General features: G+C 47.0%; 3 protein-coding genes and 1 non-coding gene across 4 annotated transcripts; 1 reads left to right on the top strand and 3 right to left on the bottom strand.

The window, feature by feature from the left end:
• Nucleotides 1-11,956: 11,956 nt before the first annotated feature.
• Nucleotides 11,957-19,765, bottom strand: LOC100088040 (olfactory receptor 51L1-like). The gene is made up of 2 exons (XM_029058674.1): nt 18,959-19,765; nt 11,957-13,449 (listed from the first exon to the last, which is right to left on the bottom strand). The coding sequence occupies exons 1-2, from the start codon at nt 19,069-19,071 to the stop codon at nt 12,483-12,485; spliced, it is 1,080 nt and encodes a 359-aa protein (XP_028914507.1). The 5' UTR covers nt 19,072-19,765; the 3' UTR covers nt 11,957-12,482.
• Nucleotides 19,766-34,035: 14,270 nt separating this feature from the next.
• MIR7426 (microRNA mir-7426) lies at nt 34,036-34,091 on the bottom strand. The gene has a single exon (NR_127414.2). It is a non-coding gene; the product is annotated as a microRNA mir-7426 (primary transcript).
• Nucleotides 34,092-48,197: 14,106 nt separating this feature from the next.
• LOC114809210 (putative olfactory receptor 52P1) lies at nt 48,198-49,285 on the top strand. The gene has a single exon (XM_029058548.2). The coding sequence runs from the start codon at nt 48,199-48,201 to the stop codon at nt 49,147-49,149; it is 951 nt and encodes a 316-aa protein (XP_028914381.1). The 5' UTR covers nt 48,198; the 3' UTR covers nt 49,150-49,285.
• Nucleotides 49,286-60,598: 11,313 nt separating this feature from the next.
• LOC100093217 (olfactory receptor 51V1) lies at nt 60,599-61,543 on the bottom strand. Its single transcript, XM_001521563.2, has one exon. The coding sequence runs from the start codon at nt 61,541-61,543 to the stop codon at nt 60,599-60,601; it is 945 nt and encodes a 314-aa protein (XP_001521613.2).
• Between the last annotated feature and the right edge of the window lie 2,834 nt (nt 61,544-64,377).

The following is a 64,377-nucleotide window of genomic DNA, read 5'->3' as shown; positions in this document are numbered from 1 at the left end:
TAATGCCGCCTCTGCCACTTCTCTGTTGTATGATCTTGGGCAAGTCACTTCACTTCTCTGTGCCTCAGTTCTTTCTTCTGTAAAATGGGGATTGAAACTATGAGGCCCATGTGGGACAGGGACTTTGTCCAACCTGATTTGCTTGTATCTACCCCAGTGCTTAGTACAGTGCTTGGCACACAGTAAATTCTTAACAAATACCATACTTATTATTATTATTATTATTTCTGCCCGATTGACAATTACTCTCCCCTCCTTCAAAACCTTATCAAAGGCAAATCTTCTCCGAGGTCTTCCCTGACTAAGCCCTCCTTTCCTCTTCTACCACTTTCTCCTTCGTCACCTTGACTTTCTTCATTCCCCCTCCCTGCCTCATAGCACTTACATTCATATCTGTAATTTTATTTATTTATATTAATGTCTGTCTCCCCCTCTAGACTGTGAGCTCACTGTGGGCAGGGAATGTGTGTGCTATATTGTTGTATTATACTATCCCAAGCACTTCGTACAGTGTCCTTCATACAGAAATTGCTCATTAAATATGGATTGGCTGACTGACTGAATGACTGGCTGTGAGGTTCAAACCTGGGGAGCCCTAGGGGTCTTGCTAGTTTCATGGAACCCTGAATAGTCCTGGCTGAAAGAGTTAACAGGAAGTTTGTCCGGCATAAAAGAGATATTCTGACACTTTCCAGGAGCTCATTCTTCTTACAGCCATCAGCAGCTCCTTACTTGCTGCTGCTGCTGCTGCTGCTGCTGCTGCTGTTGCTGCTGGACCAAGAGTTCTGAGTGGGCTGGCTTCTAGAGCTGACCCAGAAAATCCCTGTTCTTTGTTCTGACATCATATTGAGTGAGGATTACCAATTTCTAATCCAGCAAGGCTAGTTACAGGGTCTCCTCCTCTCCCCCTCCTGCCCTCTGAGACCCCAGCCCCTGTCTCTCTCCCACTCCTAGCCCCAGCTTCTGCCCCCTCCTCTGCCCACCATACTCCTGGCCCCATTCTCTCTCCCCATCCATAATCTCCACTGTCAGTCCCCAGAGACTAGGATTTAAGAAGAAACCTGCTTTTGGAGGTTGTCTATGCCCAGCCTTCTCTCCCTCCCTTCTTCCCTCCGACTGCTACTTGGACATTTCAGGAGTGGTAGGTGAGATGGTCAGCTTACCTGGTTGGCAGAGGCAGGGCAGGGGCAACAGATGGACTCCTGAGTTGGAGTGGGATGTCCCAGCTGGCATGCAGGGGAGTAGGAGACTCCTAAGTGCTGAGGCCCAATGATGGGGATTTATGCCTCCGGGTTCCTGCCAGCCTTGATCCCCAAGGTTGCCTCATCACCCAGAATCCCATATGATCTCGGAATGCCTGGAGGCCCAAATTCCAGGTACCTGGAATCTGGGGGGAAGGCGGGGCTGGTTCTCTGGCTAAACTCGGTTGCCAGTCCACTCCTAGCCTGGATGAAGCCCGAGTCTCAGTGGGGTTGAGATGAAGACTGATCCAATCTGGAACCAGATGTCTCTGAGACATTCGAGATCTGAGTAACCCTGGAGGGATGGGGGGAATTGTGGTCTGGGGATACAAGAGCTTCGTGTGAGTTTTCTATAAGTCCTGTTCGATGCACCCCAAGCATGACCCCAAGTCTTTCCAGCCCAGAACTTTGCCTCTGACATGGGAACCAACATTTGGAGAAACTGAGTGGTGATTTGTTTTCCTTTTGAACATCCAACCATATGGTTAAGTACAGACCATCCAACTTTCTCCTCTCTGTCCTAAATTGTGCCCTAATTTTCCCCCTAGTGATCCAGGATGGACTGCTCCTGTCTGGATCTATCAAATAGTGCATGGAGCTATCATTTCTTTTGCTGGGCAGCTTCCGGTTGGAATCAGGTCTTTAGGGTTACCACCTGCTTATCATATGCTCTACTTCCCCTCTCTCCCTGAGGCCCACCCTCCATCCTCTTCCTCTCCAGCAGCTTCCATCTCTGTTCTGTTTCCCTGGACCCCTCACCACTGATGCTTAGTGGAAAGAGTATGGGCTGGGGAGTCAGAGGTTGTGCGTTCTAATCCTGCCTCCACCACTTATCAGCAGTGTGACTTTGGACAAGTCATTTAACTTCTCTGTGCCTCAGTTACTTCATCTGTAAAATGGAGATTAAGACTGTGAGCCCCACGTGGGACAACCTGATAACTTTGTATCTATCCCAGGACTTAGAACAGTGCTTGGCACATAGTAAGTGCTTAACAAATACCATCATTATTATTATCATCATTATTATTATTATTCTGCCAAAGGGCAGATGACAAACAGGAAGACCCCTCCCCCGCCTGCCTGCCCCACCTAAAGGGGAGGGCAGTGGATGTCAAAGTCAACAAGGAACCCAGTTTAGCTTCTCTAGCATCCTGGGCAGGGAAAATGGCAGACCAATCCTTTTGTTCCAGCATCTCTACTCGCTGCCATCAGCTGGAATCCGCCTGATCCTCCATTTCCTGTCAGAGCTAGTATTGATATCACTTTCTCTGGCTTGGGTGACTGGCACTGCAAGGGACAGATGGGAACTCCCAGTAAACTCTCTGGCCTTATGGGCCATTGAGAAGACCTGGGTGGACTAGTCTTGCTTGGGAGACTGAGCCTAGGCCCTACCAGGGTCTCTTGAACCCTCTGAATTAGACCAAGGCTGGACGTATTATTTGGGTGAGAAACTGGGATGTAATGACACCCCAAGTTTGAGCCCTTTCCCTTTCTGACTTGGCAACAGCAACATAGCCTAGTGGATAGAGCATGGGCCTGGGAGTCAGAAGGACTTGGGTTCTAATCACGGCTCTGCCACTTAACTGCTGTATGACCTTGGGCAACTCACTTCACTTCTCTGGGCCCCAGTTACCTCATCTGTAAAAACGGGATTAAGACTGTGGGACAGGGACTGTGTCCAACCTGGTTAACTTGTTCCTAACCCAGCATTTAGTACAGTGCCTGGCATGTATTCAGAGCTTAACAAATGCCATTAAAAAAAATGAAAACCAAAACCAACCCCCCCCCCTCCCGCAAAAAAACAGTAAAAATGGAGACAGGTAGTGTAACAGTACCCCAAAACTCTGGACACCCAAACTGTAAGGTCCAGAATGCAGTGGGGCTGAAACTGTTTGCTCCAGCATCCTCCACCATGAAAGTCAATCAATTGTATTTATTAAGTGCTTACTGTGTGCACAGCACTGTACTAAGTGCTTGGGAGAGTGCAATATAGTCATATAACAGGTACATTCCCTACCCACAATGAGCTTACTTGCCCAAGAACTAACCAGAGGAACTGGGAGTCACTGAGAGTAAATTTCATGGTTTTTTCTGGTATATCCTAATGCCAGGATATTTGTTTATTTTTCTAGACTTAGCTGGAGAGCCAATCTGCAGAGACCCGGGCCACCCCAGCTACTCTGGGGCACGAGGTCAGGCCTAGTCAGGACCTGTGACACTGGAGGAGACAGACTGGAACAGGAGAGAGGGATTTGGGCGGGACTTCATCGGAGGGAACATAGAGAGGTGAGAACTGCTCGAGTCCCTACTTTGGGCACCTTCAACAAGACCTGTCAGTTTGGGAGGTGCTGTTATCACTCAGTTTCCTCTGGACCCTCAGTGTTCAGCACAGTGCTCTGCACCCAGACGGTGCTCAGTCCATAATTGGGGAGGGGCTCATGATGGTGTTAATAGATATCCTTGGAGAGGGTTTTGGGCAACTCTCATCATGAGATAGGGATTCCTAGACCTGAGATTTGGGGTTCAGGCAGACCCCTAGTGTCACCAAGACCACCAGGATCAGACTGTGTTTGATGTCGCCCTGGAAGTCCAGCCGATGCCGACTTTTTATTTGTACTTTTTTTATGGTATTTGTTAAGCACTTTCTACATGCCAGGCACTTTATTAAATGCTAGGGTAGATATAAGATAATCAGGTTGGACACAATTCATGTCCCATGTGGGGCTCACAGTCTCAATCCCCATTTTACAGAGGAGTTAAATGACTTGCTCAAGGTCACATAGACAAGTGAAGGAGACTTCCCTGACTAAGTCCACCTTTCCTCTTCTTCCCACTGCCTTCTGCATCACCTTGGCTTGCTCCTTTCCTTCATCCTCCCTTTCATCCCCATAGTGTATATGTATATATTTGTAATTTATTTATTTATATTACTGTCTCTCCCACTAGACTGTGAGCTCAATGTGAGCAGGGAATGTGTCTGTTGTATTAGATGTCTGTTGTATTAGACTCCCAAGCATGTAGTACAGTGCTTTGCACACAGTAAGTGCTCAATAAATACAATTGAATGAATGAATGAACAGGCCCGTGCTCTTTCCGCCAGGCCATGTTGTTTTTGCCTCAACTTCCTCTCAGATCACTGTGGCATCCATCAGTCAATCAATTAATGGTGCTTATGGAGTGCTTACTGGGTGCAGAGCACTGTACTAAGCACTTGGGAGAGTACAATATGATAAAGTTGGAAGACACAGTCCCTTCAGAGGAGGATATGACTGTTCTCTGAAGTCGTAAAGTAAATTATTTGCGTTTTGATACAGTTGTCATCAACCTTTTTGGAGTCACCAGACATCATTCCATCCTTTATTTTTATTCTTAAACCTGGCCTCCCTCACAAAATAATAATGGGAGTGCATGTCAAGGACATACTACTTGCCAGGCACTATAAATGTTGCAGTAGACCCAAGCAGCATGATCTAGTGGATAGAGCGTAGGCCTGGGAGTCAGAAGGACCTTGGTTCTAATCCTGGTCCACCACTTGTCTGCTGTGTGACCTTGGGGAAGTCACTTAACTTCTCTGTGCCTGGTTACTTCATCTGTAAAATAAAGATTATGACTGTGAGCCCCATGTGCGATATGGACTGTGTCTAACCTGATTACCTTGTATCTACTCCAGCGCTTAGAACAGTGGCTAGCATTTAGTAAGTGCCTAACAAATACCATAAAAAAATACAAGATAAGCTGATCGGACACAATCCCCATCCAACGTGAGATTCACATTTGAAGTGGGGAGGGGAACAGGTATTTAATCCCTATTTTACAGAATAGGAATCAGGCACAGAGAGGTAAGTGACTTGCCCTAGGTACACAGCTGGTAAATGGCAGAATCAGGATTAGAACTCTAGTCTCCAGACTCTCAGTCTTGTCCTCTTTTCACTAGGTCACGCTGCTTCGTGAACTTCACATCTGTACATCCTCATCCTACCCAGCCCCACCTCTGACCTATCCAAAGTGCACAGAGCTGTTGACACCACCTTTCACTGATCCATGTTATCAGTTCACCCATGGGTAGCTATTGGAAGCTTGAGGAGGAGAGAGATTTGAGTAGAATTACCTTGGTTATTGGGAAGCGGCATGGCCTAGTGGAGAGATCATGGGCCTGGGTGTCAAAGGACCTGGGTGGACCCCTAACTTTGGGTATCCCTCTAGGTTCAGACCTGGGTCCCCTTCTATTCTCCACCTACTCCTACTCTCTTGGAGAATTTATTCACTCACATGACTTCAACTACCACCTCTACGCAGATGATTCCCAAATCTGCCTCTCCAGCCCTCATCACTCTCCCTCTCTGAAGTCTTGCTTTTCCTCCTGCCTTCAAGACGTTTCAACTAGGATGTCATCCCATCATCTCCAATTTAATATATCTAAAACAGAACTTCTCATCTTCCCATTCAAATGCTGTTCTCCCTTTGACTTTCCTATCACCGTAGATGGCATCACCATCCTTCCCGTCTCAAAAGCCCGAGACTTTGGCGTTATCCTCGGTGAACTCATTCGCTCTCATGGCTTCAACTATCATCTCTATGCAGTTGACACACAGATCTACATCTCTGCCCCTGTCCTCTCCACCTCCCTTCAGGCTTGTATCTCCTCCTGCCTCCAAGACGTCTCTACCTGGATGTCTGCCTGCCACCTAAAATTCAACATGACCAAAACTGAGCTCCTCATCTTCCCTCCCAAGCCCGGTCCTCTCCCTGACTTCCCTATCACCGTGGATGGTACGACCATCCTTCCGTCTCTCGGGCCCACAAACTCGGTGTCATCTTTGACTCGGCTCTCTTGTTCACCCCACACATCCAATCTGTTACCAAAACCTGCTGGTCTCACCTTTATAATATCGCCAAGATCAGCCCTTTCCTCTCCACCCATATGGCTATCTTACTGGTACAGGCTCTCGTAATATCCCGGCTGGATTACTGCGCCCTTCCTCCTCTCTCTCCCCACTCCAGTTTATTCTTCACTCCACTGCCCAGCTCATCTTCCTGAAAAACGTTCTGGGCATGTCACTCCCCTTCTTAAAAACCTCCAGTGGTTGCCTATCAACCTCCACACAAAACAAAAACTTCTCACTCTAGGCTTCGAGGCTCTCCATCCCTTGCCCCCTCCTACCTCTCCTCCCTTCTCTCCCATCCCGCACACTCCGCTCCTCTGCCACCCACCTCCTCGCCATCCCCCGTTCTCGCCTATCCCGCCGTCGACCCCTGGGCCACATCCTCCCGCGGTCCTGGAATGCCCTCCCTCCTCACCTCCGCCAAACTGATTCTCTTCCCCTCTTCAAAACCTTACTTAGAGCTCACCTCCTCCAAGAGGCCTTCCCAGACTGAGCTCCCCTTTTCCCTCTGCTCTCTCTAACCCCCCCCCTTCACCTCACCCCAGCTAACCCTCTTCTCCCTCCTTTCCCTCTGCTTCTCTCCCCTACCCATCCCATCCCCTCAGCACTGTACTCGTCCGCTCAACTATCTCCCTACTACCCTTCCTTTCCAAAATCTTAGAACGAGTCGTCTACAATCGATGCCTAGAATTCCTTAACTCCCATTCTCTCCTAGACCCCCTCCAATCTGGCTTCCGTCCCCTCCACTCTACCGAGACTGCTCTCTCTAAGGTCACCCATGACCTCCTTCTTGCCAAATCCAATGGCTCCTACTCCATTCTGATCCTCCTTGACCTCTCTGCTGCCTTTGACACTGTCGACCATCTCCTCCTCCTCCATACCTTATCTCACCTTGGCTTCACGGACTCTGTCCTCTCCCGGTTCTCCTCTTACCTCTCTGGCCGATCATTCTCGGTCTCCTACGCTGGAGCCTCCTCCCCCTCCCATCCTTTAACTGTTGGAGTTCCTCAAGGGTCAGTTCTCGGCCCTCTTCTGTTCTCCATTTACACTCACTCCCTCGGTGAACTCATTCGCTCTCACGGCTTTGACTACCATCTCTACGCAGATGACACGCAGATCTACATCTCCGCCCCTGTCCTCTCCCCCTCCCTTCAGGCTTGCATCTCCTCCTGCCTCCAGGATGTCTCCACCTGGATGTCGGCCCGCCACCTAAAACTTAACATGAGCAAGACTGAGCTCCTCATCTTCCCTCCCAAACCCGGTCCTCTCCCAGACTTCCCTATTACTGTGGATGGCACGACCATCCTTCCCATCTCTCAGGCCCGCGATCTCGGTGTCATCCTTGACTCGTCTCTCTTGTTCACCCCACACATCCTATCCGTTACCAAGACCTGCCGGTTTCACCTTTACAATATCGCCAAGATCCGCCCTTTCCTCTCCACCCAAACGGCTACCTTACTATTACGGGCTCTCGTTATATCCCGGCTAGACTACTGTGTCAGCCTTCTCTCTGACCTCCCTTCCTCCTCTCTCGCCCCGCTCCGGTCTATTCTTCACTCCACTGCCCGGCTCATCTTCCTGCAGAAACGATCTGGGCATGTCACTCCCCTTCTTAAACAACTCCAGTGGTTGCCTATCGACCTCCGCTCCAAACAAAAACTCCTCACTCTAGGCTTCAAGGCTCTCCATCACCTTGCCCCTTCCTACCTCTCCTCCCTTCTCTCTTTCTACCGCCCACCCCGCACGCTCCGCTCCTCTGCCGCCCACCTCCTCGCCGTCCCTCGGTCTCGCCTATCCTGCCGTCGACCCCTGGGTCACGTCCTCCCGCGGTCCCGGAACGCCCTCCCTCCTCACCTCCGCCAAACTGATTCTCTTTCCCTCTTCAAAACCTTACTTAAAAATCACCTCCTCCAAGAGGCGTTCCCAGACTGAGCTCCTCTTCCCCCTCTACTCCCTTTGCCATCCCCCCTTTACCTCTCCGCAGCTAAAGCCTCATTTTCCCCTTTTCCCTCTGCTCCTCCACCTCTCCCTTCCCATCCCCACAGCACTGTACTCGTCCGCTCAACTGTATATATTTTCATTACCCTATTTATTTTGTTAATGAATTGTACATCGCCTTGATTCTATTTAGTTGCCATTGTTTTTACGAGATGTTCTTCCCCTTGACGCTGTTTAGTGCCATTGTTCTCGTCTGTCCGTCTCCCCCGATTAGACCGTAAGCCCGTCAAACGGCAGGGACTGTCTCTATCTGTTGCCGACTTGTTCATCCCAAGCGCTTAGTACAGTGCTCTGCACATAGTAAGCGCTCAATAAATACTATTGAATGAATGAATGAATGAATATATCTTCAGTACCCTATTTATTTTGTTAATGAGATGTGCATCACCCTGATTCTATTTATTTGCTACTGTTTTAATGAGATGTTCTTCCCCTTGATTCTATTTATTGCCATTGTTCTTGTCTGTCTGTCTCCCCGATTAGACTGTAAGTCCATCAAAGGTCAGGGACTGTCTCTATCTGTTGCCAATTTGTACATTTCAAGTGCCTAGTACAGTGCTCTGCACATAGTAAGCACTCAATAAATACTATTGAATGAATCCTTGGCTCCTCTCTCTCATTCAACTCACATATTCAATCCATCACTAAATCCTCCCGGGCCCACTGTCATTTTATTGCTAAAGCCCACCCTCTCTCCATATAAACTACTACCATGTTTACTCAAGCACTTATTCTATCCCACCTTGATTACCTAATCAGTCTCCATGCTGACCTCCCAGCCTCCTGTCTCTCCCCACTCCAGTCCCTACTTCTCTCTACTGCCCAAATCATTTTTCTACAAAAGCAATCAGGCCCGGTTTCCCCTCTCTTCAAGAACCTCCAGTGATTTGATCATCCACCTCCGCATCAAACAGAAACTTCTCACCACTGGCTTTAAAACACTCAATCACCTTGCTCCCTCTTACTCACCTCGCTACTCTCCTACTACAATCCAGCTTGCACACTTCACTCTTCTAATGCTAACTTTATTACTGTATACTTGGATCTTATCTGTCTTGCCTGTGACCTCTCACCCACATCTTGCTTCTGGCCTGGAACAGAAGCAATCTCCTCATATTCATTCATTCAATCATATTTATTGAGTACTTACTCTGTGCAGAGCATTGTAATAAGTGCTTGGGAAAGTACAATATGGCAATAAGGAGAGACAGTCCCTGCCCACAACAAGCTCACAGACTATGGGTGGGGGGTGAGACACATCAATACAATTAAACAGACATCAATATAAATAAATAAAATTACACATATATACATAAGTGCTGTGGGGTAGGGAGAGGGGGAAAGAGCAAAGGGCGCAAGTCAGGGTGACACAGAAGGGAGTGGGATATGAGAAAAAGTGGGGCTTAGTCTGGGAAGGCCTCTTGGAGGACATGTGCCTACAGTGAGGCTTTGAAGAGTGGGGGAGAATAATTGTCTGGTGGATTTGCGACGGAGGGTGTTCCCAGCCAGAGGTAGGATGTGGGCCAGGTGTCGATGGTAATAATAATAATAATAATAATGTTGGTATTTGTTAAGCGCTTACTATGTGCCCAGCACTGTTCTAAGCGCTGGGGTAGACACAAGGGAATCAGGTTGTCCCACTTGGGGCTCACAATCTTAATCCCCATTTTACAGATGAGGTAACTGAGGCACCGAGAAGTTGTGACTTGCCCAAAGTCACACAGCTGACAAGTGGCCGAGCAGGGATTCGAACCCATGACCTCTGACTCCAAAGCCCGTGCTCTTTCCACTGAGCCACGCTGGAGGTGAGACGGACGGGTTGGAGGCACAATGTGTGGGTTGGGTTGTAGGAGAGAAACGAGATGAGGTAGGAGGTGGCGAGGCGATGGACAGCGTGGCTCAGTGGAAAGAGCCCGGGCTTTAGAGTCAGAGATCATGGGTTCGAATCCCTGCTCGGCCACTTGTCAGCTGTGTGACTGTGGGCAAGTCACTTAACTTCTCTGTGCCTCAGTTCCCTCATCTATAAAATGGGGATTAAGACTGTGAGCCCCATGTGGGACAACTTGATTCCCCTGTGTCTGCCCCAGTGCTTAGAACAGTGCTCTGCACATAGTAAGCGCTTAACAAATACCAACATTATTATTTAAAGCCAATGGTGAGGAATTTTTATTTGATATGGAGGTGAATAGGCAACTACTGCAGATTTTTGAAGGAGGGGTGGGTGACATGTCCTGAACATTTCTGTAAAAAGATGATCCAGGCAGTGAAGTATGGACTGAAGAGGGGTGAGGCAGGAGATTGGGGGGTCAGAAAGGAAGTTGATGCAGTAATCTAGATGGGATAGGATGAGTGATCCATCATATCCAACAAACAATTACTCTCCCCTTATTCAACAAACAATTACTCTCCCCTCCTTCTAAGTCTTTTTGAAGGCACACCTCCTCCAAGAGGCCTTCCCTGACTAAGCTCTCCTTTTCTCTTCTCCCATTCTCTTCTGCATCTCCCTTAGTTGCTCCCTTTATGCATTCCCCATCCCAGCCCCACAACATTTATTTTTATGTCTGTAATTTATTCACTGACATATTAATGTCAGTCTCCACTCAAGACTGAAAGCTCATTGTGGGCAGGGAAAGTGTTTATTGTTATATTTTACTCTCCCAAGCATTTAGTACAGTGTTTTGCATATAGTAAGTACTCAATAAACACAGTTAACTGACTGACTAATCCTGCTCTGTCACTTGTCTGCCGTGTAATCTTGGGCAAATCACTTAACTTTTCTGTGCCTCATTTTCTTCATCTGCAAAATGGAGATTCTCTACTTGTTCTCTCTCCTACTTAGACTGTGAGCATTCTGTGAGATCTGATTATCTTATATCTACCCCAGCACTTACAGTAAAGTGCTTGGGACATAGTAAGTGCTTAACAAATACCATGATCATTAGGAGGATATTCCATCTTGCCTTGATTGTTGGACAAAATTTTAGAAGCAGCATGGCCTAGTGGAAATAGCATGGGCCTGGGAGTTAAAGGACCTGGGTTCTAATCCTCATTCTGCCAATAGCTTGCTGTGTGACCCTGGGCAAATCACTTATCTTCTCTGGGCCTCAATTCTCCTTTTCTCCCTCCTACTTAGACTATGAACCCCATAAGGGACAGGACTGTGCCCATCCTAATTAACTTGTAATAATAATGGTGGTATTTGTTAAGCGCTTACTATGTGCAGAGCACTGTTCTAAGCGCTGGGGTAGATACAGGGTTATCAGGTTGTCCCACGTGAGGCTCACAGTTAATCCCCATTTTACAGATGAGAGAACTGAGGCCCAGAGAAGTTAAGTGACTTGCCCACAGTCACACAGCTGACAAGTGGCAGAGCCGGGTGTCGAACCCAACTTGTATCTATCCCAGTACTTAGAACAGCATTTGACACACAGGAAGAGCTTAACAAATAACAACCCCCACCCCCCCCCCCCAAAAACCTCTGGTGAGAAAATACATGGTAGGTAAGAGTTTCCTTAGAACCTGCAGATTGTGGAAGCATAGGATGATTACAGAAGTTGTGAAACTCCAGACACAGTGCCAAGAGTAGCAGGGTTGTCTAGTGGAAACCTCCTGTGCCTGGGAGTGAGAGGACCTGGCTTCTAATCTTGACTCCACCACTTTGCTGTGTGATCTTGGGAAAGTCACTTAACTACTCTGGTTCTTGGTTACTTTATCTGTAAAATGGGGATTAAGACTGTGAGCCCCATGTGGGATAGGGACTGTGTCCAACCTGATTATCTTGTATCTACCCCAGCGCTTAGAACAGTGCCTGTTGCTTAGTAAGTGCATAACAAATATTATAAAAAGCTACGTTTATTAGTATTACAAGCATCTGTAGCATCTCCCACTTTCATACAAAATGTTGTCACTCTGGAAGTTCTTTTGAATATCCAACAGGTCCATTATTAGTTTCTGTGATATTTCCCCAGAGTTTTCTTTCTCTGGCCTTGGAATCATCCATCAGAGTCTCCACTCTTTAAAGTGGGCTATATATTTGAGCAGTATTCAGGGGAGGCCTGACAAAATGGCCTACGGCAAGAAGCCAGGGCCTTGCAGTCTATGGGAGGAGATGGCCCAAGTGGAAATAGGCTTATGGCTCCCCCCCCTCTATTTTGCATTTGGCAGGCGAGATTCGACCTGGAGGTCCTCCATTACCCAAGAAAGAATGTCTACTCTTTCCACCCCATCTTTTCTCCAGTCCCTGACTGGTGGACCAATAGTTCGAACGTTTTCTGTTTGCTCTTTCCATTCTCATGTTCGGGTGTCAGCCGGACACATGCCCCAGAAGAGCCATGGATGGGCTGGGCTCCCTGTCCATTTCCTACTTCTGGGAGAAGAGTTTAAGGAGGTGGGCCCGGATCTCCCTGGTCTTGATACAATAGACGATGGGATTGAGCACAGGTGGGACCAGGAGGTAGATGTAGCCCATGATGGTGTGGATCACGGGAGGGATGTGTTTGGCGAAGCGGTGAATGATGGAGACACCCAACATGGGCACGTAGAGCAACAGGACAGCTAGGATGTGGGAGACACAGGTGTCAAGGGCCCGGCGTTGCTCCTGTGCAGACGCGAGCCTGAATACTGTGGCGAGGATCTTCAGGTAGGAGAGCAAGATGAGCAGTGAGTCGACCCCGAAGGTGACGAGAACGACCATCAGGCCATAGATGCTGCTGATCCTGTGGTCGGAGCAAGCCAGCTTGATGATATCGGGGTGCAGGCAGTAGGCGTGGGAGAGGACGTTGGCTTCGCAGAACTTCAGCCTCTTAATGAGGATAGGCCCCGGAAGGATGACAGCCACAGCCCTCAGGATGATCCCGATCCCAATCTTGGCAATCGTCATCTGGTTCAGAATGGCCCTGTATCTCAGGGGGTGGGATATGGCTACGAAGCAATCGAAGGCCATGGTCAGCAGGATGCCCGATTCTATCAGAGAGAAGACATGAATGAAGAACATCTGAACCAGGCAGGCATCAAAGCCGATTTCTCGGTCGTCAAACCAGGAGAGTTTCAGCAGGGTGGGGAGGGTAGTGGTGCACAGGCCCAGGTCGGAGATGGCCAGCAGAGACAGGAATAAGTGCATGGGCTGCTGGAGACTGCGTTCCTTCTTGATTGCCACTAATATGGTGCTGTTGCCCAAGATGGCGATCAGATACAACATGAAGAAGAGCGCGGAGATCCAGTGGTGTGTGGACTCCAGGCCCAGGAAGCCAGTCAGTAAGAAAGGCCTGAAGTTGCTGCTGTTGAAAGCAGCCATTATGAGTGGCAGGAAGGTCTCGGCCCACCAGTTCCTATGATGAGAGAGACTGCTTAAACATCATCCTCATCAATGGTATTTATTGAGTACTTACTGTGTTCAGAGCACTGTACTAAGTGTTTGGGAGAGTACAATACAACAGAGTTGGTAAACACGTTCTCTGGCAACAACGAGCATAATGATCGAGGCTGGAAATCAGGCTTGCAAACAGGCAGCCTGGCCTAATGGAAAGAGCATGAGCCTGAGAGTCGGAGGATCTGGTTTATAAGCTCAACTTTAATACTTAATAATGTTATTTGTTAAGTGCTTACTATGTGCAGAGCACTGTTCTAAGCACTGGGATAGATACAGGGTCATCAGGTTGTCCCACGTAAGGCTCACAGTTAATCCCCATTTTACAGATGAGGTAACTGAGGCACAGAGAAGTGAAGTGACTTGCCCACAGTCACACAGCTGACAAATGGCAGGGCTGGGATTTGAACCCAAGGCCTCTGACTCCCAAGCCCAGGCTCCTCTAGCCTGGAATGCCCTCCCTCTTCAAATTCTGACAATTACTCTCCCCACCTTCAATGCCATATTGATAGCACATCTCTCCAAGAGCCCTTCCCTTACTAAGCCCCCCTTTCCTCTTCTCCCACTCCCTTCTGCATTGCCCTGACTTGCTCCCTTTGTTCTTCCCCCCCTCCCAGACCCATAACACTTTTGTACATATGTAAATACCAACATAAACATATCTGTTATTTATATTAATGCCCGTCTCCCCACCTCTAGACAGAAACTCGTTGTGGGCAGGGAATGTGTCTGCTTAGAGAAGCAGTGTGGCTCAGTGAAAAGAGCCCGGGCTTTGGAGTCAGAGGTCATAGGTTTGAATCCTGGCTCTGCCACTTGTCAGCTGTGTGACTGTGGGCAAGTCACTTAACTTCTCTGGGTCTCAGTTCCCTCATCTGAAAATGGGGATTAACTGTGAGCCTCACGTGGGACAAACTGATTACCCTGTATCTCCCCCAGCGCTTAGAACAGTGCTCTGCACATAGTAAGTGCTTAACAAATACCAACATTATTATTATTATTATTGTATTATAGTCTCCCAAGTGCTTAGTACAGTGCTCTGCACACAGTAAGTGCTCTATAAATATGATTGAATGAATGAAGTGCTTAATACAGCATGGCTCAGTGGAAAGAGCATGGGCTTGGGAATTGGAGGTCATGAGTTCGAATCTCAGCTTTGCCACTGGTCAGCTGTGTGACTGGGCAAGTCACTTAACTTCTTTGGGCCTCAGTTATCTCATCTGTAAAATGGGGATTAAGACTGTGAGCCTCATGTGGGACAACCTGATTACCCTGTATCTACCCCAGCACTTAGAACAGTGCTCTGCACATAGTAAGCACTTAACAAATACCAACATTATTATTATTATTGTTACCATTCCCAACCCATTCACATGGGGTCAATAGAAGAGTTGGAAGGAGGAGATGTTTTGATGCTCAGGAGATCAGGAGATGCTCACTCACTTCTATGTTCCCTTCAGCACCTCCAGAGGGAGTTGGTGGGAGCAGAAGGGTGGGTGAGAGAAGGTTGAGGGAAGGCATGGGGAGGTCTTGGATGTTTGCAGCCATCAGAATTAATATTTGTTATTAATAATTCTGCCAAGGATTGTTCCAAGCACTGGTGTAGTTACAAATGAATCAGGCTGGATACAGGCCCATTCTAGTTCCACATGGGGCTCCTGGCCTAAGTAGGGGGAATAGGATTTAATCCCCATTTTATAGATGAAGTAATTGAGGCACAGAGAAGTGAAGTGACTTGCCCAAGACCACATAGCAGACAAATTACAGAGCTGGCATTAGGACCCATTCTTTGACATCCACCCCCATGGTCGTAGCATTGCGTAATGGCTAGAACCCAGGCCTGGGAGTCAGAAAGTCATAGTTTCTAATCCCAGCTCTGCTGTGGATCTACCCAGGTCTGCTGTGGGACCTGGGCAAGTCCCTTCACTTCTCTGGGCCTCAGTTACCTCATCTGTAAAATAGGGATGGAAACTGTGAGCTCCATGTGGGACCAACACTATTTGCTTGTAACCATCCCAGGGATTAGTACGGTGCTTGCATGCAATAACTACTTAACAAATACCACAATTATTGTTATTATTTCCACGAGGTCATGATGCTATCCTAGCAGGTACTAGTGTGAGAGCTCCCTGAGGGCAGGAATTGTGCCTGCCTACTCTATTGTACTCCCTCAAACCCTATTCATTAATTCATTCATTTGTATTTATTGAATGCTTACTATGTGCAAAGCACTGTACTAAGCACTTGGAAAGTACAATTCAGCAACAGATGGAGACAATCCCTACCCAACAACGGGCTCACAGTCTAGAAGGGGGGAGGCAGACAGCAAAATTAATTATGGATGTAAGTGTTATGGGACTGAGGGTGTGGTGAATATCAAGTGTTTAAAGGGTGCAGATTCAAGTGCAAGAGTGATAAAGAAGGGTGAGGGGGTAGGGGAAATGAAGGCTTTGTTGGGGATGCCAGGAGAGAAACCTGATGCCACAACTTCTTCAAACATTCCACTTTAATTTTCTGTATTCTGTTGTCTATTTGTCACCTATCCAAAAATTTAGGGCTCTTGAAGATACAATTTTAAAAAGGCTTTGAAGTGGGGAGAGTGGTGGTCTGTCATATAAGAAGGAGGAGGAGCTTCAGGCTTGAGGGAGGATGTGGGATAGGGGTTAGTGGTGAGGTAGGCGAGAACCAGGCATAATGAGCCAGGTGGGGCTAGAGGAGTCAGTTGTGCCAGCTGGGCTATAATAGGAAATCAGTGAGGTAAGGTAGGATGGGGTGAGTTGATTAAGTGCTTTAAAGTAGATGGTAAGGAGTTTATGTTTGATGAGGAAGTGGATGGGCAATTGCTGGAAATATTTGAAGAGTGGGGATGTAGGCTGAACATTTTTCCATTAATATGGTCTGAGGAGCAACGAAAAGTATGGGCTGGAGAGAGGAAAAGGGAAAGATGGGTTATGGGGATGTCAGCGAGAAGAGTGATGCAGTAGTCAAGGCAGGAAATGAGTGCTTGAGTTAGCTTGGTAGCAATTGGTAACTTGGTTGGAAAGGGCAGATTCTAGAGATTATGAGAAGGTAGAATTGATAGGATTTGGAGACAGACTGCATATTTTAGTTGAATGAGAGAGATAAATTGAAGATTATGCTGGGATTAAGAGCTCGTTGGCCACGGAGGATAGTGGATTTGTCTACAGTGATGGGAAAATCAAGGGGAGGACGGGGTTGGTGGGAAGACAAGGAGTTGAGTTTTGGATATGTTTAGTTTGAGCTGTTGGCAGGACATGTAGAGGTGGTCTGAAGGCAGGAGGAAATGTGAGAGTATTTCCCACCTTCTTTCTCCTTCTGGACTCAGTTTTAATCTACAGCCTTGCTCTGCTGTGATCCCTCCCATCTAGTTTTAGGTTTGGAACTCTAGGATTTAACAGATTTAACCCTAGTTTATTCTGCTCCAAATATCTTCTGAGGATTAAGAGTTAAACTGCAAGGTAAACCCTCCAAATTTTAACTTTAATTTGTTCATTTGGTTTGTAAATGCAAAAAAAAAGACATTGTAGACTGTAAACAGGGTAGACTGTAGGCAGGGATCATGTCTACCAACTCTTATATTGTACTTTTCCAAACAGTAAGTGCTCTGCACACAATAAGTGGTTAATACATATTGCATGTAAATTGTAAAAGTTAAAACCCCCAATTTTTGAAATGTAAGTACCATATTTAAACAGAACAAAGACCTAATAAAGCCTTGTATTTTTTTAAAACCTGAAAAATCCAACCCCTTATACTGGGGAATTCAGTATTAATGGTGAAATGGAATTTCACCTACTTCTCTACATGCACAGGGCTATTGGACTCTGGATTTTCCTGCTTCATACATTGTCCCTCTCATTCCCAAACCTTCAATTCCTGGAGTGCCCTCCCATCTTACTTGTCTTCCCCTAAACTGATTTGGGGATCCATCAAAAACCAAATTAGGAGACCTTATTAAGATGTTACACATTGCTAACATCACCTGAGACTTCAATTGTGACATCTTTGCTCCTTCAACATAGTGCCCACACTCTCAGCAACCAGGATTTCACAAACAGATTCTTTGGGCAAATCAGGTAAAACTGAGGGTTGGACTATCCCTTTATTCCTAATCCCATGTCTCCCATTTGTCTACAGTGTGACTTTGGACAAGTCACTTACCTTCCCTATACCTTGGTTTCCTCATCTTGAAATGGCATGAAATCTTACATCCTCATATTTAGATTGTGAGCCCCTTGTGGGACAGGGACTGTGTCCAAACTGATTATCTTCTATCTACACCAGTGTTCAGTACAGAGCCTGGCACAAAGTAAATGCTTAACAAGAACCATAAAAAAAATAGCTTGGTAGAAGAGGTGGGGCTTTAGGAGGGCTTTGAATGTGGGGAGAGCTGTCGTCTGCCTGGAAGAGAGAATTCCAAGCTGGGGGAGCAATTAGAGTGAGGGGACGGAGGCAGGAGGATAGAGGGCAAGAGTGGGCTTCAGCTTTGGTTTGTGGGGAATCAATACAGCAAAAGGGAAATAGCCTGTGAAGGCAACAGCTAGGTAAATTGGGGCCAGATGGTGAAGATCATTGAGGCTGACTGCAAAGAGTTTTGCTTGATATCAGGGAAGGCATCAAACAAAGTGGAGGATCCTAGGTAAACTCTCTACTGCTTTACTGCTCTAGGGGCTACAGTGAATCAGCACAGGCCAGTAGCACTAAAACCAGATATAAAGGATCCAGCAACATGAATACGATACCCCATCCCCAAAAAGGCAGAGTGGATATTTCAGGGGTAGCTGAAGTGATGGGAGTGGGTGGATTGAAAGGTGGTGTGCTTTACAGAGAGCTTGAGCCTGAAGGACCTGTTTATCAGTCAGTTGTATTTATCGAGCCCTTACAGTGTACAGAAGCGCTATACTAAGCACTTGGGAGAGTACCATATAACAGTAAACAGACACATTCCCTCCCCACAATGAGCTTACAGTCTAGAAGGGGAGACATTAATATAATTATTCATTCATTCATTCAATAGTATTTATTGAGCGCTTACTATGTGCAGAGCACTGTACTAAGCGCTTGGGATGAACAAGTCGGCAACAGATAGAGACAGTCCCTGCCGTTTGACGGGCTTACAGTCTAATCGGGGGAGACGGACAGACAAGAACAATGGCACTAAACAGCGTCAAGGGGAAGAACATCTCATAAAAACAATGGCAACTAAATAGAATCAAGGCGATGTACAATTCATTAACAAAATTATGGATAAGTACGTAAGTGCTTTGGGGGTGGGGGTGGGCATGAATAAAGGGAACAAGTCAGGCTGATGCACAAGGGAGTGGGAGAAGAGGATAAGAGGGCTTAGTCAGGGAAAGCCTCTTGGAGGAGCTGTGCCTTCAAGTTTGAAAACTGAATAGCACTGGAGCCTACTGATTTTCCTGAACCATAAACCAGACCCCAATTCCACTCACCAAATGGAATGGCAAGAGATGCAGAGATGAAGAGATATAGAGATGTAGATCCGGACCTCCCACGAGGCAAGTTTCTTTACAGGGCTGGATGTGATGAATGGGTTTTGGAGCATCTTCCTGTACCACGGATCTTGGAATCAGACTGCCTTTATTGGGGAGGGACATCAGCCTGTATGGACTCAGCCACCCCTGGGGTTTCATTAACTCCCTGAGCCTGTTTGGATGTCAAGCAGGGTATAATAGTGGTCTGCCTCCTCATGGTTCTGGCCCGTGGGCAAAACCTTCCTCAAGGGGGGATCCTGACCCCCACCACTGCAGTAGCTGTGACAAAACTATGGGTCTCTCCTCTGACCCCTGCAATGGCTGTGGTAAACTCACCACAGCTGTGACTAATTCACCAGAGACTCCCTGGCCTCCGCAAGCACAGTCACCCTATGCCACTCGCCGGAGGATCCCTGACCATACACAGGGGAGTCCCCTGGCTTCTGAGTAGCAGTCATCAATGACTGACTAACTGGAGGCTCCCCCAGCCTCTGCAGCACCAGAAACTACTGACTATTCACAGGAAGACCCCTGGCCTCTGCACTACTGACCACTCACCCAGCCTCTATTACCACCATCTCCACTGGCCACTCAGGAGGGAATTCTCAGGAGGGTCCTCTGCAACACCAGACATCACTGACCATTCACAGCAGTGTCCCCAGATCACTGACCACTCACTGGAGGCTCTCTTGGCCTTTGGTGCCACAGTAATAATAGTAAATGTGGTATTTATAAAGCACTTATTATGTGCCGGACACTGAACTAAGTTCTGGGGTGAATACAAGCAAATTGGGTTGGACCCAGTCCCTGTCCCACACGGGGCTCACAATCTTAACACCCATTTTACAGATAACTGTGTCAACAAAGAAGTTAAGTGACTTCCCAATGTCACAGACCAGACAAGTGGCAGAGCTGGGATTAGAACTCAAGTCCTTCTGACTTTCAGGCACATGCTCTAATCCACAGGCCACTCACTGAAGGGCTTCCTGGCCATTCACAAGAAGGCGACTGGTTTCTGAGTCGCAGTCACAGACAACCTTCTCACAAAAGGCTTACTCAGCCTCTCTGGTGGCAATCTTCCCTAATATCCCAGAATAATAGCAGCAGGACATATTCATTTAGTAGTATTTATTGAGAGCTTACTCTGGGCAGAGCACTGTACTAAGCGCTTGGAATGTACAAATCGGTAACAGATAGACATAGTGGATAGAGAACGGTCGTGGGAGTCAGAAGGGCCTGGATACAAGTGCTTGGCACATAATAAGCACTTAACAAATGCCATTATTAATAATTCAGTATTTTAAGGGAGGGATTATAGGGGAAGGCACTAAGCAAAGTGGAGGACTATGGGTGAATTGTTTAGCATTCAGGGGGCTATTATGAATCAGCATGAGCCAATAGCATTAACACCTGGCACAGAATAGACAATTACCCAGAAAAGGGGGTCCATAGGCTAAGCAGGATCTCTCCTCATGAGCAGCAGCAGTGGATTCTCCCACCTCTGAAGTGGAGGGTCTCCGCCCAGGAGAGGAGGAGGAACAAAGGGGAAACAGATGAGGATTAATCAATGAACAACTAGGTGATAAAAATGTGCTGAGGGACAGTATGAAAACAGTCTCGATGGACCTCTTATGCAAATTATACCTGTCTATACCCATTCTAAGTAAACACTGGGGTATGTGCAAGATAAGTCAAACACAGTCCCCACCCCACATAGGACTCACAGTCTAATGAGGAGACAAAACATGCATTGAATCTCCACTTTGCAGATGAGAAAACTGAGGCATGGAAAAGTGACAGAGCTGGGATTAGAATATAGGTCCTCTGACTTCCAGGCCTATGCTGTTCCACTAGACCTCACTGCTTCCAGCAGGAGAGACCTACATGGCCCAGAGGCCCTAGGAGACTTTCATTCATTCATTCAATCAATCGTATTTATTGAGCGCTTACTGTGTGCAGAGCACTGTACTAAGCGCTTGGAATGTACTGTTCAGCAACAGAGACAATCCCTGCCCAACATTGAGCTCACAGCCTAAAAGAGGCAAAACAAAACAAGTAGTCAGGCAAACTACTTGGAGACTTGGAGTCTCTTTAGCAGCTCGCCACTGATCCAGCCTTGCTGCGTCCCTCCAGCATGGCCGGACAGTAGATCCGCTTCCCAGCAGAAACTAATCCAATGCTGAGAAGCCTATGGACTCTGGAATCAATCAGTCAATGGTATTTACTGAGTGCTTATTGTACTCAGAGCACGGTAATGAGTGCTTGAGAGAATACAAAACAACAGGTTCGGTAGGCACGTTTCCTGCCCCACATTTCCTGCCCACAACAGACATTAATAAACAAATAAATTATGGATATGTATGGAAGTCCTGTGGGGATGAGAGAGGGCTGAATAAAGGATGCAAATTGAAGTGCAAAAAGTGACGCAGAAGGGAGTGGAAAAAGGGGAAATGAGGATTTAATTAGGGAAGGCCTTTTGGAGGAGATTAATCAATTAATCCCTAGTATTTATTGAGCACTTATTGTGTGCAAAGCATTGTACTAAGCACTTGGGAGAGTACAAACTAGCAAATCTAGACATGTTCTCTGCCCACAGTGAGCTTACAGCCTAGAGGGGGAGACTGACCAACATGAGAAGCAGGGTGGCTTCGTGGAAAGAGCATGGACTTGGGAGTCAGAGGTCGTGTGTTCTAATGCCGACTCTGCCACTTGTCTGCTGTGTGACCTTGGGCAAGTCACTTAACTTCTCTGTGCCTCAGTTCCCTCATCTGTAAAATGGGGATTAAGACTGTGAGCCCCACGTGGGACAACCTGATTACCTTGTATCTACCCCAGTGCTTAGAACAATGCTTGGTACATAGTAAGCACTTAATAAGTACCATTATTATTATGGCTGCTGGGCCGGTGTTCCCCAGGGCAGGAAGCAAGGCCTCAGCATTCCTAGCCCAGCAGAGGAGAGGAAGTAACAATTACCAACAGATTGCCACGGTCTGGTTTCCTCCTCTGGTGGGGCGATCCCCCCAATGTCTGCTCTGTCTCACCATCTAAAGCCCAAGACACACTTTATGGAAGAGGGACCAGGGCTGGAGGTCGTGGGGTAGTCTTGCCATGGGAAAGCTCTCGCAGCCCCGAGCCAGGGTGAGGGACCGTTGGTCTCATGGTCCTGCAGACCGATCCTTGGCTGAAACAGTCTTCCCGGACACAGTTGTTTTAGGTCCAGTGAACTCCTTCCACTAAAACCCCACCTCCTGAGATCTGGTCTGCTCCTCCCCTGGGTACCTCTGCAGACCTCACCCTCCTGTGGGTCCCTAAGACCCCCCTCTGCACTGCACCAGTGATTGATTGGCAGGAGGAGGCTCTCAGGTCGCCTTGCAGCGATGGAGAGCCCACAGCCTCCTCCCATCTCCCATTGTATTGTGGAACAACACTCTCGGTCGTTCTTCCTGGAATCCCTCCTGATGTATTTTCTGCTTGTTCCCTTAGGTTTGGCCTGATGCCCTATTCAATTTGCTGGTTTGTTTTATCCTTATCCTCAGACTCAATTTCCCCATGTGAAATAGGGCTCTTCCTCCCAGCATGGCTGACACGCTGCCTTATGCAAACATCTGTTAACATATTTATTCATTTTTTGGCTTGATCTTATTTTTATGAGCTGTGCATACTATTATTATTGTTGTGGTATTTATTAAATGCTTACTATGTGCCAATCACTGCCCTAAGCACTAAGGTAGAATGAAGATAATTTCATCCATTCATTCAGTAGTATTTCTTGAGCGCTTACTATGTGCAGAGCACTGTACTAAGCGCTTGGAATTTACAAATCGGTAACAGATACAGTTTCTGCCCTTTGACGGGCTTACAGTCTAATCGATTGGGCATGGTCCCTATCCCACAGGGGGTTCACAGTTTAAGTAGGAAGGAGTAGGAATTAATACCCATTTACAGATGAAGAAACTGAGGTCCAGAGAAGTTAAGTGACTTGTCTGAGGTCACAAAGCCAGAAAGTGGCCGAGATGGGATTAGAACCCAAGGCCTTTGACTTCCGGCCCATGTTTTTTCCACTAGGCCAAGCTGCTTCCCATATATGTATATATGTGTTTCCTCTTATTCCTCTCATTCATTTATTCAATAGTATTTATTGAGCACTTACTATGTGCAGAGCACTGTACTAAGCACTTCAATGTTTATAATTGTGTCTGCTTTCCTCATTAGATTGAAAGCTTGTTGAAGATCGAGGTCATGTGCCCTTCTCATATTGTCTGTTCCCAAGATCCTAATGCACCTGTCTGCACACAGTAGGTGTCCAGTAACTATTGAGGTTACTACTTATTGATGGCTCCTGCTTTTTGTTATGTAGGAGAGTGCTTTGTCGGTATTAGGTTCATGAGTCTAGGTCCTACATTTGCCCATTCATTCCAGTAGCCTCCCTTCTGCTTCCCAACAGTTGTGTTTCCTGCAGGGAATTCTTCATTACGTTGCTACTGTACTGCTTCTGTCTTAATCATAATAACATTGGTGGTATTTCTAAGTGCTTACTATATGACAACCACTGAACCAAGTGCAGGGGTAGGTAGAAGATAATTACGCTGGACACAGTTCCTGTACCATGTTGTGTTCACATCTAAGGGGGAAGAACAGGTATTTCATCCTCATTTTACAGATGAGGAAATTGAGGCACTGAGGAGTTAAGTAACTCACACAAGTTCATACAGCAGGCAAGTGGCAGAGCTGGGATTAGAATCCAGGTCCTTTCCACTAGACCACATGACTCCTCATCTATCTTGTGCTTTCGCATTTCTGCCCCTTGTACATTATATCTCTCTGTTGGTCCTATCTAGTCCCCAATATACTTCATAATAATTACAACAGTAATGATGATGATATTTATTAAGCTGTGTTGGACTCTGGTGTAGACACCTATTAATTCATTCAATTGTATTTGAGTGCTTACTGTGTGCAGAACACGGTACTAAGCACTTGGAAAGTACAATTTGGCAACAGATAGAGACAATCCCTGCCCAACAGGCTCACAGTCTAGAATGGGGGAGACAGACAACAAAACAAAACAAAGCAAGTGGACAGGCATCAGTAGCATCAGTGAAAATAAATAGAATTATAGAGTTAATCTAATTGGTCAGTCCTTCTTCTGCTTTGGGCTTGAATTCAGATGAGCTTCATTCAGATGTCAGTGGTTGAGAAGGGAAAGGGATCAATCAGTCAATCAATGCTATTTATTGAGCGCTTGGTGGATGCAGAATTCTATGCTAGGTAGTTGGGAAAGTACAAAGCAATAGATTTGGTAGGCTTGATTCCTGCCCACAAAGAGATTTCAGTATACTGGGGCGACATTCTCTCTTCTGCTTACCACTGCCAATGATGTTACCGCTCCCAGGAGGTGGGTAGCGTAGAAATCACCTGAATAGCAGCTCAATCCAGTCCAAGTGCCTTTACTCCCACTTCCAGGGCCTTTATTCCCACTCCCAGGGCCTTTATTCCCACTCCCTCCGGGACGTCCCAACACACATCCGTGGGTCTAGTCCTGAGCATGCGTATTACCTGCAAATCTGGTCTTTTTGCTTTTGTCCATAATCCCTCCCCCAGACAGTCGTGCTGGAACAAATTCCTTGTGGCCTTCCGTTGGTTGCTGGATAGTCAGTCACTTCCCTGAGCCAGTCAAGTAGCTGTCGCCATTAACATCCGCTCCTTAGGGTGGGGCATGTCAGGGCCTGCCATCCTGGGTTCCCTGTTTCCACCAGGCCAGGGGTCCAGGGCTAGAGCACTGGGCAGAGACGAGATACTGGGCTCAGATCCTTGCCACACTCTGGGGTGCAGTGAGTCAGCTTGGGTCTCCTTTGCCATGGTTTGAGCACTGGGGAGTAGGAGTTGAAGAGGGCACCCAGGAAAGGTTGGACTCCTCCCAGACTGCAGAACTTGAGGTGGGGGGACCCCCGATTCTCCTTCACCACAGGGCTGAAAGCTGGGGAGCAGGAGGGGAAGAAGCTTCACCTGCTGCTTGACACCAGAACATACAAGGTGGGGGAGAAGGGATGAAGAGAAGCTAGAACCGGGGCTCCAATCTCCCAGAAGGGGAAAGGGGCACCAACCCTGTGGCAGCCTGAGCTCTCTGCATAGTGCATGAGCTCGCCCTCACTCCCGCCCACAGCCCAGACCCGGGGCAGCTGTACCCCTCCCCAGCTGTAACCTGCCCTCATTCTCGCCCCCGTCCCAAATCCAGCACTATCCACTGTTGCCACTATATATCTGCCTGGGCAATACTTCCTCACCTTTTAAATAGTTGGTCTTGTAAGGTCAATTTAATTTCCTTCTTTGGTTTCCCTTTTAATCGCGATGAACTTGCAAGGTGAGTTTTTCTTCCACCTCTCTGTGACATCAATAACCCTGGGGCCAGCCTGACATATCACCAGGCCTTCCCAAAAGCTTCTCTCTAGCTGGTCTGGGGTACCTTACCCACTGTCCAACACACTGTCTATCATCCCCACACACTCCCACCACACTCACACCCACTGAAGTACACAAAACACTGTCAATGAAGTGATTATTCCTTGAATCAATCAATTAATCATAACTTAGAGTTCTTGCTGTTTGCAGAGCACTGTATTAAGCACCTGAGAGAGTACAATATAACAAAATTGATATATATGTTCCCTGACCACAGGGAGCTTACATCTAGAGAGAGACAGACATTAATATACATAAATAAATTAAAGATATCTATACACATAAGTGCTGTGGGGCTGAGAGTGACATGAATATCAAATGTTTAAAGGGTACAAATCCAAGGGCAAAAGTGATGGAAAAAGGAAAGGGAGTAGGGGAAATGAGGGTTTAGTTGGGAAGGCCTCTTGGAGGAGATGTGATTTTATTAAGGCCCTGAAGGTGGGGCGAGGAGTAGTCTGTTGTATTTGAAGCAGGAGGGAGTTTCAGGCCAACTGGAAGTCATGGACAAGGGGTCAGAGGAAAAGTAGACAAGATTGAGGTATAGTAAGGTTTGGTTAGAGGAGTGAAGGGCTGGGTTATGGTAGGAAATCAGTGAGGTAAGATAGGAGGGGGCAAGGTTATCGAGTGCTTTAAAGCCAGTGATAAGGAGTTTCTGTTTGATGAGGTGAATGAGCAACCACTGGAGGTACTTGAGGAGCAGGGAAACATGGTTGAATTGGTATTTAGAAGAATGAACTGGGCAGCAGAGTGGAGTATGGATGGGCGTGGGGAGGAGGCAGGGAGATCAGCAAGGAGATTGATGCAGTAACCGAGATGGGTTAGAAAAAGTGCTTGGATTAGCAGTTTCACTTTGCATGGGCAGGAAAGAATGGATTTTAGTGATGTTGTAAAGATAGAACCAGCAGGATTTGGAAACAGATTGCTTATGTGAGTTGAATGAGAGAGATGAGTCGAGGATAAGGCTGAGCTCACAGGCTTGTGTGACAGGAATAATGATAATAATAATAATAGTAAATGTGGTATTCATTAAGCACTTACTATGTGCCAAGCACTGTACTAAGTGCTGGGGTGGGATGCAAATCGGGTTGGACAAAGTCCCTGTCCCATGTGGAGCTTCACAGTCTTAATCCCCATTTTACAGATGAGGTAACTGAAGCACAGAGAGGTAAAATGAATGCCCAAGGTCACACAGCAGACTCAGGATTAGAACTCATGACCTTCTGACTCCCAGGCCTGCTCTCTATCCATTGTACCATGCTGCTGGAAGGATGCTGGTGCTGACTGCAGTGACTGGAAAGTCCATGTACAGACAAGGGATAGGGTGGGAAGATAAGGAGTTCTATTTCGGACATGGTAAGTTTGAGATATCGGTGGGACAAAACAGCCCCAAACTCTTCTTGTTTGTTCCACTTTAACGGAGTGGCACATTCTTCTTTTTAGTGTGTAATTTAGTATGAATGACAGGGGCCATTGCTGTTGGGGAAGACGGGAAGGGAGTCCCCCATGTCTGTGGCCTCATCAACATGGAAGAGAGGGGAGTGATTGGGCAACCTCAAAACTCTTCTTGTCCATCTCTCTCTCAGTCTCTGTCTCTTTCTCTCCCTCTCTCCCTACTTCTGCAGACCCAGAAGACAATTGTTCAGGAAACCCCTGTGCAGGGATAGAAGTTTCTGATTATCCTCCTATCCAGCTAATGCCTGGCTCCAGAAAAACATTTCCAGCAGAGGTTTGTAGTTCACTTTGCCATCAGCACAGTTTTTTGAATTGACAGTCCCAGTTCTTACTGCTGGACGGAGTTTGTTGCCAGTTTCAATGGAGAAGATTTACTAATAAAGCCGAACTGGGTAGAGTTATCATCATCGTCTTCTTGGTCACCATCTTCTTCACCAGCATCATCATCTATCATCCTTCTCTTTGGGTTGTCGCCACTGGATTTTCCCCAGAGGGCACCAGTTGGTTGGTGTTTTTGGACATGGGCTTAACCTGCTCTCCTGGTTGTTGAGTCATATATGAGCTGGAGGGAAACTGGGGGGTCATGAAGGGAAGGTACTGCACTGACTATAAAGATGCCCATTTCATTCCCTCCGGCAGAGCTGGGCATAGACCCTATGAGGCAGGAGACTCTCACCCACATAGCAGCAAATTCAGGAAGGGGAGAGGGCTCCTGATATCGGGCCCAAGGGATATTATAATAATAGTAATAGTGGTATTTGTTAAGCGCTTCCTATGTGCCAGGCACCGTACTAAGAGCTGGGGTGGATACAAGCAAATTGAGATGGACACACATGGGGCTTAGAGTCTCAATCATGGCTCACAGTTTCAATCCCAAGTAGCTTCTTGCAAAAAATCCTTCCCAGTCTCCACTAGTTTGGGGCTTTGTTTTGGTGTTCCGTGGAGGTTAAGGAAGAAAGTGCACCTTGGTTCAGAGAAGGGCTCAGATTTGGGCTTCTCATCTTCAGTTAAAACATAAAATCTTGAGAGCCAGAAAGGTGCAATTGACCAGGATTTTTCATCTGATAATTAATTCCAGGGGTCAATCCATAGGGAAAAGTCAACTCTGGGTCTTTTTTTGTTTTTATGGTATTTGTTAAGCGTTTACTATGTAGCAGACACTCTTTAAAGTGCTGGGGTAGAAACAAGTAGTCAGATTGGACACCATCCATGTCCCACATGAGGCTCACCATCTTAATCCCCAATTTACATATGAAGTAGCTGAGGCACAGAGAAGTGACGTGAATGCCCAAGATCATGTAGCAGACAAGTAGCAGAGTCAGGATTAGAACCCAGGTCCTTCTGACTCCTAGGCCAAGTTCTATCCACTAGACTATGCTGTTTCTCAAGCTTCAACTTGATCGTCTTATGACTGAAGGTTTCCCTGGAGGTTGTTACCCAAGATGACTGGAGTCTTGGATATGACTACCCAGTTCAGTGGTGGCATGAACAGGCCCAGTAGTCTGGATATGCTTTTTCCTACTCAAATAGAGAGAGTTCAAGTGTCTCAGTGAGTCCTTCAGTGCTTTCCAACCTGCACCTGAGTGTAACATCTTCCTTATGGGGAGAATGATCAGAACTACTGGGCAATTAGTAAATCTCCATTCTCCTGATCAGTTGCTCTATGGACTGGCCTCAGTCATATCCTTTTCAAATGAGCCTTTTCCTCAATTGCTCATCCCAATTCTTCTTTAACAGTGTGTGTGTGTGTGTGTGTGTGTGTGTGTGTGCATGTGTTAGATCAGAAGATGATGAGGGAAAGTGAAGCTGTGTTAGATAGCTGTGCAGGATGCCTTAACCAGGGGATGGATGAAATAATAACAGTATTAATAATAATAGTAATAATAATGATAAAAATTTTAGTATTTGTTAAATGCTTGCTCTGTGCCAAGTTCTGTGCTAGATGTTGAAGTGAGTATGATACAATCAGGTCAAACACACCCCCTGTCCCTCGTGGGGCTCACAGTTTAATGGAAGGGAAAGTAGATATTTAATTCTCATTCTCCAGATGAGTAAATTGGGGCACGGAGAAGTCAAACTTCCCCAAGGTCACCCAGCGGGCAAACTGTAAAGTCAGTATCAGAACTCAGGTCTCCTAGCTCCCAGCTGTTTTTTTTTTAAATGGTATTTGTTAAGTGCTTACTATTGCCATGCACTGCATTAAGCACTGGGATAGATACAAGATAAGCAGGTTGGACACAATCCATGTCCCACTTGGGGCTCACAACTTTAATCCCCATTTTACACTTGAGGTAACTGAGGCATAGAGAAGTTAAGTGACTTTCCCAAGGTCACAGAACAGATAAGTAGTGAAGCTAGGATTAGAACCCAGGGCTTGGGCCCTTTCCACTTGACTTTTGGACCCAAGCTGCTCAGGAGATGCAGCCTGTGCTGCAGGGCCATGGCATTTTAACTTGCCGGGTGCTTGGTTCTGGGTCCGAGGCAGCTCTGTCCAACCACCCACAATCTCATCTTTGTCCATATGAGGAAACAACTGGGATTGAAACATTTTCCCAGTGAAAACATCGACTTCTCCTTGCCTGCCTAGTCTCCAGTCAGTGAGTGACAGGACACGGATTGCAAACTCACCCCCCCTGCAGATTCATGTGAAGGTGGGCACTCACTCACAGTCATTCACACTCACATAGAGTGCACATAATTGCATGCATATTCAAGACCCATCTAGACCTGGGGCCATTCCTGGGTAAGGGCCCTGTCAGTGTCCTCCTTTTCCTCCTTCAGTGGGAAGAACGTCTCCTCTTTAGCATTTGTTAGCTGCCTCTCCCAAGGAATGGGATCAGAATAAATGATGGGAGGGAAGGACCAAAATCTCCTTCAGAGCTGGGGTACTTTTGGACCCAGGCATTTTTGGAGGTGGAGCAATTTGATGATGCTCTTTTTCAGACATGCTGGCTTCAGGGTTGTGGGGGGTGGGGTACCGTTTTTGTGTTCAGACTCACCAGTCTATGGCCTCCTAGAGGAGGACTACAGTAGATCTGGACCATTCTTGGCTGCAGAGGGAGGAAGTGGCCGTTTTCCAAACCCAACTTCCTCTCAGTACTGGGCGCCCAGCAGAGTGGTCACATGGTGACCTCTTCCTTTGTGAACTCATGGCTGAGAGGCTACTCCAATCCCTGAGCCTCCAGATGCTGGCATTTGGCCCCTGGGAGTCCTGGACTAACGAGAGTGTAAGATGGAGGGAAGAAATAACCCCAACCCTTTCCTCATTTACAGCCTAGCCCCACACTACCTCCTCCAGGAATCAATCAATCCATCAATCAGTAGGACTTTTATGAGCTCCTACTTTGTGAGAACTGGAGAAGGCCTCTTTGAGGAGCTGTGATTGAATCTTCTTCTGAGAGGAAGTCTTCCATACTTGACCCCACCCATTAGTCAACCAGCAGCCCAGGTCAATGACCTCTTTTCCCCAGCAACTCACTCCAGACATGATTGTGTTGGTGTGATGGGTATGGACAAGTCCAGATGAAGAGTCTGTCTTCCCATCCCATATAGGAGCTCCATGATGGAGGGAACACATGTCTTCTACTAGATATCTCATGGATGGTTTTGTCCTGCCTGGTGGACATTCCAAAATGGGCTTAGTGACTGATTTAGACCTACTGCCTGACTGCTCAAAGAAATTCCTGATGAAGCAACTTGAGGAACCTATTTCTTAGAGGCTGTTGGGGGGGGGAGGGGGGCAATGGAGGGTAAGAATAAGGAATCCTGTTAGGTGGGGGTGCTTCAACCTTGGGGCCCCTGAAATTCCCATTTTTTGCTCCATGTGGGTCAACTCCACAGAATTCTGACAAAGATTGGATTTTTCAACATGGTTTCTTGGCATAATTCGCCACTCCTTTGTCTCCCCCCTGCTTAGAGAGTGGACCCCTCCCTTTCTCCCTCCCTTTCCATATGCCGATCATGATCCTGGAGGAGGAACTGACCAGACAGCACCACCTTGGTGGGAATTCGTCACTTCGGGATTGGAAGATTCCATGACACCTGACGCCATCATGGAGATATGCCCAGTCCCCACTTCCTTCCCCAAGGGCTGACGTCCCAATTTTCTCTGCTCTTTCCTGGGAGAGTATTCTTCCCCTTCTCTCCTACCACTCTCACAAGCCACCTGAGTGCCATTTGCTCCATCTCTCTTCTACCTCTCCTCTCCCCACTCTCTCAGTGAGGAAGACATAATTAAGAATCAGCATCCAGGGCAAGAGTCATGAACTGTTTCTGGGGCCTGTTAGCCTTTGCTGGCATCTTGCCCTTCTGCACTTCTGGAGGTCATCTAGTTCAGCCCTCTGTCTCTAGATATCTCCACTAGTTAAACCAGTCCAAACAAACAGGTAGGAGAAAGAGTACCATATGTGACATATAGTAAGGGCTTAACAAATGTCATAATAATAATATTGCTATCGGCAGGCAGTAGTGGCAAATGAGCATTATGTGGGGAGGGAGAGGAGGGCAGGGGGTCCGCCTGTGGACAGGGAAGAACCCGGATCATCCTCTTGGGCTCTTAGGCCTGGCTGGGTCAGGGACTGTGTCCTACATGCAGAGGACTAGGAATGGAGTTGCTTCCATGGCAGCATCATCCATCCCTTTGGTTCCAGGGAAAAGGTCAACAGCTACAACCTCCAAACTGCGGGGGCAGAGTACTAGTGGCATCACCCCCATGGCATCAGGAAGTGGAGCACCTTGGGAGGACATCTTTCCACTCCTCCCCCTCCACTGTCTTCCTGTATCCTCTTGCCTCACGCAAAAACAGATTATCGGCCTTGGGCTCTCCCCCGGCTCTGCCCATTCTACATAGCCTGCTCTGCTCCCCCGCTGTTCTCCAATCTGCTCTCTCCGTCCTATGGATGGGTGGTTAGATTTGAGTCGTGGGAAACCCTTCACTTAGGAAGTCTCCTTTTCCTCCTCTCCGCTGACCCTGCTCAGATTGATCTCTAACCCCTCGCCCCCATCTGGACAGGATGATGCCTCTGCTCGGTCATTACAATGAAGAGCGTAGGGCTGCTCCGTCGGTGTCTGGAGTTAAAGTGCGGATAGTCTGTCCCAGGGGGTCTCTTCTAATTTGATCTGATGGGGGACAACCCTACAAGTTGGCCTTCTGGCCACTGAATAAGCCACTGAGTAACATGGAAGAAGTGGACCTGAAAAAGCTAGCAATTGAAGAGACAGAAGACAACGGGAGCTGGGGATGGGGACAAGTAACTCAGCAGCCCCCTACCCAGGCCTGGGTCCTCGTGGGTGGAGGCCCTGTCTCCTGACAGCCAAGAGTCCCCTCGCACCTTATGGAATGGCCATTTTGGGGCTTTTTCTTATACACGAGTCAAGTTCAGCCCCATTCCAGTTTACTTCCAGCATGGCAAGTGGAGGTGGGTTTTGCTCTTAATCAGCCAATCTATCAATCTATCCATGACATTTCTTTAGTGCTTACTAAGAGTAGAGCACCGTACCGAACACTTGGGAAAATACAATAAAATAAAGTTGGTAGGTGCTATTCCTGCCCACAAGAAGCTTACAGTCTACAAGGGAAGATAGACATTACAGTACAGATAAGGGAAGTAATAGAGTGCAAGAATAATATGTACAAAAATGCTGTAGACCTCACAAATTCTGCCCCTTTTGTCTCCCCTGTCCTTAGACTTTATACCTCTCTTTCATCCCATCATGCCTGTTCCTTCCCTTCGCTCCACAGTAGGTCCCCGATCCTTTCTCCCAGCCCTCTTTCCCTGTTCAGTTTCCAGCTCCCACCCTTCGACTTTCAGGGCTTGTTGCATGAGTCTCTCCTTTCCACTGTCTCCTCATCGGTGCCCAGCTCTGAGACATCTCTAAAATCCGATTTCCCCTTCCACCTCCTCGCTGTGCTTTCTCAGCCTGTCCAGGTATGAGCAAACGTCTGCTGAGTGGGCGTGGAAGGGATGTCATCATCATCCTTTGTGTTCAAAAATGATGCTACTGAAAGGGTTAATCTCTCCATGCTTAGGGGTGTCTGGTGGTCAACTGTCTTCTTTGCTACAATGCTATACTGTCCTCCCATAGTTACAGTTGCAGCCTATTTTGTTATAGCCTGTGGCAGGATCTTACATTCTCCCATATACCCAAGCTTAAACCACAAACTCCCCCATAGCGACGTGACGTTTTCTACTTATTTGTTCGTTGGCGGCTCGGTTTGATTTTCATCAATTGCTTCCACTCTTTTACTCTTCCTCCTATTGAGTGTTTTCAATTTTTTCTCCCTGTTGCTTAAATCGAAGCCTCTTCTAAGGCAGGGAAGGAATGCGTCTCCCACTTCCTTCTGTTGCCCTTTCCCAAGCTCCTTGTCCAGCTCTCTGCACCCAGTAGGTGCTCAGTAAACACTAATGCTGTTGCTGTTGCTGATTGGTTTCTCCTTGACAGAGATGGTTAGGAGTAGGGCTGGATTAACCGAAGCCGAGACCCGGGGTCAGACTTCTCATGGGACCCCACTGACGTGGCCTGTGATGCAGATGGCATCACACACAGTGTGATGACACTTTCTGTGGAGTAGCATGATTTCTTCGCACACAGCACCATGACTTTCCACCCAAAGCCGTGGTGGAGACAGAAGGGAGCTGTGGGCTGCCTGTTTTCTGCACAAGTGCAGCCGGATGGCAGGGGCGAGGCAGCCTTCTTTCTGAGAGGACTGTGAGAGGAGAAGGATCAGGTAAAAGACTCTGCCATACTGAAAGGGCATGGGGAATAATAATAATAATAATTGCAGTATTTGTTCAGCACTGTTCAGCATATGCCAGACACTGTTCTAAGCGCTGGGGTGGATACAAGTCGGTCGGGTCAGGTAGGACACAATCCCTGCCCCAACTGGGGCTCGCAAGTCTTAGACACCATTTTACAAATGAGGTAACAGGCATAGAGAAGTTAAGTGACTTGCCCAAGGCCACACAGAGAGACAAAAGGCAGAGGCAGAATTAGAACCCAGGTCCTTCTGAGTCCCAGGTCTGTGCTTTATCTGCTAGACCGCATTGCTTCTCTAAAACTTGGGTGCTGTTGGCCCCAGAGACCTAATGGTGTTTCTTGCTACACCCTCTCCTCTTTCCTCCCTCCCTCTCCATTCATTCACTTGTCAGGTTGCTCCCCTAGAAGTGGAGGATGATGCAGAAGGCTGCAGAAGGCTGCAAGGTAGACAGAAGACCCATAGGGCTGGGGTGGATCCTCCTGTTTGGATCTAGTTTCAGCCCTCACTGAGGATTGCCAAAACACCACTAACATTAGAATAAATTCCTCTGGGAACGGTTCTTGATCTGGAAATCTCAGGAAATCTCAGGCTTGAGGCTCCATCTTAGCTTCTGACAGGGGACTCCAGCAATATCATCATCACATCTCCAGGTGTTGCTTGTACCACTAAGTCCCCAGAAGTACAGGAAATTTTGATCCTGAAACTCCTTCCCTGGGGTTCCTTGCAGGGACTAAAAATAAACAGTATGTCGTTTGCAAAGAATGGAGTAAAGAAGATGCTTGAAATCAGCCTTTCTGCCTGTATCTTTTCCCTCACCTCCTGGGCCCTACGGTCTTAATAAACACCACAAAATTGTGTTTTTCCAAGACTACTCAGTGTTCCCTTATTTAAACAGCGTATAAAATGAAATAACAGCTCTGTTTGTTCTGGACTCGCTCCCTCAGGTAGCTCATGTCCATGTCGACGACTCCAAAATCTCTCTCTGATCTTAAATCTGCCTGAATTTTTTGTCTCCAGGACATTTCCACCTGAAGGTCCAACTGGTACATCAAACTCAACATGTATAAAACTTGAACCGCTCATCTTTCCTCCTAATTCCTCCTCCCAACAATTTTATCCACTTTCGTTAAAAGCGCTATCCTCCTTGTCCCCAAATCCCCCCGTAATGGTGACATTATCTACTCCCCTCTGTGTCCTTCAACTCTCACATGCAATGCACTGTCAAATCTTGGCGGTCCTTCCTGAATCGCCTTCTTGAAGCGATGGTTGGCACATATTTCTCCCCTCCTATGAGCCCTCCAGGGTGTCCTTCCCATCATTTGGCTTCAGGTCTCTCCACCCACTCACCCCACCCTACACAGCCGGTCTCTTCATCTGCTACTCCCCTACTTTGGTTGGTTCCCCTGCTTTTCTTCCTAAATCTGACAGGCTACATCCTTCCCACATTCAAATCCCTCCTCTAATCCCACCTCCTTCAAAAAGTCTTCCCAGATTAGCTCCCAACACCCCAAGCTGTCCAAAAACTTCAGCCATCTCTAGTGCTTATGAATTTATTAGAATCCATCTTTGGTGCTTGAGAATAAATGTTTATTCAGTTTTTTGATTACTCTGTCTCTGTCTGGCTCCCCCATTCCTCTCCTTGATACGTATCCCAACTTGGACCCAAATGGTTTAGTGTCCTGTGGACACTAAAGAGTCACCTATCCAACAGCAACTCACTTTAACAACCTCTCACTGAATTTTCCTCTTAAAAGGCTAAAGCCAAGCCCAGAAGATAAAATGTGATTTTCTCCAACACTAACACCAGATACCTGCAGGGCATGGAGACTCATAAATCTGTCCCACTTAAAAGTAGTAATAATTGTATTAATTAAGCACCAACTGTGTGCAAAGCACCAAACTAAACACTTGGAAACAAAACAAAACAAAATGTGGATAAGAATTAGACCTGGTCACTGATGCATAAGGATTGAAGAATAAGCTGTGAGGGAGAGGGGCCTGGCGACAGAAACCTAAAGGAAGATGACACAGAAACAATGTAAGAAGTAAGGGTGGAGATAAATGAGACTGGAGCAGGAGGAGAGTTTCAGTCCTCTTTTGACTCGGAATCCAACAGTCATAACGGTTATATCAACTGCCACAGCCTCCCAACATTCCAAGCAAGGAGGCCTCCAGTTGATGCTCCATAATCAATTTCCTGATTGAAGAAGGGGCTGATGGGAGTCTCTGTGGGAAGGGGAGGGGTGTGTGTGTGTGTGTGTGTGTATTACGCACATGTTTACACATTTTGTGGTCCTCGAAATAGTCCGTGAACTGTAGTCTAGCATTAAGCTTTCTAGACTGTAAGCTTGTTGTGGGCAGGGAATGTGTCTTTTTATTATTATATTGTATTCATTCATTCAATCGTATTTATTGAGCACTTACTATGTGCAGAGCACTGTGCTAAGCACTTGGAATGTACAGTTCGGCAACAGAGACAATCCCTGCCCAACAACTGGCTCACAGTCTAAAAGGGGGGGTGGGCGGGCAGGCAACAGAACAAAACAAGTAGTCTGGCATCAATATCATCAAGATAAATAGAATCATAGATATATACACATCATTAACAAAATAAATAGAGTAATAAATAATATACACAAATATGCACAAGTGCTGTGGGGAGGGGAAGGGGGAAGAGCAGAGGGAGGGAGTGGGGGAATAGGGAGGGGAGGAGGAGCAGAGGGTAAGGGAGGGCTCAGTCTGGGAAGGCCTCCTGGAGGTGGTGAGCTCTCAGTAGGGCTTTGAAGAGGGGAAGAGAGTCAAGCGTCAGTTTGGAGGATGTGAGGAGAGAGGGCATTCCAGGTCTGTGGTAGTACATGGGCCATAGGTCGATGGTGGGACAGGCGAGAAACGAGGGACTGTGAGGAGGTTAGCGGCAGAGGAGCGGAGTGTATGGGATGGGCTGTAAAATAAATAAATAAAGTGTATTTTTTAAGCGCTTACTATATGCAAAGCACTGTCCTAAGTGCTGGGGGATACAAGGTGATCAGGTTGTCCCACGTGGGGCTCACAGTCTTCATTCCCATTTTACAGATGAGGGAACTGAGGCCCAGAGAAGTGAAGTGACTTGCCCAAAGTCACACAGCTGGCAAGGGGCGGAGCCGGGATTAGAACCCGTGACCTCTGACTCCCAAGCCCAGGCTCTTGCCACTGAGCCACACTGCTTCTCTATAGAAGGAAAGAAGGGGGGTGATGTAGGAGGGGGCTGGGTGAAACTCTTGGGTGTACTCTCCGACACACTTAGTACAGTGCTTTGCACACAATAAGTGCTCAAGAAATAGGATTAAATGAATGAATATGTGTGTGTGTGAGTGGTATGACCAGCTTCTTTCCCAAAAAGAAGGGCCCAGGAGATGCTAGGGGTGGGTTGTGGGGAGGGAGGGACTCAGGTTGCTGGTGTTTACTTTCTCCCATGGATGGAAAAGGGATCGATCCTAATAGAGAAGCGGTGTGGGTTAGTGGATAGGGCCTAGTCCTGGGAGTCAGAGGGACTGGGTTCTAATTCCGACTCTGCCACTTGTCTGCTGTGTGCCCTTGGTCAAGTCACTTAACTTCTCTGTGCCTTTGCTACATATGGGGCTTAAGACTGCGAGCCCCATGTGGGACATGGACTGTGTCCAAACTGATATTTTGTGTCTACTAAGCTTTGGGGTAGATACAAGGTGATCAGGTTGGACATAGTCCATGTCCCACATGGGGCTCTCAGTCTTAATCACTGTTTTATAGATGAAGTAACTGAGGCACAGAGAAGTGAAGTAGCTTGCCCAAATTCACCCAACAGACCAAATGGCAGAGTCAGGAGGATTAGAACCCAGACCCTTCTGACTCCCAGACTCATGCTCCATCCATTAGGCCACACTGTTTCTCTAACAGTTCTAGAGAAAAGAAGTTGTTGATTTGATAGCATAACAAAATTGGATATTTTTTACATCCAGGAGCCAGAGAGGGTTTTTTTTGGACGTTGTATTGGTTTTGGTTTGTTTTTTATGGTATTTGTTTAGTGCTTACTGTGTGCCAGACATTGAACTAAATGTGGGGTTGATACAAGATAATTGGGTTGGACATAGTACCGGTCCCACATAAGGGCTCAAAGTCTTAATCCCCATTTTACAGATGATGTCACTGAGGGACAGAGAAGTGAAGTGACTTCCCCAAAGTCACACAGCAGACAAGTGGCAGAGCTGGGATTAGAACCCAGGTCCTCCAGAGTTACCTATTAAGAGAACTCCTTACTCCAATATAAGAGCAAAGGGAATCCTATCTAGCAATGGGAGGAGAGGAGTCAGAACTGCTAATAAGAGAAATACTTTATCCCATCAAACTTTTACTCCAGCTGATGGACATACAATGAAATCTTAAAAGAGCTCATTGACCTATTTGTTTCTCCCAAGATAAGGTAATTAGCAAACACTCATTCAGAAGAGCTCAGTTCCAATTATAGAACACAATCAATTAATTAATGAGCACTTAATAGTGTGCAAAATACTGTATTAAGTGCTTAGGAGAGTAAAATATAACAATTGGTAGATGTGTTCTTCCCACAAGAAACTTACAGTCTAGAGGGAGAGACGGTTAATAGGATGTGTTCAGTAATTAATCTGAAGCCCACCTGAAGCAGCAAGGGAGAAGAAAATCAAAGAAGAGATTGAGGAGGGAGTTGACCAAGAAATTAGAAAAGTTCAGTGATGTTTTAAAGGTGAAGAGGTGTTCTGAAGGTTTTTGGTGAGGGAGTGGAGACCACTCCTGGTTTCTTAGGGAGAGATTTAGGGGAGTTGGAAATTATCTAGAAGAACATTAGGACTCCTCGAAAGGGGATGTTGCCAGGAACTGCCTAAAGCTTAAGGAAAGGTAGTTGGGTAGTGGGCTTTTGACCATGTTATTACTTGAGTGCTTTGGCCAGTGAAACTCTATATTAACACTCATGACACTAGAGAAGTAGTGTGGCCTAGTGGAAAGAGCATGGGTATGGAGTCAGAAGACCTGGTTTCTAATCCCAGTTCCACCATGTACCTGATAGGTAACCTTAGAGAAGTCACAACTTCTCTGTGCCTCAGTTCCCTTATTTGCAAAATGGGGTTTCAATACTAGTTTTCTCTCCTAATTAGACTGTGAGACCCTCAGTGGGATTTGATTATCATGTATCTACCCCAGTGCTTAGTACAGTACTTGACACATACAATACTTAGACAATACTACTAAAAAATCAGTAATAATAATTTTGGTATTTGTTGTTATTATTATTATTTTATGACATTTGTTAAGTGCTTACTATGTGTCAGGCATTATACCAAGTGCTGGGGTAGATACAAGCCAATCAGGTTGGATATAGTCCATATCCTACATGAGGCTCAGTCTTAATCCCCATTTTTCAGATGAGGTAACTGAGGAGCAGAGAAGTGAAGTGACTTGCTCAAGGTAACACAGCAGAAAAGTGGCAGAGCTGGAATTAAAATCCAGGTCCTACTGACACTCAAGATTGTGCTCAGGACCACTAGGCAACCCTGCTCCTCTCATTATTACTAAAGAATGCACCTCACCTGGTAAGGCAAAAATCCTAGGAACTTGGGTGCTCTGAGTGCTAAAGTCCTCTTTCCTATGGGAGTTCTAGTTCCCCTAGCTGGAAAAACTAGTCCCTCTAGGGAGGAGAAAACCTTCTTCCTCCATCTAACACTGATCAATCACATGTAATTATTACTGAGTGCCCTTTTATGGTATTTGTTAAGCACTAGTGCTGGGGTAGCTACCCCAGGTGGAGTAGCTGGGATCAGAGAAGCAGCATGGCTCAGTGGAAAGAGCCCGAGCTTGGGAGTCAGAGGTAATGGGTTCAAATCCGGGCTCTGCGGCTTATTAGCTGTGTGACTGTGGGCAAGTCACTTCACTTCTCTGGGCCTCAGTGACCTCATCTGTAAAATGGGGATTAACTGTGAGCCTCACATGGAGGAACCTGATTACCCTGTATCTCCCCCAGCACTTAGAACAGTGCTCTGCACATAGTAAGTGCTTAACAAATACCAACATTATTATTATTATTAGCTACAAGATAATTGGGTTGGACACAGTCCCTGTCCAACATAAGACTCAAAGTCTTAGTCCCATTTTATAGATAGGGTAACTGAGGTACCGGAAAGTGAAGTGACTTGCCCAAGGCCACAAGCAGACAAGTGGCAGAGCCCAGTTTAGTACCCAAGTCCTCTGATTCCCAGGTGAGTGTCCTTTCCATGAGGCCATGTCTCACAGACTTACATACATATCTGTAATTTATTTATATTAATGTCTGTCTCCCCCTCTAGGCTGTAAGCTCATTTTGAGCAGGGAATATGTCTGTTTATTGTTGTTTTGTACTCTTCCAAGCACATAATACAGAGCTCTACACAGTAAGCATTCAATAAATATGACTGACTGACAACATACAATAGGGTAAATAGGCATGAATGCTGCCCTTGAGGAACTTGTTTTAAAATAAAACAGGTAGAGGAAGCCACCAAGTATATGGATATAATAATAACGATATTTGTTAAATGCTTACTAAATGCTGATTACTATGCTGAACTCTGGGGGCTTAAATGTGCTGGGGGCTGCAGGATTTGATTGGCATCACACAATTATTAGTCTTACATGGCACTGTCTGGGTACTGCCCCCCACTGCTCCATCCCTTGCCTTGCTGGCCCCGGCACACCCATCCTACAGGCTAGGAGGAAAGTAGGGCCTTGAGGGATGGTGGGGAACAATTGACCTAGTGCCCAAGAAACAATAGCCTCAGGGGAGTGGCCCTTTTCACAAAGAGCTCCTTCCATTGGCCTTGGGATCAGAAGCACCTGTGACCAGCAGGTATAGCTCCCGGAACTAGTTCTGTTCGCTTCACCACCTGCAAGGGAGGCTCTGCAATCAGGGAGACTGGCTTCTACCTGGAAGTGGCTTGGATTGGAGGAAGGGGGTGAGGATCAGAATCTTTTCTCTCCAGGAATGTTTTAGAAAATTCACCTGTCAGCAATGTTAGCCACATTTCCAATTGGAGCCACTGGTTCCATTCATTCCAGAATTCCTCCAGTTCTTCTGTCCTTCATCCTTCCTTCCTTCCTTCCACGGAATTCCTGAGATACTATGGTAAGTGGACTCTAGATTTATTTGAATTGTTATTGGGTCAATATTTGATAACTAGGGCTTTTGTTAAACTGTTTACTGCAAAAGCACTGCTATTTGTTTGCTCTGTGTGACGTCGGGGAAGACACTTAGTTTACCTCAAGTGTAAAATTGGGATGAAGACTGCGAGCCCCACATGGGATATGGATTCTGTCCAACCTGATTAACTTGTATCTATCCCAGCATGTAGTACAATCCCTAATACATAATAAGCACTTAGTATATAGTACCTGATACACAATGAGCACTTAACAAATACCATCCACAAAAAAGTGAGTAGGCATTAGAGTAAGAAGGTGATATTAACCACTGTATGTGGGGTAGGTAGTAGTGAGGTTGTGGGGATACTGGAAGCAGAGAGACCAGCAAAGGGACTCTAATTTTCCTGCCATTTATTCTGCTCTCAGTGAGACTGTGAGCCCATCTTCTAGATGTTGTTGAGTAGGGATTGTCTCTATCTGTTGTCGAATTGTACTTTCCAAGTGCTTTGTACAGTGCTCTGCACACAGTAAGTGGTCAATAAATATGAATGAATGAATGAATATGCTCTCTTCTTTATAAAATGATTTCATGATTAAATATGATAGGTGATTCAATCTGACAGGGTTAAACATAAGTAGCGTTAAGTCACTAAATATCACTGGTTCTTGCTTCTAAAGAAGAAGAACTATTCATTCATTCATTCATTCAATAGTATTTATTGAGCGCTTACTATGTGCAGAGCACTGTACTAAGCGCTTGGGATGAACAAGTCGGCAACAGATAGAGACAGTCCCTGCCATTTGACGGGCTTACGGTCTAATCGGGGGAGACGGACAGACAAGAACAATGGCGATAAATAGTGTCAAGGGGAAGAACATCTCGTAAAAACAATGGCAACTAAATAGAATCAAGGCGATGTACAATTCATTAACAAAATAAATAGGGTAACGAAAATATATACAGTTGAGCGGACGAGTACAGTGCTGTGGGGATGGGAAGGGAGAGGTGGAGGAGCAGAGAGAAAAGGGGAAAATGAGGCTTTAGCTGCGGAGAGGTAAAGGGGGGATGGCAGAGGGAGTAGAGGGGGAAGAGGAGCTCAGTCTGGGAACGCCTCTTGGAGGAGGTGATTTTTAAGTAGGGTTTTGAAGAGGGAAAGAGAATCAGTTTGGCGGAGGTGAGGAGGGAGGGCGTTCCGGGACTGCGGGAGGACGTGACCCAGGGGTCGACGGCGGGATAGGCAAGACCGAGGGACGGTGAGGAGGTGGGCGGCAGAGGAGCGGAGCGTGCGGGGTGGGCGGTAGAAAGAGAGAAGGGAGGAGAGGTAGGAAGGGGCAAGGTGATGGAGAGCCTTGAAGCCTAGAGTGAGGAGTTTTTGTTTGGAGCGGAGGTCGATAGGCAACCACTGGAATTGTTTAAGAAGGGGAGTGACATGCCCAGATCGTCTCTGCAGGAAGATGAGCCGGGCAGCGGAGTGAAGAATAGACCGGAGCGGGGCGAGAGAGGAGGAAGGGAGGTCAGAGAGAAGGCTGACACAGTAGTCTAGCCGGGATATAACGAGAGCCCGTAATAGTAAGGTAGCCGTTTGGGTGGAGAGGAAAGGGCGGATCTTGGCGATATTGTAGAGGTGAAACCGGCAGGTCTCGGTAACAGATAGGATGTGTGGGGTGAACGAGAGGGACGAGTCAAGGATGACACCGAGATTGCGGGCCTGCGGGACGGGAAGGATGGTCGTGCCATCCATGGTGATAGAGAAGTCTGGGAGAGGACCGGGTTTGGGAGGGAAGATGAGGAGCTCAGTCTCGCTCATGTTGAGTTTTAGGTGGCGGGCCGACATCCAGGTGGAGACGTCCCGGAGGCAGGAGGAGATGCGAGCCTGAAGGGAGGGGGAGAGGCCAGGGGCGGAGATGTAGATCTGCGTGTCATCTGCGTAGAGATGGTAGTCAAAGCCGTGAGAGCGGATGAGTTCACCGAGGGAGTGAGTGTAAATGGAGAACAGAAGAGGGTCAAGAACTGACCCTTGAGGAACTCCAACAGTTAAAGGATGGGAGGGGGAGGAGGCTCCAGCGAAGGAGACCGAGAATGATCGGCCAGAGAGGTAAGAGGAGAACCAGGAGAGGACAGAGTCCGTGAAGCCAAGGTGAGATAAGGTATGGAGGAGGAGGGGATGGTCGACAGTGTCAAAGGCAGCAGAGAGGTCAAGGAGGATCAGAATGGAGTAGGAGCCATTGGATTTGGCAAGAAGGAGGTCATGGGTGACCTTAGAGAGAGCAGTCTCGGTAGAGTGGAGGGGACGGAAGCCAGATTGGAGGGGGTCTAGGAGAGAATAGGAGTTAAGGAATTCTAGGCATCGATTGTAGACGACTCGTTCTAGGATTTTGGAAAGGAAGGGTAGTAGGGAGATAGGACGATAACTGGAGGGGGAAGTGGGGTCAAGAGCGGGTTTTTTTAGGATGGGGGAGACGTGGGCATGTTTGAAGGCAGAGGGGAAGGAGCCCTTGGAGATTGAGTGGTTAAAAATAGAAGTTAAGGAAGGGAGGAGGGCAGGGGCGATGGTTTTAAGAAGGTGAGAGGGAATGGGGTCCGAGGCGCAGGTGGAGGGGGTGGCACTTGCGAGGAGGGAGGAGATCTCCTCTGAGGATACTGCAGGGAAGGATGGGAAAGTAGGGGAGGGGGTCGGTAGGGGGGAGGGGAGAGGCGGAGGGGTGACTTTGGGGAGCTCAGACCTGATCGTGTTGATTTTCGTGAGGAAATAGGTGGCCAGATCATTGGGGGTGAGAGATGGGGGAGGGGGAGGAACAGGGGGCCTAAGGAGAGAGTTAAAGGTCCGGAACCATCGGCGGGGGTGACGGGCATGGGTGTCGATGAGGGAGGAGAAGAAGCTTTGCCTGGCGGAGGAGAGGGCAGAGTTAAGGCAGGAAAGGATAAATTTGAAGTGTGTGAGGTCGGCTTGGTGCTTGGACTTTCGCCAGCAGCGCTCAGCAGCTCGAGCATAGGAGCGTAGGAGGCGGACGGAGGAGGTGATCCGGGGCTGTGGGTTAGTGGAGCGAGAGCGGCGGAGGGAAAGGGGGGCGAGAGAGTCGAGATGAGTAGAGAGGGTGGAGTTGAGAGCGGAGACCCGATCGTCCAGAGTGGGAAGAGAGGACAGGGCGGCGAGGTGAGGAGAGATGCTATTGGAAAGACGGATGGGATCGAGAGAGCGGAGGTCTCTGTGGGGCAGTAGCGAAGATTTGCAGGGGGAGGGAGTGTGAGAGATGAGGCAGGTGAGAAGGTTATGGTCAGAGAGAGGGATTTCAGAGTTGGTGAGTGAGGAGATAGTGCAGCGGTAGGAGATGACGAGATCGAGGGTGTGACCGAGTCGGTGAGTGGGCGCGGTATGGTGGAGGAGGAGGTCGGCAGAGTCGAGGAGGGATAGCAGGCGGGCGGCAGAGGAGTCGTCGGGTACATCCGTATGGATGTTGAAGTCTCCGAGGATCAGAGTGGGCAGAGAGAAGGAGAGAAGGAAGGTGAGAAAGGGGTCAAGGTGGTTGAAGAAGTCGGAGGTGGGACCGGGAGGGCGGTAGATGACGGCGACAAGTAACTGGAGTGGGTGGTAGAGGCGAATGATATGGGCTTTGAAGGAGGGGAAGGAGAGGGATGGGGGAGGAGGGATAGTGCGGAAGCGGCAACGGGGCGAGAGGAGGAAGCCGACGCCTCCTCCCTTACCGGTGAGTCTGGGGGAGTGGGAGAAGGAGAGGCCTCCGCCGGAGAGAGCGGCGGCGGAGACCGTGTCTTCGGGAGAGAGCCACGTTTCCGAAAGGGCGAGGAGGAGGAGAGAGCGGGAGAGGAAAAGGTCATGGATGAAAGGTAGCTTGCCTGTAATAGAGCGGGGGTTCCAGAGGCCACACTTGAAAGTAGCTGTGGGTGCAAGGGGAGGAGGGGGGGAAGGGAGGGGGGAGGGGAGGGTTTGGATGGGAAGGAGGTGGCGGGGCCCTGGACGGGGAGAGGGGGATGAGGGGTGGCGGTGGGACGAGAGGACTGGGATGGGGCATGGGTGGGGAAGAGAGAAGGGGGGAGGGGGTGAAGAGGGGGTTTGGTGGGGGGAAGAGTAGGGGGAGGGGGAAGAGGGGTAGCGCTGGTAAAATGGGGTTCTAGGGCGGGAGAGGGGAGGCGGGGAGGAGACAGAGGAGAGAGTGGGAAAGAGCTGAGCGAGAGAGGGGAAGGGGAAGGGGAGGATAGGAAGGGGCGGGAGGGGGGAGGGGGAAGAGGGACATGGCGAGGCCAGAGAGGTGGGTGGCAGCACTGACAACAATAAACAGTAATAAACGAAATCGGTAATATAGCAACATGATACAGTATGATACAATACAGTAGTGCTAATATAGCAACATGATACAGTATGATACAATATAGTCGTGTTAATAAAAGGGGTGATGATCAGGGTCGGGGGTAGACTCGATTAAGGGGCGACCTGATCAAATTCAAAGTCTGACGACAATAAACAATAACAAGTCAGATCGCTAATATAGCAACATGCTACAGTAAGGCACACTACAATAGTGTTAATAAGCAGGCGATGACCAGGGTCGGGGGACGAGCCGACCCTACCCAATCAGACTCAAAGTCAAGCGGCCAGCGGCCGAGAGAGTCCCAGAGCTCATGACCAAATAACCCTGTGGCGGCGGGGGGGCCCTGAGGTTGTCCGGGGTGGGTGGCGGCCGTAGGCAGCGGCTAAGGTAAGGTAACATGGTGAGAACAAGGACGTCGTTGCCCGGGGCGGGGGCGGGAGAGATAAATCACCTCAAGAGGGAAGAGGGAGTGAGGCCTTCCCAAAATGGCCGCCTCAGGCAGAGTGGGGGCTTCCCAAATTGGCCGCCTCGGGCGGAGTGGGGGAGCGGTTGGGGAGCACAATGTCCCCGGGCCCGAGCAGGGGGACACAATGTCCCCCGAGGACACAATGTCCTTGGGGCCGAGAAGGGGAGCACAATGTCCCCAGGATCGAGAAGGGGAGCGCAATGTCCCCGGGCCCGAGCGGGGGGGGGGGGCGGGTGGACTGGAAGCTGGTGGCTGGGGGTCTGTGGGGGCGAAGATCCGTAGTGTCGGAGTTCCCGAGCGGGGGTGCGGAGATCCAGGTTGTGAAAGGCTGAGGCGGGCGCGGGTCCGGACGGTCCGAGGCTCAGCTCCCCGGTGGAGGCGGAGGAAGCGCAGATGAGTCAGCGAGCGGTAGGCGAAGGGGGGCTTGTCGGGAATCGGGGCCGGGTGGGCCGAGGCTGCGCCTCAGGGGAGCAGAGATCCCGAGCCCACGAGGTAATGGCTCCAAGGGTCCGGGCGATGACAAGACTCAGCTTCCCGGGAGAGCGGGGGTGGTCTCGGCGTGGATGAGTCGGCGGTCGGCGGCCAAAAAGCCGCTAAAGTCGGCGGTCGGTGGCCAAAAGGCTGCTAAAGAGCTAGGCTGGAAACGGGGGGCAGGCAGCCCCTCCAGAGTCCATGTGGTGGTCGATTCGGCTGGGAAGAGGGGGCCCGGCGGTCTGAGACTTACCCCCAGGGGAGCAGAGATCCCGGGCCCACGTGGTAATGGCTCCAAGGCTCCGGGCGATGACAAGGCTCAGTTTCCCGGGGGCGGGGGTGGTCTCGACGTGGATGAACCCCACTTGGGTTATAGAGAAGAAGTGAACAATTTAACCAGGACTCATCTAGTGCTCATCCAGTGCCCAGTTTGGCTTGCTGACTGGGGAGAGGAAACTCTACTCTTAACGAGACTTGACCTGAATTTCTTTCTCTAGAACATTCAGATGTCTGCCTCTGGGCAGCCCTGACCCTACATGGACCTGATGTGCTTCCTTTCTGAGGCCCAGAAAGGCTACTATACCCCATGTAGACAGAATTCTTTACAGTGAAGCAATAAGGTCTAGTGGAAAGAGCACGGGCCTGGGAGTCAGAAGACCTGGGTTAATAGTTATAATGATGGCATTTAAGTGCTTTGAGCACATTGAGCACTGTTCTAAGAGTTGGGGGAGAAACAAGGTTATCAGGTTGTCCCAGGTGGGGCTCACAGTCTTAATTCCCATCTTACAGTTGAGATAACTGAGGCACAGAGAAGTCAAGTGACTTGCCCAAAGTCACACAGCTGACAAGTGGCAGAGCTGGGATTAGAAACCACGACCTGTGCTCCCAAACCCTTGCTCTGTCCACTAAGCCACGCTACTTTCTCCGACCTTAGGCAAGTCACTTAACTTATCTGTGCCACAGTTATTTCATCTGCAAAATGGGGATTCAATATCTGTTCTCCCTCCTACTAAGACTGTGAGCTCCATGTGGAACCAGATGATCTTGTATTGATCCCAGCCCTTATTACAGTCCTTAACACTTAGCACTTTTGAAATACTATTATTGTAACTACTATCAGTGAAGGCCTGTGCCTCTGTTAACCTGCTGACCCCAGACTGGATTGGGGTATACATGCATACTGGGGTAAATGGATTCACAAAAATAGCATAGAAGGATTAAAAATGGTTTGCTCAATATAGGATGGATAAAAGTTGGCTAGGTATGGTAGTCAAAGTCGAGCACCACAGGCTGAATTTGAGAACATTATTAACAAAGCCAACTTAATTCTGAAGCAAATCAGTAGAAAGAAGTACCACCTGCAAGGATTGGGAAGAGAACCTTCTATTCTGTAAAAGACCAATCTTTATTAGAATACTCTGTTCAGTTTTGACCAATTTACTTTTAAAAGGGAAGGGGAGGGACAGGAAATTGTCTGGAGAATGACCAAAAATGGTTAAAGGGATCATTAATGAGACCCTTTGAGCACATAACTGGGAGTCAGGAGACCCAAGTTCTAATTTGGGTCCTTCCACTTGCTTGTTGTGTGACCTTGGGTAAGTGACTTAACTTCTCTGTGCCTGTTTCTTCATCTGTAAAATGGGGCTAAGATACCTGTCCTTCCTTCCCCTTAGACCATGAGCCCCATGTGGGGTAAGGACTGTGTTAGATCCGATTATTTTGTATTTACCCCAGCATTTAGTACTGTGCTCCAAGCACAGAGTAAGCACTTAACAAAGACCCCTATTATTATTATTACTATTATTACTCTTACAGTCCTCTAGACTGTAAAATTGTTGCGGGTAAGGAACGTGTCTACCAACTCTGTTGTATTGTGCAGTGCTCTGCACACGATAAGTGCTCAATAAATACCATTGATTGGTATATTATTATGCACAGGGTAAAATATCTTGGAAAGAGGAGCTCAATTAAAATGTCAGACACTTTTCTCACACATTACATTGCTTTCTGTTTCCGTACTCCATAATCTTTGTTCTTCACTCTCCTCAGGGCAGCATCTCACAAGATTATCTGAAACTGAGAAAAAGATCCATGGGGTAGTGTACAATGGTGGAAAACATCTCAGACTTTGGCTTCCCTTCCTTATTCCTTGTTGGCATTCCCAACCTGGGACGTTTTCACGTCTGGTTCGGCTTTCCTGTCTGCTTCATTTACATCTTGACCTTGTTGGGGAACTGCCTCCTCGTCCTTATGATCAAGACCGAGTCAAGCCTCCACCAGCCCATGTATTTCTTCCTGTGCATGCTGGCTCTCAATGACATGGCTATCTCTTCTTCTACGGCTCCCAAGATGCTCAGCATCTTCTGGTGGAATGTCCATGGTATTGACTTTGACTCCTGCTTGACCCAGATGTACTTCATCCACACCTTCTCCATCATTGAGTCAGCCCTCCTCCTTTCCATGGCCTTTGACCGATACATCGCTATCTGCTATCCGCTGCGCTATTCCACCATCTTGACCAATCGCGTGGTGATCCAGATGGGGCTGATTGGGGCAGCCCGAGGAATCCTCATGGTCCTTCCATGCCCGCTCCTCATCAAGAGGTTGACGTACTGCACCCAAAATGTCATCCACCACAGCTACTGTGAACACATGGCTTTGGTGAAACTGGCCTGCTCTGATACCCTTGTGAACCGGGTCTATGGCATCTGTGTGGCGCTCTCGGTGATGGTGGTGGATCTGGGCCTCATTGCCGGGTCCTACGTCAAGATCCTCCAGGCTGTCTTTCGACTCTCTTCCAAGGAGGCCCGCTCTAAAGCCCTGGGCACCTGCATCGCTCACATCTGTGCTATCCTCGTCTCCTACTTGCCTGCGCTTTTCAGCTTCCTGACGCACCGCATAGGCAGAAAGGTTCCTGCCTACATCCATACCATCATTGCCAGCATTTACCTTTTGGTGCCTCCTGCCTTGAACCCCCTAGTCTATGGTGTGAAGACAAAGCAGATCCGGGACCATGTAATTGACTTTTTTTTTCTAAAAAGGATTCTCAAGCACTAGGTTTTTGATGTCTTTGGCCCAGAGCATCTAGGTAAGAAGACATCTTCATCCATCTAAATTTGACTAAACAAGCCAGTATATGAGATTCAGTCCCACAATGATGGAGCAAAGGGTCAAGATATACTCATTTCTATTTTCCAACCTCAAAATAACCCATCCTGCCTTGGTCTCCAAATCTGCTAATAGACTCAAACTTTGGTTTGAGTCCCCCTTATGTTCACCAACATCTGGTCTCCATACTCTACATACTGTCTCTTGTCATACAAATCCTCACTCTCAACTCCGCCCCCTCAACTAAACTCAGTTTCCTTGTTCCCCTAGGCCTCCATTGATCTCGTACCACCAATCTGCAGCCATGGCTCACCTCCACAGCTGGCATAGTGGAAAGAGCACGATCTTGGGAGTCAGAGGTCATGGGTTCTAATTCTGACTCCTCCACTTACCAACTGTGTGAATTTGGGCAAGTCACTTGACTTCTCTGTGCCTCAGTTACCTTGTGTAAAATGGGAATTAAGACTGTGAGTCCCATATGGGACAACCTGATTACCTTGTATCTTCTCCAGCACTTAGAACAGTGTTTGGCAAATAGTAAGTGCTTAATAAATGGCATTATTATTATTCCTCTGCTCTTGTTCACAAGCTTTGGAGCACTGCTGGCAGATATCTAGACATCAGGCTGACCTTGCCAACTGAAATTCATCTTCATTTGCTTTAATTTTGGCCTATCTTCCACTAGGCAAAAGATCTTCATCCTTATTGACTCTTATGCTCACTGCCTGTTGCAGCTGTTTCAGACTTATAACTCGCTTTCCCCCCACCTCCCCCCTTTCTTTTACCCCTAATGATCTGGCCACATATTTCATCAAAACCATTAGGCATATTTCCCTAAAATCTCCCCTGCTCCTCAATCAGTCAATGGTATTTATCTCAGTCAATGTTATTTATTGAGCTCTTACCGTGTTCAAAGCACTATGTTTGAGAGAGTACAATATAATAGAGTGGGTAGATTTGTTCCCTGTACACACAGAGTTTATAATCTAGAGGGGGTTTGATTAATTGATTGGGAAGACAGTCAATAAAATAATTCCCAATAAAATAATAATAATTGTGGGGTGAATATCATGTGCTTAAAGGTTACAGATCCAAGCAAATAGACTAATCAGAAGGGAAAGAGAAATAGGGAAATGAGAGGGCTTAGCCGAAGAAGGCCTCTTGGAGGAGATGTGATTTTTATGAGGGTTTTGAGGGTGGAGAGAGTGGTGGTGTGTCATGTATGAAGGGGGAAGGATTTCCAGGTCAGAAGGAGGATGTGGTCAAGGGATGAGCAGCAAGATGGATGAGATCAAGGTAAAGTGAGCAGGTTAATAGAGCAAAGGGTGTTGGCTGGGTTGTAATAGGAAATCAGAGAGGCAAGAAATCAGAGAGGCAAGTTAGGAAGGGACAAGCTGATTGAGGGCTTTAAAGCTGATGGTAAGGAGTTTCTGTTTGATACAGTGCCTTCCTCCCACTCTTTGATCTCTCATCCATCCCAGCAGTATCTATCAGTGGTATTTACTGAGTATCTCTTGGAGAAAATGCAACCTTTAATAAGGCTTTGAAGGTGGGGAGAGTGGTGATCTGGCATATATAGGAGAAGAGGGAGTTCCAGGCCAGAGGGGGAATGGAGGAAATGGATGGGTGGCCAGATAGATGAGCTTTCTTGCCTCCTTTTAAATTCTACCCACTATTTCACCCTAATCTTCTTTGACCTTTCAGCAGCTTTGATACTCTGGACCACCCCCTTCTTCTGGAAGCATTATCCAACCTTAACTTCCCTGACAATGTACTCTGCTGGTTCTTCTCCTATCTCTCTGAGGATGTCTTCTCAGTCTCTTTTACAGGCTGCTCCTCTGCCTCCCATATTCTCAAGGTTCAGTTCTGGGTCCCCTTCTATTCCACAATGCCATGGGTCCCCTTCTATTCTACAATGCCACCCAATCCCTAGGAAAACTTTCACTCCCACGGCTTCAACTCCCATCTCTACGTGGACAATTCTCAAATCTTCCTCACCAGCCCTGACTTCTCTCCTCGTTTGCTGTACTGCCTTCAGAACATCTTTACTTGGATGTCCCACTGACACCTTAAACTTAACAAGTCCAAAATAGAACTTCTCATCATCCCACCCAAACCCTGTCCTCTCCCTGAATCACCTATCACTCTAAACAGGACCACTTTCATCCCTACCTCAATAACTTGCAACCTAGACATTATTCATTCAATAGTATTTATTGAGCACTTACTATGTGCAGAGCACTGTACTAAGCGCTTGGGATGAACAAGTCGGCAACAGATAGAGACAGTCCCTGCCGTTTGACGGGCTTACATTATCCTTCACTCATCTCTGCTATTCACACCACACTTCAAATCTATCATGGAATCCTAACTTCACAACATCTCTTGAATCTGTCCTTTTCCTCTCAATCCAGACTGCTGCAAAGGTGAACTCAGAAATCATCATTTCCTGCCATAACTACTGCATCAGCCTCCTCACTGACTTCCCTGCCTCCCACTTCTCCCCTTTCCAATCCATACTTCCCTGCCTCCCACTTCTCCCCCTCCCATCCATACTTCACTCTGCTCCCCAGATGGTTTTTCTGGAAAAACGTTCAGTTTTTATTTCCCCACTCCTCAAAAACATCCAATGATTTCCCATCTACTTCGGCAGCAAACGTAAACTCCTTACCTTAGGCTTTAACACACTGTCAGTTCTCCTACCTAATATTTCTGAACTCCTATTAAAGCACAACCTCAACTTCAAATCCCTCCTAAAAAATCACATCTCCTCCAAGAGGCCTATCCTGACTAAGCCCTTTATGTCCCCCAAGCACCTTCTCCTCTGGGTTGACTATGCCCTTGTCCTTGTACCCCTTTGATATTCCAGCCCTACAGTGCTTTTGTAAATATGGTAAGCTCTATTTCCCCTATCTGCAATACACTTTGCCTGTCTTCTCCCATGAACTGTAAGCTCCTTGTGGGCATCTATCAACTCTGTTGCATAAGCAGTGTGGCATAGTGGATAGAGCATGGGCCTGAGAGAAGATCATGGGTTCTATTCCCAGCTGCACCACTTGTCTGCTGTGTGACCTTGGGCAAATCACTTCACTTCTCACCCTCATTTGTAAAATGGGGATCGAGACTGTGAGTCCTATTTGGGGAAGGGACTGTGTCCAACCTGATTTGCTTATATTACTCATCCTATCACTCATCCTATCCTGACTGGATTACTGTAACAGTCTTCTTTCTTTCTGACCTCCCAACCTCCTGCCTCTCCCCAACTTCAGTCCATACTTCCCTCCACTGCCCAGATTATCGTTCTACGGAAACGTTCAGGGCATGTCACCCCCCTCTTCAAAAACTTCCAGTGGTTGCTTATCCACCTCCATATCAAATAAAAACACCTCACTTTTGCCTTTAAAGCTCTCCATCACCTTGCTCCCTCCTACCTCACCTCCTTTCTCTCCTTTTATATCCCAGTCTGCACACTCTGCTCCTCTCGTTCTAACCTTCTCACTGTGCCTTGATCTCGCCTGTCTCACTGCCGACCCCTGGCCCATGTCCTACCTCTAGCCTGGAACATCCTCCCTCCTCATATCCACCAAGCTAGCTCTCTTCCCCACTTCAGAGCCCTCTGAAGTCACATCTCCTTCAAAACACTTTCCCAGAGTAATACCGGTTTTCCTCAGCTTCTCCTCCCTTCTGTGTAACCACAACTCGCTCCCGTTTCACTTCCTCCCCTTCTCCCGGCCCCAAAGCACTTCATTCATTTATTCAATAGTATTTATTGAGCGCTTACTATGTGCAGATCACTGTACTAAGCGCTTGGAATGTACAAATCGGTAACAGATAGAAAGTCCCTGCCCTTTGACGGGCTTACAGTCTAATCGGGGGAGACAGACAGAGAAGAACAACGGCAATAAATAGAATCAAGGGGAAGAACATCTCATTAAAACAATAGCAAATAAATAGAATCAGGGTGATGTACATCTCATTAACAAAATAAATAAGGTAATGAAGATATATACAGTTGAGTGGACGAGTACAGTGCTGAGGGGATGGGACGGGAGAGGGGGAGGAGCAGAGGGAAAGGGGGGAGAAGAGGGTTTAGTTGCGGAGAGGTGGCGGGGGGGAGAGGGAGCAGAGGGAAAAGGGGAGCTTAGTCTGGGAAGGCCTCTTGGAGTGGTATGTATATATCTATATTTCTATTTATTTATAATGATGCCTGTTTAGTTGTATTGATGTCCATCTCCCCCACTCTAGAAAGTGAGCCCACTGTGGGCAGAGATTGTCTCTCTCTCTCTCTCTTGCTGTATTGTACTATCCAAGTACTTAGTACTGTTCTCTCTACACAGTAAGCCCTCAATTAGAGAAGCAGCGTGGCTCAGTGGAAAGAGCACGGGCTTTGGAGTTAGAGGTCATGAGTTCGAATCCCAGCTCTGCCACTTGTCAGCTGTGTGACTGTGGGCAAGTCACTTAACTTCTCTGGGCCTCAGTTACCTCATCTGTAAAATGGGGATTAAGATTGTGAGCCCCATGTGGGACAACCTGATTCCCCCGTGTCTCCCCCAGCGCTTAGAACAGTGCTCTGCACATAGTAAGCGCTTAACAAATACCAACATTATTAAATACAAATGAATGAATGAATGAATATCCACCCCAGTGCTTATTACAGTGCTTATTACAGTCTTAGCACATGGTAAGAGCTTAACAAATACCATTAGTATTGTTACTTTCTCAAGCCCTTTCTACAGTGCTCTACTCCTAGTAGGGACTCAGTAAATACCTTTAATTGATTGATTGATCTGGATTTGCTTTGGGATTTGAATGTTAGCCAGAGACCTTAGAGAAGATTAGACCTTCACTGGTTAAACTGCCACCCTGGATTCAAGAAGAAGATGGAGCAAAAGGACCTCGGAAGATCCCAGACTGTAAACTCGCCATGGGCTGGAAATGTGTCTACCAACTCTGTTGTATTCTCCCAAGTGCTTTGAACAGTTCTCTGCACACAGTAAGTGTTCAATAAAAATGATGGATTCAATCTCTCCCTCTCTAGATTGCAAGCCTGTTGAGGGCAGGGAATGCGTCTACTAACTTAGTTATATTGTACTCTCCCAAGCACTTAGTACAGTGCTCCACACACAGTAAGTGCTCAATAAATATGATTGATTGATTCAACCTCTAAGTCTCTGATTTTACCACCTTGACCAGGATAGTGGTGACCATGGTTCAAAGTGACATTGTGCCAATTTCAGCTTGTAGATCAGTCTTTTATCATAAATCATAAATGGATTCCTTAACCTTTAAAAAAAATATGCTCCCCAGCTTAATTCTACTATGTCAGCATGGGGTAATTTTTGGCATCCCAAGCTTCCTTTTATAGTGGAAATCATTTTATTTTGATCATATTCCAAATCTTCCAAAGCAGATTGGTGAGGAGTCCTTAGTACAAAATATATTCCTTTAGAAATGAAGAAAGGAAACAATGTGGTCTAATGGTTAGAGCACTGACCTGGGAGTCAGAAGGACCTGAGTTCTAATCCTCAACACTGTCTGCTGTGTGACCATGTGGAAGTCACTTAACTTTGTGCCTCAAGTATCTCATCTGTAAATTGGAGATCAAGATGGTGATACATATGTGAGATATGGATTATGCCCAACTTGATGATTTTGTCTCTACCCCAGGGCTCAGTACAGTGCCTGGCACATAGTAAGCATTCTCCCTATAGACTGCAAGCTAATTATGGACAGGGAACATCTGCTAATTCTGTGTATTGTACAAGAGCTTAATATCCTACATAGTGAGCGCTCAATAAATGCCATCGATTAACAAATACTATTACAAAAGGGACCTGTGTCTGACCTGATCATCTTGTATCTACCCCAGGCTAAGTTCAATACTTGCCACATAATATGTGCTTAACAAATGCTATTGCTATCGTTATTATTAATCTCTTCAAATGCCGTCATTTCCAACTCATAATAATAATGTTGGTATTTGTTAAGCGCTTACTATGTGCAGAGCACTGTTCTAAGCGCTGGGGTAGACACAAGGGAGTCAGGTTGTCCCACGTGGGGCACACAGTCTTCATCCCCATTTTGCAGATGAGGTAACTGAGGCACAGAGAAGTGAAGTGACTTGCCCACAGTCACACAGCTGACAAGTGGCGGAGCGGGGATTTGAACCCATGACCTCTGGCTCCAAAGCCCGGGCTCTTTCCACTGAACCACGCTAACTCATAGCAACTCCAAGGACACACCCTTTTCAGATTGTCCCAACTTTTGTCCTAAGGTCATTCTGGTATCTGTAGTTTTCTTGGTTAAGATACAGAAGTGGTTTACCAATGCCTTCTTCCATGCAGTAAAAATTTGAGTCTCTGCCCTAGTTTTTGATCAACGTTTTGATCACTTGATCATCCGCCTTTGACTTTTTCCCATTTTCCTGCTGCCCAGCCCAGGTGAATTGACTTTGTCTGATGCTTAGGCTTAAACCTTTCCATTTTGGGTAGCTCTTAGCTTCATCAGTGTACACAGACTCTCCTGCCACTGTAAGGTGTTGATTCATAGGAGAGATTTTCATTATTAGTAGTAATACTGTTAACATAATGCCTGTATGAAGGAAGGGCTGCAATATCTCCCACACTAGAGCTGGAAACATAAGTGAAAATGTTTCCTATGGGCAAATACACAGAAATTAATGGTCCATTCATGCTAATAGTTTTCTTTATATCTACAATAAGATATTACTGTTGCATTTATGGTTGAGCTTTGTACTTTAGAAAGTAAAGTCAGTTCTCTTAATTCTGCCCAGAGAAGAGGTGCCCTGGACAAGACTGAGCCTGCAAATGACAGAGTCTCTCGATTTCTGGGTTTGCCAAGCAGACTCTACAAAAGTCGATCTCCTGGAAGCTGCCTGGGTGCAGCCTGACATACAGTCTCTAGGGGTATATGGACTGTGGAGAGGTGGGGGAGGATGCATGGGAGCTGAGGGGAAATGAGAACATAATTTTAACAGCTGAAGTGGATGGGAGAAAATGGGGAGGAAGTTTAAAGAGGATGGAAGAGAGGGGCTTTACCTTAGTCATTAGGGAGGGGTCAACTGGTCCATTTGACTACTAGTGAAGGAAAAGTTTGTTACTCTATTGTTCAACCTCTCTGGCTCAAAAATGTATTAATATACTTGTATTGCTCATCCCTAATTAAGACAATCAATCAATGGTATTTATTGAGGGCTTAGTGCAGAGCACTGTACTAAGCACTTAAGAATTGGTCAAAATAGGGAATCTATCTGTTCAGAAACAATATCTCATTGATAACATTATTCTTATTGTAAAATTTATTCCAACTTATATTTGACAAAGATAACATGTCCCAAATTGAACTTCTCATCCTCCCTCCTAAAGCCTCCCCTCCACTGACCTGTCCCTCTTCTACTGATAACATCACCATCCTTCCTGTGACTGTGAAGTCACAAACTTGATATCCTCTTGCAGTTCTTCCCCTTCCTCTCCACCAGCACTTGATATCCTCTTGCAGTTCTTCCCCTTCCTCTCCACCAGCATGATAACTACCCTGGTCCAAGCTCTCACGGTATCCTGATTGTATGGTTTCGTCTGCCTCCGCACTGCTCTCTCTGTCTCCTCTCTCTCCCAGCTCCAATCTGCACTCCACCCTGCTGCCCTACTCTTCCTACACTTACCCAGCCTGCACACTTCACTCCTCTAATGCTAACCTTCTCTCTGCATCTCGATCTCGCCTATCTTGCCGCCGACACCTCGCCCATGTCCAGCTTCTGGCCTGGAATGCACACCCTTCTCATACCCGACAGACGACTCCCCCTCACCCAATCCTTCAAAGTCTTCTTGAAGGCACATCTCCTCCAAGAGGTCTTCCCTGACTAAGCACTGCCTTCCTCTTCTCCCATTCTTTTCTGCATTTCCCTGACTTGCTCCCTTTATTCATCCCCCTCCCAACCCCACAGCACTAATGTACATATCTGTAATTTATATTAATGTCTTTTTTCTGTTTTCCCCTCTAAACTGTTAACTTGAGAGCAGGAATGTGTCCGCTACATTTTTGTATTGTATTTTCCCAAGTGTTTAGTACAGTGCTCAATAAGTACATTTGACTGACTGACTGCCCGGTTATCCTTCTGAAATGTTACGCAGTACGTCTCTCCTTTCTCCTCAAAATCCTCCAGTAGTTGCCCATATTCCTCTAATCAAGCAAAGATTAAAATAAAGATGGAGAAGCAGCATGGCCTGAAGGAAAGAGCATGGGTCTGGAAGTCAGAGAACCTGGGTTCTAATTGCGGTTTTGCCAATTTCTTGGTGTGGACCTTGGGCAAGTCACTTAACGTTTCTGTGCCTCATTTCTCCTGTTCTCCCTCCTACTTAGACTGTGAGCCCTAAGTGGGACAGGGACTAGTTCTAATCTGTTCACTTGTATCTACCCCAAGCACTTAGAACAGTGTTCTATACATAGTAAGTGCTTCACAAATACTATAAAAAAGAGATTCCGTTCCACTTACTTCAAGGTTTTCCACTAGGTTGTTCCCTCTTATTTATCAGTTCTCCTCACCTACCCCTCTGCTTCCCAGCACTCTTTGCTTCCCCGCAAGCCCATCTCCTGACTACCTGTCTTCTCCCCTTTTGGCCATTCACCCGCTGCTCAAGTTGTGACTCCTGACCAAATCCACCAGACCTCAATCCTTCTCATCTTCAAAGTCCCACCTCTTCCAACAATTAGCCTCTCAAATCTAATCAACCTTTTAGCTACCACTTGCACTTAGACCTGGGAGTCAGGAGACCTTGGTTCTAATCCTGGCTCTTCCACTTGCCTGCTGTATGACAAATCAATTAATGCCTTTGCGCCTTTGTTCCCTCATCTGTACAATGGGGCTTCATAACCTGCTCTTCCTACCTTTAAACTATGAGCCTCTTTTGGAACAAGGACTGCGTCTGTCCTGATTACCGTGTATCTAGCAAAATGTTTGGTTCATAGTAAGCACTTAACAAATACCACCACAAATACTGTCATTTTTACTAATGCTCATCTTCAGCACTTGTGTCTATGCATATATTAAATTGAAAATTAGTCTTCATTTAGTCTGATTTTACTGTTTATGAATGTTTCTGTGTCTCCCCCATTAAAGTGTAAGCTCCTTGTGGGGAGTTCCTTAAGGCAGGAAACATTACAGTACAGTACAAGTACTATTGTACATTCCAAGCACTTAGTGCTCTGCACATAATGAGCACTTAATAAATACTGTTGAGTGAATGAATGAAGTACTTACCAGGCACCTACTAGAGTTCATTTCATCCACTGAGCACTGAAATGGCATTACTATCAATTAAAAGGCTGTGATGGGCACCCGCCCTATGCAGAACACTGTACTAAGAATTTGGAAGAGTATAATAGAATTAATAGTCATAATCCGTGTCTTCAAGGAGTTTACAATCTAGCTGGAGAGATAGACTTTAAAATAAATTATAGTTAGGAGGACATATGTGTGCATATGTGCTAGGGTTTATGAGAACTCAAAGACATGGTGGCATGAAAATACTGAAATGGCATTTGGGGGTATATGAACTGAAGAGATTAGAAATTAACTGGGAAAAGCCTCCTGGAGGAGATGTGATTTCAGAAAGGGTTCAAAAATGGAGAGAACTGTGGTCTGCCAGGTGAGAAGGAGAAGGGACTTGAGAAGCAATGTGACTTAGTGGATAGAGCATGGGCCTGGGAGTCAGAAGGCTCTAATCCTAACTCTGCCACTTCTCTGCTGTGTGACTTTGAGCCTCAGTTACCTCATCTGTACAGTGGGGAATTAGATGGTGAGCTCCATGTGGGACATGGACTGTGTCCAAGCTGATTAGCTTGTATCTACTCCAATTTTTATTACAGTGCTTGGGACATATTACTTAACAAATATCATAAAAATGGGAGCTCCAGACAGGAGGCAGTGAGAGGTCAGCTGTTGGGGAGATGAGAACAAGGCACAGTGAGTAAGTTAACTTCTGAGAAGCAGCATGGCTGTGAAGCAACTTAGAGAAGTGGCATGGCTCAGTGGAAAGAGCCTGGGCTTGGGAGTCAGATCATGGGTTCCAATCCCTGCTCTGCCGCTTGCCAGCGTGACTTTGGGCAAGTCACTTCTCTGTACCTCAGTTACCACATCTGTAAAATGGGGATTAAAACTGTGAGCCCCACGTGGGATAACCTGGTCACCTTGTTTCCCCCCCGCCCCCAGCGCTTAGAACAGTGCTTTGTGTATAGTAAGTGCTTAACAAATACCACCATTTTTTTTCTGTTCATTCATTAAATCATAGTTGTTGAACAGTTACTGTGTACAGGGTACTGTGCTAAACACTTGGGAGCGTATAATATAACAGTAAACAGACACATTCCCTGCCCACAACGAACAAGTCCTTAGCTACTCTATGCCTCTGTTTCCTCATCTGTAAAGTGGGGATTCAATGCCTGTTCTCCCTCTCCGTTAGACGGTGAACCTTATGTGGGTCAGGGACTAAATAACAATGATGACATTTGTTAAGCGCATACTATGTGCAAAACACTGTTCTAAGCACTGGACAGATGAGGTAACTGAGGCACAGAGAAGTGAAGTGACTTGCCCAAAGTCACACAGCTGACAAGTGGCAGAGCCGGAACTAGAACCCATGACCTCTGACTCCCAAGCCCGTGTTCTTTCCAGGGAGCCACGCTGCTTATCTCTAATCCATATTGAGTCTATTCCAGAGCTTAGTACCAGGCCTAGCAAATAGCAAGCATTGAACAAATACATTAAACCCATAAGCACAATCAGGAGCTTAGGGCTCCTTTGTGCATAATGGTATGGCTTGGATTGTCAATCCTGCTTTGGCCTCTTCAGCCACCTCTGAACCTACATCTTCCTCAGTGACATCATCTTCACACACGAAGGATGACAATAAAAGCACCTCTTCCAAAAAGTTTTTAATCCTCCCCACTTCCTGTTTATGTCACCTCCTCTGCCTCTCAGAAATGACCCTGTTGGCTCTTTTGCCCATTCCTTTGGGCTGATCATTAGCATCTCTTCTCTTTTGTCTTCTTGTCTCTCCCATTAGTCTGAAATGCCCTTAAAGGCAGAGATTGTGCCTTGTTATCATCCATCTCCCCTTTGAGGGGAGGGACCAAATGACTTACTTCTTGTACTCTCCCAGGTGGTTAGTACAGTGCTTTAGTGTCAGTAGGCACTCACAGATTGACGGACTGTTCCCCAAGGGCCTAGTACAGACTCTGAATCTAGGGAACTCAGTAAGTGTTCTTTATAGGACTGAGGATGGGATGAGGTTGAGGAGCCGGAAGAGAGATGTTGCTGACGGCCCCTGGGAGCCGGACCACAGGGAGTCAGTCTGTTTCTCACTTGTGAAAGGCGAGCTGCTCAACCCCTTTCCATATAGAACATTCCTTGGATCCTTTTGCGGATCTGCTGGGTTTTGATACTGTAGATGATGGGGTTCATCAGGGGAGGGAAAAGAATGTAGATGTGGCCCATGAGCACATGGACCAGAGGACTCAGATGCTTTCCGAAACGGTGAACCATGGTCAGGCCGATGATGGGAACGTAAAAGACCATGGTGGCGAGGATGTGGGAGGTGCAGGTTTGGAGAGACTTCAGCCTCTCCCCGCGGGCAGCCACAGCCAGCACGGTGTGGAGGATCAGGACATAGGAGGCCAGAATGAACACCGAATCCAAGATGAGAGTGCTGATCACGAGCCCAAGGGCATAGAAACTGTTGAACCGAATGTCAGAACAAGCCAAGCGGAGCAGATCCTGGTGCAGACAGAAAGAGTGAGAGAGGACATGGGGACGGCAATAGAAGAAGAATCTCAGGCGGATGATCGCGGGAAGGATCAGTAGCAAGCTCCTGGTTAAAACGATTGCTCCGATTTTGATGATAGTTGAGCCGGTCACTAGGGAAGCATAGCGCAAGGGGTTGCAGATGGCGACGAAGCGGTCCCAAGACATGGCCAGGAGGACACCGGACTCTATGCTGGATAGTCCGTGGATGAAGTATGCTTGGGCGATGCAGGAGTTGAGGCTTATCTCCTGGTGAAGACTCCACAGGACGCCCAGAACCGTGGGCACCGTCGAGAGTCCCATGCCTAAGTCTGTGGTGGTCAGCAGGGCCAAAAGGTAGTACATGGGCTTGTGGAGACTCCATTCTATCCAGAGTACATAGAGGATGATGCTGTTCCCCAGGACCATTATGGTGTAGATGGTGGACAAGAGGAGGGCAATCCATGGATAAGCTGATTCCAGCCCTGGGAAGCCCAGGAGACAGAAGGAGGAAGTGCTGAAGTTGGAAGGGTGGAGAGCAGACATGGTGAACTTCAGAAGAGCTAGTAGATTTGTCTCCTGGAGTGGAAGAGGCACAGCAGTCGATCAATCAGTAAATCAATCAATTGTAGTTATTGAACTCTTACTATGTGCAGAGCACTGTACTAAGGGCTTGAGAGAGCACACTACAACAGAGTTGGTTATAGAAAGAGTTCAAACAGTACCCTGAGAACTTCAGAAAGACCCATGTAGGACAGGGATGGTATCAGAAAGGATTATCTCATATTTACCCCATTGCTTATTACAGTGCTTGGTACAGTCTCGCTTAGTACAGTCTCTAGACTGCAAGTTCCTCCCTAGACTGTAAACTCAGACTGTAGACTGTATGGGCAGGGAATGTGTCTGCCAACTCTGTTATATTATTCTCTCCCAAGTGCTTAGTACGGTGCTTTGCCCATAGAAAGTGCTTAACAAATACAGTTGATTGATTGGCAGATAATAAGTGCTTAACGAATACCGTAATTTAGTGGATAGAGCAAGGGCCTAGGAGTCAGATCATCATAGGTTCTAATCCCAGCTTTGCCACTTGTCTGGTATGAGACCTGGGGCAAGTCACTTCACTTCTCTGTGCCTCAGTTACCTCACCTGTAAAATGAGGATTGAGGCTTGTGAGCCCTACGTGGAACAGGGACTGTGTTGAAACTGTTTGCTTGTATCCACCCTAGTGCTTAGCAAGTATTTAACACATACCATAATAATAATAACTATTACTATTATTTTATTTTCCCACCCTGTTTTTCCTCCCTTTTGGATCATTTATACACTTACACCTTACTCCCTAAACACTTAGAGACTCACCTCACCCCCACTCCTTATACATATCCTTATACTTGCTTGCCTCCCCAGTTGTAATTTATTTTAATGTCCATCTCCCTTGCAAGATTGTAAGTTCCTTGAGAACAGGGATGGCATTGCAAACTGTGGTACTCACAAGTGCTCTGCACACAATAGGTGATCAATAAATGCCATTGATTGATTGACCTAATGTATGAAATTTCACCCAATCCAGTGTCTAAGCAGTGCCCTCCTCCAACTGACCCCAGAAAGGAGGTTTCCTGAGGTGGAGGGGCATAAGCCAACTAGCCTCAGCTTTCCAATCCTAGTTACCAGGGTGTTTTCCCCATATGGTTCTGTTTGCTGCCACTTAGGAATGACAGATAAGAGCTTGAGAAGGGGCAAAAAGGGCAAACACGATGACCAGGAGGGCGGAGCGGCCTTCTTCTAAACACAGATGGAGAAGCAGTGTAGCCTAGTGACTAGAGTTCAGGCCTGGGAATCAGAGGACCTAGGTTCTATCTCCACCCACCACTTACCTCCTGTGTGACCTTGGGCAAGTTACTTAATTCTCTGTGCCTCAGTTATCTCATCTGTAATTGTAATCTGTTCTCCTTTCCCTTTAGACTGTGAGCCCCATGTGGGACAGGGACTGTGTCTAATCTGATTGTACTGTCTACCCCACACTTTGCACAATGTTTGTCACATAGTAAATATTTAACAAATGCTAGAGTTTTTTTTATTATTTTTTGTTTTTTAATTGTATTAGTTAAGTGCTTACTATGTGCCAGGCACTGTACTAAGTGCTGGAGTAGATTCAAGACAATTGGATTGGACACAGTTAGCAGTAGTAGTAGTAGTAGCAGTGATAAAAATGAGACTCTTCAGTCTAGAAAGGCTCAGTCTTCAATTAAACCTGATTGAAGTTTACCAAATCTCACAGACTGTAAACAGGGCAACCATGGAACTGTGGTTTACCAAATCCCACCCCAATAGGAGGCACTCACTGAAGCTTAAAGGAGAAAGATTAAAAACCAACCCAAGGGAACACCTTTTCACGGAGCAGATGGTCAGCATATGGAATAACTTCTCAAGTGGTTGCTATTTCTGTTTGTCTTCCCAACTAGAATCTAAGCTCCTCAGGGGCAGGCAACATGCCACTTTGTTATTCTGTACTTCCCAAGTCCTTACTATTCCCTCAGGAAACTGCAGAAAACTGTAGGAGATTCATTAGAAATTGGGGTAAGTTCATAGTTAAAAGGGCCATGGGTAACTAGCAGGAAAGTGAGGGATAGCTTGAGGATAGGAGGAAAGAACGACAACAACCATACAGTTCATTCAAGCAACCTGAGACTTGTATCAGGAACAGAATCCTGGTCTGATTCAGTGATGGCAGAGTTGACTTCTCTCAGCACCAAGTTCTGATAGACTTAAGTGCCAGAGGGCCCAGCTGTGACAGATTGGGTGAAATAAGCCCCTTCTCTCAACAAATTCCCAAGAGGAGTTGGGTTTGGGGGCTGGTGAGATGGAAAGGACCTTTGCAGGCCTGAAGAGAGGCCTCATCTCAGCTCAGCTCCAATTTCTTGAGATGGGACTGAGCTTTCCAGGACTTTCCCAACTCACCTACGATCTTAATTCCATGTCAGTATGGCCTTAGTGGAAAGAGAATGGACCTGAAAGTCAGGGGATCTGAGTTTTAAAACCGGCTCTGCCTTGGGCAAGTCATTTAAATTTTCTGTGCCTCAGTTTCTTCATTTGTGAAATGGAGATTCAGTGCCTGTTATCTTAGACTGTGAGCCCCATGATAAACAACATCAATGTCCAACTTAATGCAGTGCTTGACACATAGTAAGTGCTTAAAAAATACCACAATTATCATGTCAGGTAAAGGTTATCTAATTGGTTGCATTCCTTTTTTTTTTTTACATTTGTTAAGCACTTACTATGTAACAAGAACTGTCCTAAGAGCTGGGTTAGATAAAAGATAATCAGGTTGGACACAGTCCCTTTTCCACATGAGGCTCACATCTAAAGGTGGAAGGAGG

Source organism: Ornithorhynchus anatinus, chromosome 2 (genome assembly GCF_004115215.2).
Source record: "Ornithorhynchus anatinus isolate Pmale09 chromosome 2, mOrnAna1.pri.v4, whole genome shotgun sequence".
Lineage (NCBI taxonomy): Eukaryota > Metazoa > Chordata > Mammalia > Monotremata > Ornithorhynchidae > Ornithorhynchus > Ornithorhynchus anatinus.
The sequence above is the reverse complement of the archived record's forward strand: the minus strand, read 5'-3'. Positions and strand labels throughout refer to the sequence as shown.

Excerpts from the sequence above, each read along its gene's own strand:
- LOC100088040 (XM_029058674.1), bottom strand. The coding sequence starts at position 19,071 with ATGCTCCAAAACCCATTCATCACATCCAGCCCTGTAAAGAAACTTGCC. Across the intron at positions 13,450-18,958 it reads ATCTCTTGCCATTCCATTTG|GAACTGGTGGGCCGAGACCT; the intron begins GTGAGTGGAATT and ends CTCTCATCATAG.
- LOC114809210 (XM_029058548.2), top strand. The coding sequence starts at position 48,199 with ATGGTGGAAAACATCTCAGACTTTGGCTTCCCTTCCTTATTCCTTGTT.
- LOC100093217 (XM_001521563.2), bottom strand. The coding sequence starts at position 61,543 with ATGTCTGCTCTCCACCCTTCCAACTTCAGCACTTCCTCCTTCTGTCTC.